The sequence below is a fragment of the Ursus maritimus genome, unplaced genomic scaffold, assembly GCF_017311325.1.
Source record: "Ursus maritimus isolate PB19 unplaced genomic scaffold, ASM1731132v1 scaffold_33, whole genome shotgun sequence".
Lineage (NCBI taxonomy): Eukaryota > Metazoa > Chordata > Mammalia > Carnivora > Ursidae > Ursus > Ursus maritimus.
The window spans coordinates 17,461,182-17,533,270 of NW_024425897.1; the positions used below are offsets into that span (position 1 = coordinate 17,461,182).

The window sequence follows — 72,089 nt, forward strand, 5'->3', positions numbered from 1 at the left end:
GGAGACCTGTTCGTCTGGCCCTGAAATACCCCGCCTTCCCGGTTGGACGGAGGCACTTCCTCCCCATCCAGCTAACCTGTTGCCATGTTTCTGGCTTAGCCAAGGGGACTCAGCTCTCCTGTGTTCCAGTCCCGGCCTCACCACCAGGATGTGAATTCTAAGATGCCGAGCCTGCCTGGTGACCTGACTCTGGACCCTAAACACCCATGACTTGATGCTTTGCTTTGGTGCTCTTGGCTCTAAACAAAAGCTTGTCTATGATCAACCCAGCTCAACCAGTCAGGATTACCTCTGGTGCTGCCTGTAACCAAAACTACTACAGTGGCTAAACACAGTCTACTTTTTCACCAAATAAAAATTGTGGTGTTGGTTGAGTGGCTCAGTCATGTCAGGACTACTGTCTCTGAGAGTCTTTTGACCACTTGCTCATGACCACGCCATGGCTGCCACAGCTCCAGCCATCATTTTCCCAATTCGAGGCAGGAAGGTGAAGGCAGAGGCAATGCCATCTGTGACTTCATTTGTCAAGAAAGCAGAAGCCTTCTGCTCAGGTCTGATTGCCCAAAAGAGGATCACATGGCCAGATTGACTTAGGCCCTCCATGTTCCAACCGCAGAGACTGGCACATTGCTTCCCCAAACAAACTTGTGCGTATTAAGAAGGAATGGATATTGGGTAAATTTCTAACAGGGGCTACATAACTGTCAAAGCAGCTGAAAGGCAGAGGTCAGATTCCTGTCCCCAAGATATGCACGAATAAACGTATTAACCTATTACTACTGGGTGCTATTGGTGATACAAAGATTTTGGTTGGGTGGGTAGGGAACAGGCGGGAGGAAGAAGTTGGCAAGAATAAATATGCATGACAATCTCTAGCTTTTACTGGCTTCAAATGTTTTGTGTATGTTGTTTGATTTTGTCCTGATAACACCCCTGGGAGGTAGGCTTGGTCGTCTCCATTGTTAGGATGCAGAAACTGGAGCACACGCAGCTTTCACGATTTGCTCTGCCTCTCACAGCAGCCAAGGCTCAAATCCTCCACTGCGCATACGTTGTGGGTGAAGAAAAAAGTTGGGAGCCTAGCGAGCCTTTGAACTGCGCTTAAGAATGGTGGCTGGCTTCCCGTGTAACTGTTTGCCAAAAACACCACAAGGGCCACATGCACTTTTCCCTTGTCCTGGGATTCAGATGCTTGAGCCCCCTTTGCATCTGGGCCACTCCCAGTTATCCTTCAAGGGCAACTCATACTCCTCCTCCTCCAGGAAGCCTCTGAGTTTGAACCTTTGGCCTGAACTGATCTGTCTTTCCCGTGAGCTCCTCGCATTGTGTGCCTAGCACTACCCGCCTCGACTTTATTAAGCTCCAGGAGGACAGGATCCATGTCACTCTTGTCTAGAACAGTCCTCGGAGCTGAGATACAGTGACATAGCTTTGATGAGTCTGGTTTTTTTTTCACCTTTAAAAAATGTCCCAATTACTCAACATGGCCCAGAAGCCCCTCACTGCGGAATGAATGAGTGACATTGATGATGAGCCATTTCGGAACGGCAAGACATTTGCGGCATTTTTAGGTGATGACATTTAACCCCGAGGCAGTCTGTACCCCCTGGGAATAAGGACATGCCTGCAAATACTAGGGTATTTAACACATCTACTGAAAGGGTACTAACAGCTGTCGACTGAGACCCATCATGGATCAGGAGCCAAGAAGGGTCCTTCATGTGCTTTGTCTCTTTAATCCTCCCAACAAGCCTGGGACAGGGGCATCCTTAGTTGGTTTATTTTATTTTATTTACTTATTTATTTATTTTTGCTATCTGACGTGACAGATTGAAGTGGTGGAAGAACTGGGGAACAAGAAAGACTTGGAAGGGGAGGGATGGGGAAGGGTCCTCAAGGGTGAGAGTGCGTGGAAACCCGAAATCTAAGAGACAGGGTGGGGGTTATGGCTCCTCCATGGGAACAGGTGAGTGAAACAGGAGCCCGCAGGTGGAAATTTCAGGAAAACTGCAGTGGGCTCAGAGGCAGAGCCATCAGGGAACAGCAGAGCCCACAGGGTCTTCCGGTCACATATGAGGCATTTGCTGTCCAATATTTGTTTTTATTTCCCTGCGTGGTTAATTATTGGAGCCAGTGTGTGGTAGGGCAGCAGCCCTCCTGCCCAGAGAGCCGGGGCATCTGCAGCTTTATAGCCCTGTCTCGCGGTAATGGAGCAGATAAGCGGCTAGGTGGTGGCCACTCGGACAGTCATTAAACACTGCTGAGAAATAGGAGTAAGAAGTGGGACTTAACCACGGCAGAAAGAGACCCAGGCGCCAGGGGAAGAGAGTGGGGATCTAGGCTGGTCTAACAGCCCCAGGGCTTGGGGAGCAAACTCTCCTGCTCCTGGCTACTAGGTGGGAACCTAAGTACTGACACCCCAAAGGGAGGCTTCCGTTCTAGGTGCCAGCCCACATTTCATCAATAGAACCCCAAGTGGCAAGTATTAGCCCATCTTCTCGGGGAGGAAACAGTGGGAGGAAACAGCCAGAGGTCAGCTGACTCCTTTTAAGCTCAAACTATTGCCTGTCAGGTTCCGTGTCGAGGCTTTCCCACGTTTTAATGCAGGAGTCGGCAAATTATGGCCCACGGGCCACGTCGGGCTGGCGGCTTGTTTTATGTCGCCCATGAGCTAAGAATGTTTTATGCACCTATAAGTGGTTGGGAGAAGATGGAAAGAATCGCTACATAAAATTTAGTACAATTCAGATTTCAGTATCTACAAATTAGGTTTTTAAACAGCTTCATTGAGCTACAATAAACAAACATCTTTTGAACGTGTATAATTCAACACTTTTTAATATATTTAAAGGGGGTGCCTAACATAATATAATAAAAAATCATTATAAACAAAAATAAAGGGGGTGCCAAAAAACTCAGGATTGAGATAAGTAAGATTTTAATACAATACTTTTTAAAACTAAAAATTAATGCCCCCCCAAATCCTCGATGAATAAAATATCATTTTATTTATTTATTTATTTATTTATTTATTTATTTATTTATTTATAAAGATCAACATTTTAAGTAAAGACAGGATCAGTAACAGTGCAGTGCCAAGACGTATCGGGGCCTGAGGCAAAAAAAAAAAAAAAAAATCAGGTATTCTGATTTTGTAAATTTTAAAACTTATAATTTTAATATTTGTCCATCATGGATTTCCACATTAATTTTTATCTCTTGAAATACGACATTAAAATATTTACCGTGATTACTGAGTGTTTTGGTGTCACCTTAAATTTTGAACCCAAAGCAAGTGCCTCACCGCCTCCTCTCATCTCAGGCCAGTCTCTGAGAGCCCTGGGCTAGAGGAAGCAGCATTTAAGGTGGAGGCTGTATGACAAGGCTGGCCAGCAGCTGGGAGAGGACCGTTTTGCTCAGAATCCTAGGACCTTGGTCACATTGTAAATGGCAAAATTTTGTTTTATATCGTAAAAACATTTGGACAACATAAACAAGGACTTTATGAAAATACTTTATTTCCGATTCTGGACATAATAAATAGTTCTTGCCAAAAAAACCCCCCAAAAAACAATACCAAAATAACACCAAAAAAAAAAAAATCCTCCAAAACAAAAAGGCAAACCCACAGAAACCTTGAGGTAGGAAAAAGAAAATAAAATTCACCCCAAATCCCATCCCCCAGAGATAACTGCTGTGTCTTCAGTGTCCATCTTTCCTTCCAGATTATTCTCCACACATACACAGAGATGGATCCATATTCGGTTTATGTAAATGAGATCACACCATGCGTGCTGTTCCGTGATGTGCCTTTTCGCTTGACAATATGTCATGAGTATCTTTCCATCTCGGTACATGCAGACCCACCGCGTCATTTTTAATGGCTGTGTGCTATTCTGTCCTAAAGATACTCCAGTTACACCATAAACTCCCAACCCACCAGCACGTGGCTGCTTCCGCTAAGAAGGAATTCTTTTAAGGAAAAGAAATCATTTCCAATGAGTCCCAAACAACAGATTTCGTCTTTTGCCTTCTTACCCTGTCTGTGTAGGCATGACGTATATTTGCATGGATGCCATCATAGCGAACATTCCATCTGTATTCTACAAAGCTCAGTGTATTGTTAGCATCTCCTTAAGTTATATTACGGTCTCCATCCAGTTTTTCCCTTACTCCACGGTCAGCAGACTTCACATAGACTTTGTTTGCTTATTTGTTTTCACAATCTTTTAAGAATGTTTAAAAAAAAAAAATGAAAAAGAGCTCTTAGCTTGTTGGCTATGTAAAAACAGGCCTCGGGTTGAATTTGGTCCCTGGGTTTGCCAGCCGACAGGTCATTTGCCATCCCTGTCCCTGGGCTGCAGGGAAGGTCTCTATGTATACAGCTTTTTCCTTCTTTTGAAACACTTCCTTTGGATAACTTCCCAGGAATGAGATTACCGGATAAACGGGCAGCAATGTTTTCATGGCTCCTGATATATGTTGCTGTATCTTAAGATTGTGCCAACCAGCAACTTGTGAACATAGAAGTTTCTTATAACCTCACCAGCACTTGGTATGATCAGTTTAAATTTATGCTAATTTAGTAGCAATAAAACGATATCTTATTTTTATTTCCGTGCCTGATTGTTCTCAAAGGAGGGGATGTTTTTCATGTGTTTGGTTGTTCTTTGTGAAGTCACTTTAGAGAACCCGAATGTTAGAATCAGCTGAAAAGGAGCTATCCTGAGCCCCTTTCTTCAGTTCAGAGATGAGATGCTCCTTTGGTTCAAATGCAAGTTTGCATGTAACTTCTCAGCGAGTTCTGCTGCATTAAAATGACAGAGAGAAGCCCAGTGAGGCCTTATCGCTCTGTGGCAGCAAAAAGGACTGGAAAGTAGGTCGAGGAATTAATCCTGCTGGTTCCAGTAATTAGAGCAGACAATGGGGTCGAAAGTTCAGGCTGAGCTGGGGAATGCAGCCGGAGTGTCTCTTACCAGGCCTGGGCACATAGTACCCCCACCCCCTGCCCCCCGCCTTCGGCACTGCCCCTGGACCAGGCCTCCCCATCATCATGGCCATCCCAAAGTGCATTTTCTTTTTGCCCCTCTTCTAGTTTGGAAAGCCGTTTTGGGCTTTTCCTCCCATGAGAAGTCAGATGGTCCCGGAGGCAGAAGTGATCCCAGAGACAACCCTCCTGCCTTCCAAAGGAAACCCCCCAAGGTTAATTTCCTCCTTGAGCTTCAGCAACTGGTAAGGAGTGTTGGTTCTCCATCTCCAGTCAGAGTCCAGAAACAATGAAAGATGCTTCTTTTCCTCTCCATGCACGTTTGCTCCTAAGTCTTTAGCACATTCGGTACACTGAAGTGAGGGGCAGAGATTGGTCAGGTGGGCATCTGGTAGGGAGATCTCAAGTGTGAGGTCAGTGTTGAACTGAAGGTAGAGTCCTGCTAACGCTCTCTAAACAGGGTTTTTACATAAAGCATAGATAGCAGTCTCAACGGGCTACAGAGGCCACACAGATAATGTGACCAAGGGAAGGAAGCCACTGGATGCATGACTATAGGGAGTGGTGGGGACCATGGTGAGCCAAAAAATGTTCATTCCTGCCCAAAAGCATTGGCAGTCAAATCTTTAAAAATTTTAGTTCTGACCCAACAAAACAAGTTTGCAAGCCTGAAGTTGATCCCGTAGTCACCCCAGCTTGTGACTTCTAGAAGGGCCAGCGTCTCTACTTCCCTGTCCTTCCTTGGCTTCCCTTTAATAGACTTACTCTGACCCCACTATGAAAAAAAGACAAACCTTCTCCCAGAAGGTCAGCTGGGGGGGTGGGGGTGGGCAGGTAGCACGTGTCCAGATAATGATGCGATGGTCCCCGCTGGATAGCAGAGCTGTGGGCAACGTTGAGAGCCAACGTTCACAAATCTGAACATCCTGATTTGTACGGAACAGAGACCTGCTCAAGTCCCACGGACAAGACAGAATTATTGTAAAGACACAGTTCTCTCAGGAGCCAAGGACAGGGAATCCATAAAGAACAGAGAAGCCTACTGAGAAATGGAAAGCCCATAGGAAGTATTCCTGGGCTGGGACAGAAGCAGTTTCTCAGGCATAGGACCTGGATGCAGGCAGCGTTAAAACGGGTCTGTTTCATAGGATTTAGGAGCAGATACATCATTCGGTCTAACAAGTTTGAGATATTGGCTGTTTTAGACCGAGTGGCCAATGAATGCCTACCAGGAATACAACCTACCGCCGAGAACCACGCACACACACCCACCCATCTGTTTCCCCAAACTGCATGTAGAATCCAACTTCCCACTAAGATCTCAGAAATGAGTTGATAGAGGCTCATTAATTAAGCTTAACGAGCTGTGTGTGGCCACCAATTAGGAGATATGTGGAGGGATTTCTCTTTCCCTGGTGCTGAGTTGGAGTCTCACAAAATGAGCCTGGGTAGTGAGATGGGGGAGAAAGCACCCCCCCCCTTGTCTGATGCCCGGTCTTGTGTTTCCAGAGGCTTCGGACTGGGTTCGAGCTGGTGTTTGGGCAAGTATGATACCCCAAATAGCTAAGAGTGGGGTAAACCAGAGACGATTGCCAGCTGAGCTCTTTGAGAGGTGCGTGGTCAGGGGTGGCGAATTGGAGGTGGGTCCCCGGTCCATGGAAGTGCAAGTGGCACTACAAACATGAGTCCAAGCTGAAGGGTTGGAAACAGAGACAGTGGAAACAGAGTGAGGATAAAGAATGAGGATGTTCCAGCCATGCCAACCTTCTTTTGACTTCTTAACAATGCAAAGTGCTTTTCTACTTCACATTTTTGGACATGTGGTTCCCTGACCTAGAACACTCTTTACCCGATTCTTTGCATGGCTGAATATTTTGCAGGCTTTGAGACTTGGGCTTTTTTTTTGTCATTTTCTTAGTAATGCCTTCAGTAGTCAATGTCCATTGATTTTGTCTGCCCAACATCCATACCAGTTTGGGGGGTAACAGCATCATTTTCGGTGTATCTGTCAGCTATGCCACAGTAACAAACAACCCCTAGTGGTTTACAACAACAAATGTTTATTTCATGTCTATTACATTTCAGCTGCTGCAGCTCTGCTCCATGTACCTCAGACTCTGGGACACGGACTGAAGGAGCAGCCCCGCTTTGGGACAAGTTGATTTTATGGCCGATGGAAAACAGCAGGTGACAAATCTCTCTTAAAGCTCTTAGTTCAGATTTGACACGTGAATATGAGTCATATCTGCTGACATTCCATTGACTAAAACAAGTCACATGTCCAAGTCGGTCAGGGATGGGGAACTATACACCATCGCTGGGAGGCATGGCAGTTTCTGTATGGAAATATTTAAGACCCTCCACTCCTTCCTGCTCCCTAGATCCTCAGAATTTCCCTGGTTCCTGGCCTTCCTGCCCCTTGTCCAGTTTTTCCATTGCTTCTGTGAGCCACCTCACGTCTTTCCAACCAAATTGCAGCGTCGTTTTCTGTTTCTTGCAACCGCAGAACCCTGACTACTATGTTTACGTAGGGCCTCCCCTGCTATCCTCCACCTCCATACCTTGTTTTGTTTTTTAAGTGCCCAGATTTATATCATTGCTTTGCTATTTACTTGTATGATATCTTTTTCTGATACCAGACTGTAAGCTTCATGCAGACAGGAAACATAACAGACTGGATTATCACCGTATGCCCCAAAACTAAAATATGTCTCATATATTTTTGTCTTAATAAATATTCATTAAATGTAGGAAGGAGGTCTTAGGCGTTTGGAGGTCAGAACTGGAATTTTAATGTTATTTAGGGATACTAGCTGTCTCAAGTGTGGTGTGTGGATAATTCATTATGGTTTAAATGTGCAGAGTCAGGATTAACTTAGGGGCAGCTGGAAATGTCAGGGCTCTTGACATGGGTCTGTTTTGGGGGCAGCGAAAGCACCACAGAGAGGGGATTTCTGAATTTCCAGATCCTAGAACAGCGGCTCTCAATTTTTTTTGACCTTGGGTTCACTTAGGCGAGGCCGAAACCCCTTCATCTTGTCTTTTGCCCTGGTTTCTACTCTCTGATTTGTGCAGTGGGAGTTTTACAATGTTGGCAAACAGGGAGCAGGAGCCAGGCTTCCAAGAAGAGCACCACGGCTGAGTTCTTGGTAAACCCTAGTAACATCCTAATTTTAGTTATGACTAGTAAATCGTAGTAACTCACTTAGTAGTTTCCTAGAAAGTGGCACTTAGTCATACATAAAGCCGGGAATCGACAGATAGCTGTGTTGCTTGTTCATAAGAACCGGAGGAAGAGTGGCCTTTCGGGATCGCTGTGTGAACTTTGGGTGGAAGCTGTAGGCCCACTCAGTGGGCTGCAGGCCCCAGACTGAGAACCAGCCCATCACAACCTGCAGGCAGCAGAGGTCGGGGGTGGGGGGTGGGTTTGGGCTCGGGAGTCACAGCGAGGGCCTGCATATCCCAAGTACAGCCAGAATTGTCCATAGAATGAATAAACAATACCTCCCACACTTAGGCATATGATGAGATTTTCAGTGCTAGTGCAAGGGGGAAGAATTCCTTTAAGAGCAGAGAATAATTCGTAGTGACTTTTTGTTGCTGTGCCTTTTCTCAAACAGGTTCATGAGCAGGTTGGTGAGATTTGGGGAGGTTTTCAAAAGGGCATCCTGGTGCTAAACATTGGGTTGTTTGGGCAGGATTGCTGCAGGGAAGAAGTGTGGGGGGCTTGGTTTCGTGCCTCCCTCAGCTACAGAAGCCTCGGAGGAACAAATTCATCCTCACCTTTCTGGGCAGCCCTCAACACCCCTACCTGACACTGCTTCCTGGGCCCCGCACTCACTTCCTCCTTACCAAGGCCAGCACGATACACAGCACTGGGTTTGCATAAGCTAAATGCATGCATGGTGTAACCCCGTGGTAATAGGTTTTTAATATTATTCTTTAAAGTTCCATTTTTTAAAAAAGTCTTCGGGAGTCCCTTTCTGTCCACCTCTCAGCTCTGCCTTCTTGGGGTTGGCTTCCTTTGCAGGCAGGACCTCCCACAGATGGCCCCCAGCAGCTCCCAGCTCCCATTCTACCAACTTAGCAATCCTACCAAGAAAAGAAAGCCTCTCTCCCCATGGTTTCAGCCAAAAAATAGCTGCCATTCATCGAGTGCTTCTTCAGAGCCCAGCCCACCTCCTGAGCGCGTTCCAGGATCCTCTCATTTATTCCTCACAGCGCCTCTCTGATGTCGTTGCTATTATTATCCCACTTTAAAGAGAGGAGACTGAGGTTACATAAACTAGCCCAAGGTCATGGGGCTCCTAAATGACAGAGCTGGGGCCGATGGTCTTAATCACTGTACTCCACTGTCTGCTGCTGCCTCGAACTTTCCTGCAGCGATTTCCCCAAATCTCTGGGATTGGGAGGGGCCCATACTTAGCAACAGTTCTGGAGTGTCAGCTCTGTATCAGCTGCTTTATGGCTCTTCTCTCATTTTTATTCCTGTTGCCCAGATAAGGAAACTGAGGCTTAGAGAGGTTACTTAACTTTCCCAAGCTCACACAGACAGGAAGAAGAGAATTCGAGATTGGAACCCAAACCTGCTGGATTGTAAAGCTCCTCGCTTAGGGCCTTGGCGCTTGGTGGTCCCTGTGCCTCAAACACCCTTCCCCGGGCACCTGTGACTCAGCCCACTCATTCTTCCAATCTGTTCTCAGTGAGGCCACTCCCAAGTAATCTGTTTAAATCTGCAATCTGCCCCTCCATTTCTCCCTAACCCCCTCTACCTGGCTCTACTTTTTCTTCTACAGCATTTAGAACCTTCTAATCCACTAGGTAATTTGCTTATTATGATTTATTACTTATGGTTTATCTCCCCCTGCTAGACAGTAAGCTTGATGAAGGCAAGGATCTAGTATAGCCCAACTTTCTAGAATAGGGCCATGCAGTAGGTGCTCAATAAGTGTTTGGTAAATGAATGAATGATGCTAAGATGTGAGTCCCGATAGATGGCGGGTCTAGAAATCATTCCAATGCCGTGTCTTAAATTCCATATCAAGTCCAATCAGAGTGGACAAGACCTTGGAGAGGGGCTCAGGACATGTGGCCCCAGAACATCAGATGGTCTGTGATAGGCATAGAAGCCAGGAAGGACCCGAGCCCCAAAAGAGAGGAGCTTGGTTTTGTGCCTCCCCCAGAAGCCACCCGGGAACACATGTGGTCCTCAGCCTTCCAGATGGCACTCAACACCTCCTACCTGGCCCTTTGCTTCCAGAGGACCACACTCACTTCCTCATTGCCAGGTGGAGGTCAGGCTGCCAAAGGCGGGTTGGGGAGTGAGAAAACAGAGTGAAGGGACTGTATCTTGTTCTAAGCTGGCTGTTGATCAGCCAAGCTTAATAGGAACTGCAGAAAAGCTTCTCAAAGCCCACAAGTGATGCTGGTCCTGGGACATGGGGCAAGCCCCTGCCTCAGTTTCCCCTTCTGCAGATGAGCCAGTGAATGTCAGTTATAAAGATCAGTGTATGGTTAGGGTTCTATGATGACAAGGAATGGAAAGAAAGTCACTTGGATAAAGAAGTCAGTTTTTGGAAGGTTGTGGTGTGGCTCTGGAATTAAAGAAGAGGTGAGCCACCAGGTCTTGGGAAGAGGGTAGACAAGAACAGACCTGCGGCTCTTGGCTGTGGGGACGCATGGCAGATGACCACCAGATAACTCTGCAGGTGCCCACCCTCTACCCCCAAGAGTCCAACTTCCAGACAAAATCTTTCACTAGTCTTGTTTGGGTGACACCCAAAGGCTGCGTCAGTCAAGATAGGTTCTTTGAGTTCCTGTGATGTCCCAGGCTCTGTTCTAATACCCAAGGATGTGGCCGTAAACAGGACAGACAGGATCTCTCCCGAGTAGCCTCATGGCGGGGAAGACAGACCATAGTCACACAAACAAGTAAAGGAATCTCAGGTCCTGACCAGTGCTTTGAAGAAAATTAAACAGGGCAGACCAGGAGAAGTTTCCTGGAAGGGGTGGCATTTGTGATGGCCTTGTTGGATTTCCATGGCAGAGATGGAAGGAAGAATACTCCAGGCTTGAGAAGCAGTAGAGTTAATGCACACAAGACAAAGTGCAGGGCATGTCCTGGGAGTGGAAATAAACCAAGGAGGAGTGTGGGTGTGGAAGCAGGAAAAGAATGTTGGTGTCACACCATTAGAGGCCCCCAAAACTGAAGAGTCTACACTTCACCTCTCAATTTAGGTGGATCAAGAGGACAGTGTCAGTTCATAGGAAGTAGACCTCTTTCCCATTCCTTTGGGAGCCTGCCTTTCTCCTGCTAGAGTAACATTCTAGAAACGAATGGGGAGTCCTGCTACCAGAAGAAGGAGGAAGGGGTGCTGAACAGAGTAGAAAAAGTTAGATCTCCTGTAATCAAAGCCATTCTTCAGTCAACAAGTATGTATTGAGCACCTACTTACTGCAGGCCACGCCTGTGCCTGACATAGAGCCATGGAATCTTGGCTAGAATCGTTCCTCCAATGCCCCACTTCCCACTAATGGACTCAGCTACTCTCTGTTTGTCTTCAACTTCAGATCCCCCAAAGAAGGCTGGTTGTCTTGTGTTTTGAGTCAAGTTATAATATAGGCCATGGCCCGGGTCCAATGAGGACCCGTCCTGGGACACAAAACAGCTAACAGTGGCTCCCTAAAGCAGGGTGGTTTCCATACAGAGGGAAGTTGGGTGGGACAGGCTCCATGTCCACATAACCACTTAAAGTCATAAGCAAGGATTATTATGGCAGGTCAGCCCTATAGTGTCCTTCACTGAGGCCAACACATCACTCCTGACTTGTATCCAGTTATCTTAATGGTCCTGCTAGAGTCCTGTGCCAAGCTTGTGGATTCAGTCCCGGGCAGGGGAAAAAAGGTTATGAACTCTCCTAATGCAGACAGTAACAATGATCGGGATGCAAATTATTACTGACAATATTTTACCACTGCGTTTGCATTAAACCGTTTAAATACTATTAAATGATTTATACTTTGAAAAGGTCCCCGTTTTCCTTTGCAGGGGATGGGAGGCACAATTAGCTAATGACTAGTAATGTCTGAGGAAGAGGCATAATGGCACAGAGCGGAGAACCAGAAACTCATATGTTGCTCTGGTTTTGTACACTGGGCCTGCCTTTCTAAAGAACAATTTGGCAACAGATATTAAACATTAAAAATACACAATCTCTCTGATCCAGCACTTCTAGGAATTTATCTGAAAGACCTAAGCAGAGATGTACGTGAAAATGTTCCCCCAAGGTGATTCACTGAAGCATTAACATAATACTGAAAAATTAGAAACAATCTAAATGCCCAACATTCAGGGATTAGTTGAGTAAATTATGGTATGTCCAAATGACAGATTCAATGCAGTCCAAAAGTATTGCATAGGAGCCCAGTAATTGACATGAGGAAATGTGGCATATGGAAAAGCAGGTCATGAAACATGATGAACAGTATGCCATTTTTGTAAGGTTAATTTTGGAAAGCTCTGGGTGATAGGATAGTGTGGAGGAATAATAGAGTAGATAAGAGCAAGGGCTTTGAGGTCAGACACATGAGTTCAGTTCCCAGCTTCAACACTTATGCTGGGAGCCTCAGCTTCCTCATCTGTGAAATGGGGCTAAATAGTGTTTGGATAACACCTAGGGTCTGGTACTCTTTAAATAGACGTTTCTGATTAAAATGGTAGCTGATGGCACGTGTGTGTGTGTGTGTGTGTGTGTGTGTGTGCTCACCTGTGCTCACCTTGGTGCTTTCCAGATGCATTCAGTTCTTTCTGAATTAGGCAGGTATTGCTTTTGTAATTAGGAACAAAGTCATTAACATAAAAAGGAGAGGCAGAGAGGAACCCTGAGAATATTATTCAACATAAGAAATGTCATCGGGACAGAAGGAATGTCAACTGAGTGCTAATTTGCCGTATCTGTCTGCTCTCAGAGTCATCTGTCTGTTTCGAATCATCCTGTGGCATTTCTGTTCCTCTTTTTCTTAAGGACCAGTTCCAAGAATTAAAAAAAAAAAAAAAGGAAAGATAGAAAGCAAAACCCCCAAACTTCAAGCCATGTGGGTGAGAGCAATTTGCAGAAAATATTTCCAAAATGTTGTAGCCAATGCAGGCCATGTTTTAAACCTCAGCTATCCTAAGCAAATATCTAGATTATGCTTGTAAACCACAGAAAGTTCCCCTGCTTGCTAACACCTTGCTTGTTGGAGATAATTTAGAGAGAAGGATCCAGAGACACTCACTGTTTTTGACTACCCGGCATTCACAACCCCACCCCTGGTCTGGCATCAGAATCTGGATATTTTTCTGGGAAAATGCCCTCCTCCTCCTTGATCCTTGTGGCTCAAATGGGCCCGCCCAGGTCTTGGTTTTGGGGGTAGGCAGTGACCCAATCCTGACTTACAACAGTGCCCTGTTCTGGCCACTGGGATTGGTTCAAGGGTGGGCATGTGACCCAAACTGAGCCAATCAGAGCCAAAGAATCTTAACCCCGGGATTTTTTTTTTTTTCCTTTTTCTTTTTCTTGCCTTTCCTCTTGAGAGCTAGGTGCTTGCTTTCCACTGGGACGCTAAGCTGGTAGAATGTGCGGCTGAAACAGCCAGGAACAGCTTTCACAGCATTTAGGGGAAGGCTGCTTGAGAATGGAGGGAACACAAAGGAAGAAAAGCCAGGAAATGGACAAAGTCAGTTTCCTGCTGACATCCTTTAAACACAGGGATTCAGCCATGCCTAATGCTAGCAAACATTCCTTTCTCTTTAAGCCAGTTTGAGTTGGTTTTCTGTTGCTTGCCACTGAAAAAGTCCTGACTGTTACAGGAGATCAGTCTGAAGTGGCAGATACATTCATGTCATTGTGAGTTTCTCAGAGTCTATAGTGTTCATAGTATTTCAGGTGCTAATGACTCATTCAGTGTTTCTTAAGTAGAGCTCCTCCAGGACGGGCTGCAGAGAACACCTAAGAGCCCTTTGTAATTAGCTCATTAAAGGAACCCTGGCAAAGTGGCTGTCAACTTGCTTGAAAACAGTTGTCTTGAGTAGGCTAAGTCTTTCCCCTGCTACCTCGCCGAAGCGATTGGGCTTCGCAAAGCATTTTTCAGAGAACAAATATAGACCTGCATTCCACCCCTGGCCCAATTAGTGGAATTCTCACTAAAATATTTAAGTAAGGCTTTATTTGTAATTCGTTCACACTAACAGGAATGGTAACACAAACAAAACATTGCGAAGAGGTGATGTTTTCTGTAGAGAGCGACCAGCCACTGTTATGCATTATAATGTACTCTGTAGATAATGGTGAGGCTGTTTATATTTCATTTCATCACCCTGTTTCCACTCCTTTTGGTGTTTACCAAGCTATAGATAGCCCCAAAATGTTGAGTTCCTGGCTTCCTTTTCCCTTGTCAAAATGTTTCAAAGGATAGGCAACAATGTAAGAGGTCGATTCACATCCAAGCAAGTCTTCATGGGATGCCCAGTGGTTACAGGACAGGGTCGGGTCTGGAGGAGATGGGAAGATGAGGGACTCTAGCCCCAGTCTCCTGGGGAATCACTGCCTGGTTGGGGAGATGAGAGCGTGGTGTAGTGTCGAGGGCCCAGTCTACCTGGGTTCAAGTTCTGGTTGTCACTTTCTAGCTATGTCCTCAGGCAACTTACTGAAGCTCTCTGTACCTCAGTTTTTTTCATCTGTGAGATGGGAATAATAATACTAGGATCTACCAAATAGTTATAGTAAGATGATTAAATGAGTTAGTATACGTGAACTTCATAGAACAATGCCTAGCTCACAAAAGAAGAAAAGTCAAAGTTGTCCTACTTTCTTATTTTATGTCTTCATAGATCTCTTGCATAAGGTCTGGTTTTGATGATTTTCCAGCTATTCTCAAGGGTATCTTGGGATCAAAAATCAGCATGTTTGGTGATAATCACATATATCCCTCAAAAAATCTCTTAGGAAATAGCCACGTTGGTCATCCACAGACAATCTCTCAATGCAGTAGGTGCTGTCTAAGCCAGTTTATCCCACACTATTTGGTTGAGGATAGGACGAAGCAATTTCTTTGAAGTTAGGGGTCAGATTATATGGGAAATGATGATCCTTAAACACTTGGAAAACATTTATAAAGACTGGACTCCCACTCAGGGCAGCCAAGGGCCACACATGAAGAGAGGCTGATGATTCCTGTGATGAGAAGGGATGAGCATTCTCAGGCCCCACCCCCACTCTCCTGGACACGCACACACCCCGTAGACTGCTATGGAAACTACTATACTTACTCCATTGCTCTCCCTTTCTCCCCAAGCATACGTGACTGAATCCATGTACGTTAAAGGCGTGTAGGCTGCAATTTCCCTATATTCAATTTGCTTGCTACTAAGACAGTGTAGAAATGTTAGACATCAGGGCCCTGTCTAGCACCTGGGGTTCCCAACACACCTTTACCTTGGAAGTCCTTCTTGGAAAAAGCATGAAATCGGGGCTTCAAAGCCCCAGACTTGAGTACAAAGCCTGGAACCACAGTCTACCAGGGCCACTGGGAGTGACCTTGGGCCAGTCACTTTCTCTCCCTCGGTGTCCATCTCTTCCTATGAGAAAGAGGATCTTGAAAATATATACCACCCACAGTTACTGAGAGAATGGAGATAAATCGTGTGTAAATGTTAGGTTACAAAGTGCCTTCATGTATTATTCACAAACTCAGCAAATGTAGTTTGGGCCCAGGGTAAGGGGACGATGAGTAAGTCAGGCCCTGACCTCGGAAAGCACCCAGCCCCACGGGGGAAATGTCGTAGTAATGTGTAATGATGCTGTGATGTGGCAAGTGCGATCGAGATTGTTTTATAGTACCTGCCAACACTCTGGTCTTTTTGTAGCTGCAAGTGAAATGATCTGTTTTGTTCTGATGGTGAGTTGATGCATGTTTGGGTGTCCCCCGTTTCGTGTTTTGGGAGAGCAGCACAATTGGGGTATGTATCCGTATACACCCTGAATATCCTGATCCTTGCTAGCCATGCTATTGGGAGAACCGGCCAGCAGAAACCGTCTTTTTTGGTTTAGGAGAATCATTTTGAAATACTGCTCATGATCAAATGAGACAGATTTGTTTCCCACTAGTAAACAGCCGCTAATAGTTACTGAGCATACGCTGTGCATATTTTCTATTGAAAAGCAACACGGCTTGGCATCAAATAGCTTCCACCATTCACTAGCTGTGTAGTTTGCCGCAAGCTATTTAACCTGTGTGAGCCTCAGTGTCTCCTCTTGAAGTGGGGCAAAAATAGTACCGACCTCACAGCATCAACGTGAGGATGCAGTGAGCTGGTCCGACTCCAAGGGAAGTGTTCAAAAATGGCAGTTATCATCACTGGCTTCATAGAGAAGGCCTGGACGTGAGAGAGAGTGAGAGAGAGTCTGTGCCGGGAAGACCTTTGTGACCTCTGCTGGGCTGCTCAGGAGGCCAGTGGTGTTAAATTTAAGGGAGTGGTTAAGTTCTTATGTAAACATGGAAGGCAAGAATGGAAGTCAAATTACTCCTGCCCATATAGTAGGGCATATACGGTATTGTGTAGGGGCGGGGGGGGGGGGGCACCTTGGGTTGAGAACCACTGAGTCAGACCTTAGGAGGGAATAAAAGGAATGATTGTCTACAGTTGCCTGAGGAGGATTCAAACCATTCTGTCTCTAAGGAAGAGGGTCTCAACGGAGGGCAATTTTGCCCTTCTGGGAGGCATTTGGCAATGTCTAGAGACATTTTTGGTTGTCCTAACTGAGGTGGGCTATGCGATTGGCATCTAGTGGGTAGAGGCCAGGGACGTTGCTAAACATTCTACAACACGGGACAGAAAGAATAATCCAACCTGGGGGCGCCTGGGTGACTCAGTCAGTTAAGCATCCAACTCTTGATCTCAGCTCAGGTCTTGATCTCAGGGTCATGGGTTCAAGCCCCACACTGGACTCCATGCTGGGCATGGAGCCTACTTAAAAAAATAAAATAAATCCTACCAAGAAAAAAATTTTTAATTAAAAAAAAAAAAGAATTATCCAGCCTAAAATGCCAGTAGTGCTGAGGTTGAGAAACCCTGCTGTCAGGTAACTATCAAATCCACACTTAGGACTGAGAAATGAGTGAGTCCCTAGGATGTTTCTGCTTATCCTGGGAGTTTAATGATACGCCATTTGTAAGAGCCCTTAGTACAGGGCCTGGCACATAGTAGGTGCTTAATAAATGTTTGCTGGGTTTAAAGTTAGATCTTGCTTAATGGGGCCACCACAGACACTCTGTTTTTGAGAAACGGTGGAGAAGAGCTCAGCCACCTGCTTCCTGTCCTTCCAAGCTGCCACTTCGTGTTTCACCCCACTAATCAGTGATGGATCTCCTGGCGGTATCTTCCATGATCCGGAAGCTCTGAGGCCAGCACCAAATTCAGGTGGGACTCCACTCTGTCACTAGTACCAAAACTTTCTAATTTGGATTCAAAATTACTGACTTCTCAACTCTACATGGAAAGCCTTCCCTTGCAACCATGTGATTTAAAAAAGGAGCCCTCAGGAACTGAGACTCCCTGAGTTCCCCCCCTAAACAAACTGGATCTGAAGTAGGAGTCTGTGAGTCCAAGGCAAAGGAGGGGGAAAGTGGTTGGCACTTACATGCTAGGAAACTCTCAAGGACCACAAAGGCAAGAAAATTGCTTTTGAATGAAAGAAATATTTCCATTTCATTTCAACCCCTAATGTATCATATAACTCTAATATCATTCCCTGTCCAACTGAAATATTTGAATCCAAATAATTCTTAAGTCATTTGGACTCCATTCAAATGTGAATTCATCTCCTTAATCATCTCTACTCTTATTTTTGAAATACAGACTAATATTGAAACTTAAGGGTCTACTTGTGGATTTGTTTTTAACTTTGAGATGGGTTTTGTTTTTGTTTTTTTTTTTAATGGTCACTGTTGCTTTCTTCCCATCATTTCTTATTCATCAGTGTCTTGAAGATCCTAAGCTTGTCTTTTTCTATTTTTGATTTCCCTTCATTTAAATATTGTGGACAGCAAGCAGACTGAATAATGATGAATATGATCAATACTCAGACTTAATAAGTCTTATGAAAAAGACCTTTTTATTCCAAGGAGGAAGTGTTGTTTCAGCAGCATATGGTGTCACAGTGACAGAGTTGAATGGAGGGTAACCAGATGGAAGGAAATGGCATTTTCTGGCTATGCTGACGCTGAGAGGGAGTCACTCATTTGGTATCCTATTCCAGTAAGTCCAGTGAAGGAAGGGAAATTTCCCCCCGAAGTGTGTTTCTGCATCATGTCTGTCTTGAGAGCTTTCTTGAATCTAAATGCTATCTTAGCGTATCTGTATGAAATGGAGTGAGCAATGTTATGCTTAGATGTGCCATGCCTTCTTGATGTTCTCCTTTTGCTTGGGACACTTATGATGGAAGAGAGGACCATACCAGCAAATACACACTCACCACTCCTGTGTCTGTGGCAGACATTACCAATCAATCATAGCACTTTTTTCCCCTGAAAACTATGCATACAGCCACTACCAATTGATCGCAGAGTAGGCTTGCAAGATAAAAAAGATTTTCTGCCTCTACTAGGTAAAGACAAATATGCTTAGAAGGTCTTTGGAATGTCACCACCACTGTATCCTTTCCCAGAAACCTCTTCAGCTCTCCAAATCCTGTTTGCCCAAAGGTTGGAATAGAAGAAGGACAAGTTGGCTTTGCTTTTCCATGTAGCAATTTGGTTTGAAAATTTGTCTCCAAGTCTTTGAGTGTGCAGAAACAAACAAATTGAATGAATTCCCCTTCTTTCTTAATAGAACCTGAGTCCTTTTAAGCAAGACGCAGATTTATCTTTATTTATTTGCAATTTATGTCTTGAAACCATATAAGATTACATGCCTTCTCTCCCCCCCCCCGAAAAAAAACCCCTACAACTACTGATTTTCTTCAAATTCCTGGTGTTATTACTATGGGGACTCCCCCCCCCTTTTATTCAAATAACTCCCTGATGCTACTTTATCCATGAGGCCTCAGCCTGAGACAGAGTTTTAGAAACAATCTAGAACGAAAATTAATTCTACCATTTTATAATTTTCCCAGTCAGATGCAAAAAAAATAAATAAATAAAGTATATGATTTTCAAGTACTTTCTACACTTAAGACTAAAAACAGCAGTTTTTTTTTTTTTCTTTAAGCAAATGCAATTCTCTAGGTACTTACTGTAAGAGGATTTTAGTCATTGGAGACATTTAAAAAAAGATCTCAAGCGAGAATCTTTCTTCACATTTTTTTCAAAAGGATATTTACTTTGGAAAATGCTACATTTAGAAAAATTGTGCCTTGGATGACAACTGGCCCACGAAGTTTTACTGTTTTTTTGAGGGGGAGAGGGGGGCGGAGGAGGTTGGAGGCTGTGTGAAGGCAGTTCTAGTCACCCACCAGCCAAGCACGATTTTGGAGTTCATTTTCATTCATTTATTTCAATTAATTCACTCATTCATTCAATCCACAAACATGTTGAGGGTCTGCCATATACAGAACACTGTACTAAACAATGGGATTACAGCCATGAGCAGAACACTTTCTTTGACCTCCCACCTGTCTCAGCTGGGTACTGCCAGGGAATGATGCCCTAATGTCAGGGCAATAGTTCTCATCCGGAGAGTGTTCTCTCCCCAGACACATGGGGCAACATCTGGAGACATTTTTTGGTCTTCACAACTAGGGACATGGTGCTATTGGCATTTAGTGGAGAGGAGCCAGGGACGCTGCTAACCATTCTACGATGCACAGGACAGCCCCCACCACAAAGCATCATCCAACCCCAAACGTCAAGTGTATGGAGGTCAGGAAACCTTGCCCTAAGGCATCCGAGAGAAGTAAGGAATTAACTTCTAGCTACTGGCTCTGGTTAAGTACCATCTAAGAAAATAGCAGCTCCACTCATTTATCATCAGGCTTTCTTCTCTCCTGGAACCCTGATTGGGAACCATTGGTACCATTGCTCTTAGGGTGCCGGCCATGGCCCAGCAGCATCGGCATGACCTGGGGGCTTGTCAGAAATGCAGAGTCTTAGGACTTACACCAGAGGAGCTGAATCCATACCCGGGCCGCATGTTAACATGATCTCAGGTGACTTGCGTGCACGGTACGGTTTGAGAACTGCCGTTCGAATGAGATGTCAAACACAAGTTTTAAGTGACAATTTTTATAAGTGCTACTGTTATGGATTGAATGTATGGGTCCCCCTAAATTCACATGCAGAAATGCTAACCCATAATGTGAGGGCATTGGGGGGGGTGTCTTTGGGAGGTGATTAGGTTATGAGAGTGGAGCCCTCAGGAATGGGATCAGTGCCTTTATAAAAGTGTCCCCAGAAGCTCCCTCACCCCTCTGCCATGTGAGGACAGAGCATCGAGACCACGGTCTATGAACCAGGAAGCGGACCCTCACCAGACATGGAATCTGCCTTGTTGTTGGACTTCCCAGCCTCCAGAACTGTGAGAAATAAACGTTTGCTGCCTGAGCTGCCCAGGCTATGATATTTCTGCTACAGTGGCCTGAGTGGACTAAGATAGCTGGGGAGGAACACAGTCCATGGGGTCAAGGAAGACTTCCATGAAAAATCAGCCTGTAAGTTGAGTGCTGAATGAGAAGCAGCGATCAGCCAGGAGAAGATTGTTCCTGGCAGCGGGAACAGCATGAGCAAAGGCTCAGAAGCAGGAGGGAACTTGATCAACTGGAGGGTCTGAAGGAAGATGATTTGTGTCTAGAACCCAGTGAGCGAAGGTAAGTGGGGATGAGGGTGAAGAGATGAGCATGGTGTGTGGGACTCAGTTCTGGAAGCAAGTGGGAATGGTCTGCTGGGTTCGGTCCCCAGGTCCTTGGCTGCTGCGACACTGATAGGGATGCCATCCATCCACCGCCGTGGGACAGGATGTGGCTGATTCCTCAGCCCTTCGACATGGTTTTTCTCAGCAGTGAAGCCGACTGGTCAGACCAGGGTCTGAATCCCACGAATGATCATTGTCCCCGGTGACCCAAGTCTGCGTGGGACAGAGTGAGAACAATGCTGCTGGGGACAAAGTGCTCCCTGACCCCTCTGACTTAAGGCTCCAGAGCCATTATGTCGATATATTTTTGTACAGATTTTGTAGTTTATTACACATTCTGGCAACGTTTAGATGCGATTTCAATGAGCCAGAATGTAGTACTGTAAACCTAAAACTGGATATCCCTTCAAGCTGTTAGAATCTGGCAGGAAAACTGCTCCCAATTACAAGCACAGTTTCCAACCTCACTGTCCCCATCCCGAAAGCATTGAAAACAAAATCCGTTTTTAATGAGGGACTACTAAACACTTTGCATTCTATTAATGTCCCCTTTGGGCTCCCGAGCTCCAGCATACCTTACACACAAGGAATGACCGCCACCGGTTGCCAGGGCCCAGGGTCTCCTGGGGCTTTTGCTGGCCGTTGCTAATATGGCGCCCGAGTGAACGCGAATTGAGTCTTTCCTGTTCTCCTCCTGCTTGATTCCCGTCAGCATGTGGATAGCCTATCAGGCTGGGTGGGGAATCAGGCTCAAGAGAAAGTCATTTTATCACACAGACATATACACTTGGCTGCCTGACTCCTCATCTCCAGCATCTGACTAATCTTACAAGCCATCCATTATCCGCTCGGTAACTGGCAAACGTGAACTTGGCCAACGTCAAAGCTGAATGATGAGATCCAAGTCAGAAGAAGTGGGAGAAAGAGAGAAAGTACAAAGATGAGCCAGACGGTTTTCCAACCTGTAAGAACATGCTGTATTTACCAGGCCGGGTACGCAATCCAAACTCTGTTCCCGTGTTTGTCTTCTGCTCTGGGCCTGGGTTATGTTTGGTGCAAACAGGTCAGTGCTCCCCCCCGCGCCCCTTACTTCCATCTGATGATTGGCGTATTGTTTAGAGACGATGAGGGATGATCTTGTGCTCTGGAGGAAGTTGGCAAGAAAGTTTAATTCTATAAAAAGAAACGCGCGGTCAGGATACGGTTTCCTATTCTGAGTCAAGGCAGAGAAGAGAGTCAGAAATTCCAACCCAGAGGGTCAGGACCGGCTCCAGGATCTCTTGAATCACATCTGAAACATGTTCCCCGTGCTCCTTTCTCCTCCCTGTTCTTACAACTGGCCAACTAGGATTACACAACTCGCACTAATTTTATTCCACATGTGGCTGTTTCTTATTAGGATCCTGAACCTTATCTTTTCCTGTGCTGTGTCATCTCTCCTGATTCAGGTGAATAATTCCATTTCTTAACAGCGGGATTCTGTTCACACTCTTGGCTGGATGTAAGGGGAAAAAAAAAAGGGCACCCTTAAACTTTCTCTTAAAGGGAGAGCCTTTCTGTGTTTGTTAACCCTGGGATTTTCCTTTCTCTCTCCGGACGAGTCTTTCCTTCCCTGTTCTGAAGGGCTCTACTCATCAGGACCTGATGCAAAAGTGAACGTTCGAGTCAATCAATGGAATGTCTTTGGTCACCCAATACCCAACAACTGTTTCTAGAGGGTTTTGTTTTCTCCCCCACTGGACCGGTGCGTTTTCTTTTTTAACTCAATTCGCCAGATGTTTTGGCAGAAACCTGGCCCCCCCCTCTTCCAAGTGAATGAAATGGGATCCAGATCACAGCACGTTACCTCGGCATCTCCAACCAAGTACTTACTGGTTCTTGAGAATAATGTAAAGATTGAGTTCAGTTTTCTTGAGGCCTTGGGACTATGGGATCCAGGTGTTGGCATTTTCTGGCCTTCAAGGCCTTAGAAGGTTTCCAGGGAAAGCCCAGATTCGTGAGTGTGAGTAGATTTCCCCTCCTTCCTCCGTCACTTCTCTTTTTCTGGTCGTGTATCAGAAACGGTAAAGCTGTGCCCCCCGAAACCCCCTGCGCGCAGGGGGAGATGCGGGAGTGGCACGCACGTGATTCAACCACATCTGGAGGAAGACTGCTAGGCCATCCCCCTTCGCTGTGTGCAACTCCAGGCCCCCCTGAGCCAACGGGGAATTAGGGCTCCGTCGTCGGCCTCCCGTCTCCCTCTGCCTCCTGCCCTGTTTTGCTTAGAACAAGCCTGAGCATGCCATGCCACCTCGCCAGGCCTTGCCAAAATCCACGAATGGCACAGAGCACACATTAAACAGACGGAATGCAACATACATGTAAAGAAATAAGAGCCCTGCCAGGAAAGTTGGCAGCAGTTCTGGAATGCTTTAAACAGTGTGTGTGTGGGTAGAGCGAGCCCAGAGTCGGCTAGGGTGCCTCATTCTCAAGAGCTGTTTCTTTTACAGCCGTGACCTGTTTTGCCAGTCAAAATAAATACAGTGTTAAATGCCCCCTTTTACTGGCTCCTGATACCTTGGCAATGCAGTTTGAAATATGACCTGCTCTCATTGGAAAAATGTCCTTTTAACTGAGTAGAAAGGATGTGCCCCTTCTAGGCAGTAAGTAGGGGGTTCATGGATGGCAGAGCCTTCTGAACACAGACGCACTCAAGAAGTAGGAGCGGAACTGCCATGGAGTCAATACTGCTTGCTCGTAAGTCGCTGCTTCTAGAAGCTTCTTCGCAGGTGCAGAATGACTCCTTGGGAGCATGGGGCTGACTTTCAAGGCTCTCTATCACCTTGGCTTTGGCAAGGGACAGTAAAGCTGCAGCCCAGAATGGCTGGCTATTCCCCAGGGCACCTTGAGGCAGCCAGGCCATTCCCACTGAAGGAAGGCACGGCCACAGGTTTAAGCCACTTGGGCCACTTAGCTGTGTGGGTTCCCCCACGGCCACAGGCCACTCCGTGACCACACCAGCATCCTGCCGCATGTGTAAGAAGCTAGACAGATTTGGCCAGGAGAAATATCCCAGCAGCCGCTCGTCAAGAATTTTCTGTAGTCCAGGCACATCAGACGTATCTTTGAAGCATCCCATTATCTCACTGGGACCAGTATATCACTACTCCTGTATTATATATATGAAGAAATGGAAGTTCAGTGAGATTGAAGGCTGCTTGGCTTGTCCAAGACAGCACAGCTATGAAAAGGGAAGCTGGAATTTGAACCCAGGCTTGTCTGCTCTCGTGCCTTCTGTCAGTGATGAGGCTGTAAGAGCCCCATGCTGGCTTCTCCCAGATAGCATCATCATCTCCCTTGTCCTCAGAACCGGCCGTCGGAGGCAAGGGGCTGCGTCCTCCACTGAAGATGTTGCAGGGTGGGTCCGTTTTCTGGGGTTGCTGCAAGAAATGATCACAAACTGAGTGGCTTAAAACAACAGAAATTTATTCTTACACAATTCTGGAGGCCAGAAGCATGAAAGCAAGGGGTTGGAAGGCCTGTGCAGCCGCCATAGGCTCTAGAAGGGGATCCTTCTGCCTGCGTTGGGTGGTGGCTGGCTTCCCTGTTTTGTGGGCGTATCCCTCCAATCTCTGCCTCTGTCTTCACATGGCCTCTTCCCTCTGTGTCCTGTCCCCTTCTCTGCTCATCCAAGGACACTTGTATTGGACTTGGGGGCCCATGATCATCCAGGACGATCTCATCCCAAAATCCTTAACTTCATTACATCTGCAGAGATCCCCTTCCCAAAAGGTCACATACACAGGCTCCAGGGATTTGACTCTGAATCTTTGAGGGGAAGAAGAGTGCATTTTTCAGCCCACCACTTAGGGAGGTGATGAAGCAATTTATCCAGTAAGGGTCTGTACGATTTTGCAGGCCTGCCTGCAGGGCTTATTATAAAACTGTTCAATATTTTTGCTATCCCTTGTCTTCTTTCTAAAACAATGAGTCTGGGGGCATCTGGCTGGCTCCCTCGGTAATCTCAGGGACCCGAGTTCAAGCCCCACCCTGGGCATGAAGCTTATTTTATAAATAAATAAATAAATAAATAAATAAATAAATAAAACAATGAGTATAAATAATAACAACCAACATCTGATAAACTCTCGCCAAAGTTCTGGCACTTAGTGTCCTTTAGTGCTCACGGATATTCGGCAGTGTAGACACTGCTCTTTCCTCACTGGTTGGGTAGGAAAATAACACTAGAAGAGGTTAAGAGATCTCACAGATCTCCAAGATCTCACAGCCAGGGACTGGCAAGGGTAGGACTAGAACTCCACTCTGTCTGACTCTGGAGTCTGAGCTCTTAGGTGGGATGCAAAACTGCCTTTTCTTGGAAATTTAGGACTTGGTTGAGAGGCTGTGGTCTGGAAGGAGGTGGAGATATGGGGCGATGGGACAATTTCTGCCATGTGTAGCCAAGAGTTATTCTGGGGCAGCATGTCCAGAGAGGCTGAAAACCAGGCATTTTGATTGGGAAAGGCAATCATCGAGTTGCTCTCCGTAAGACTGAGGACCACTGTCTTTTCTCTCTCGTGGCTGAGACTAGAATCTTCCGGCGGAGAAACAGGAAGTTGGAAGCAAATGAGAGAAGGCCTGTTTTTATTGTTTTCCAGATTCCGGTTTGGTAACATCTGCCAATAGTTATGCTCTTATTGCAGGGAAATGTTCACTTTTGTTGAGCAACTGTCTGACCCAGGAGACTGGGTAGAGCACGGAAGGTGAAATCAGTGCCGTTGGCTTGAGGATGGCTGTGAATGGCCGGCGACTTCTGTTCCTGTTGTCTGGTGATCGCAGCTACCGAGCCAGGCTCCCGGCTGCACGGGATCCAGTGTCCCCGGCAGTCCGAGATGCCAATGGCTAGGTGCTGCAGGCATGGTCTCATTTGAGTTACTCGACAGTCCTGTGAAGCCTGATCAATAGTGACCTCATCGGATGTTCAGGGAGGTCAAAGTCACTCTGAAAGTCACCTAGCATGTCTCCAGGTTGCCTGAGTCGAGAGTCTGAGATGGCAGCTGCTATGGTACTTTCTCTCAGACCCATGTACTAAGAATGCCTCGTGGAAAGGAAATGTAGACAAGGGGAAGAGGAAATTCGCTCCTTCATTTGTTCACCCATTCACCTATCCATCCCTTCGTGAGTATGTATGCCTCGGGTCTCTGTGGCCGGCACCTCACTGGACTTCCAGAATACCAAGTCATAGCCTCAGCCTTAAAGAAAACAATAACAATCCATCTAGGATAGTGTGGTAAACGCTACTGTAGAGATATGGAAGGAGAGAGCAAGAGAGGAGAGGGGTCAGGAAGGCTTCCTGGCAGAGAAGACCCTTGAGTGGAGATCTGAAGGAGGAGGAAGAAGGTGTCAGCCAGAGAAGGAAGGGCTGACCTGAATTTTAGGCAGTGCCCAGACTCACGTGGTCCTGCCAGGTGGCACATGTGATCACCTCCACATGGATGGGTCAGTTGCCAGTGGCTGGAACCCGCCAAGCGCCCCTCCTCCCGACCCTCACTTCCCCAGAATGCAGAAATGAAACAGTTAAGGTACAGTGGGAAGCTCCGGGACTTGGCCTCATTCCCACTGTTCAGTCCTTCCCAATTGGTGCTGATGCCACCCTGGTTGTTACTTCTCGATTTTTCACCACTGGGCCAGGGAGCAGTTGAGTTAAGAAGGCACAGAGGTGGGGCTGGCTGGAAAATAGGGAGCCACAGAAGTGCTGGAAGTGAGGCTGGAAAACTAAGAACAGGCCCTGGGGGAAGGACCTTGTGTGACATGGGACAAAAATAGACTTTATCTTGAGGGTACTGTGGAGCCATTGGGGGTTTTTTAGGCACGTTATGTTTTTATCGATGAGTAATTATACACAGTGTAATGCATTCTTCTAAAGTCTACAGTTTGATGAATTTTGACAAATGTTTACCCCCATGGGACCACCACCCCTACATCCATATAGAACATATCTATTCCTCCAGAAAGTTCCCTCTATCCCATCCATGGGAGGATTTTAGATAGAGGAAGTTACATGGTTACACTTTGCATCTTTCAGTCTTGGATTTAGAAAATTCTTTTGCTCATTTCTTGAGCCCCTTTTGTGTGCTGCACACTGTTCTGGCTATAGAGAAGAGGGATGGTGTACATTTGGGTGGAGAAAGGCAAAAGACAATCAGTGGCATGAAGAGCTGGTTTCACAGGGGTTCAACATCCACAGTCACTGGGGCTCGACCTTTGGTTGAATGTTCTGCTGCCGCCATCTTTAAATTCTTAAGTTTTGAACGAGGGAATCTGTGTTTTCATTTTGCACCAGCCCCCCCCCCCGATAAAGCAACTGGGCCTGATGGATAAAGGGAATTAACAGGGAGCCCAGAGAGAGGATATGGTGGGCAGCAGGGGGGACTGTCGTACAATCTCATAAAGAAGACCCTCTTGGGAGGAGTGAGGCAAGAAGCCAGGCAGATACAGAGTGAATGTCACAAGAAGGATCCAATCCCCCAAAGTTCTCTTTTGAGGGATAAGTGCACCGTGGTGGAGACAATTCATATCTGCTGTTGTTCCTATAACTCTACCCACAGCACCAGTAAATGTATATGGGCTCAATTAATTACCATGACTAACACATCTGACAAGCCAAATATTAGCTTGAGAGAACTAAGCACACTTACAAGTATTAAGTACAGATACAAATAATTAACAATAAGCTCACTGGCATTATTATCTTCTAATTAATTGTAAAAAAAAATCACACCTTAATCCAGAGCAAAATGAAAACACAAGGAAAGCGAGACCCCTGCCAGTTCTAGAAATGCAGGTGGTAGAAGGAAGAGAGGTATGGTTTGGTGGATTTTAATTTGCACTAATGATGAATTTCATCAGCCTTCCTTTGCTGATAGCAGAGCCAAAGCAGTGCCTTGGTCCCCATTTCTCCCTGCTGAGGCCAGATGTCCGATGGGAAGGGTTTGGCAGAGGGCTTACAGGAGGCATCATTACCCGAGGTGGGAGGAGCGACATTGGCATTCCCCTGGAAAAATCCATCCCCATCAGCCTCAGGAACGACCTCTTGTCTCGTCTCCAGGATTTGGAGAAAGAGAAGGTGAGTTGAAAGGAATCCGTTGTCTCTTGGTGATCAGTTCTTCTAGGTGAGTAGTTCAGCCGGAAACGCCAAAATTCATACCTGGGCTGCAGTAATAATCCAGGCAAGTATTTCCAAGGCTAGGGAATCTAGAAACAATCATTTTCCTGACTGATGTTGCTTTCCAGATGCTATAAGGAAGAAGCTTTTGCAATTATCTGGAACACTTGGCCCTAAAATCTCTATTTCGGTCTAAATGATGTGGCTTTGCTGCTTTGGGCTTCCCCGTTCTCTGGAAGGTGCAGATTCCCTTGTCTCCACTGTGTTAAAGGCTCATTGCCTTAAAACTCACTGCAAATCACACAGGAAACTTAACGGCTTCCCTCTTGTTCACTTTCTTTTTAGCTCCTGATCAGCCCCTGCAGGGGAACACACTATACCCACCTTGATAATAATCGTGGCCACCATTACTCTGTACTAACTACATGCAGGCTTTGTGATGAGAGCTTTTGCCACACTATCTTATTTAATACTCCCAATAGGAAATTGTGTTGTCTGTACCTTCAGGATGCATTCAGAACCCAAACATTTCTCAGCACCTCTGTGCTAACACCCTGGTCCAAGGCCCCAGCTGGTCTCACGTGGATCACTGCAGTCTGCTCCCAACTGGTCTCCCTGCTGCTGCCCTTGTCTGTCTGTAGTCTATTTTCAACACAGCAGATTGAATGATGCTTTTGAAATATAAGTCAGCTCAGGTGAAAAACCTCCCAGGGCTCCTTATCTCTCTCAGAGTAAAATCCGGAGTCCTCACTGTGGCCCACAAAATCAGCCCCTCTGTTCGCCTTCACCTGCAATCTGGTCCAGGCACACCAGTCTCCTTGCTTTTATGTGCACATGGCAGAACACTCCTGCCCCAGGGCCTTTGCACTACCTCTTCCTCCCAGATAGCCATATGACTTATCCTTCTTCCTTCAAGTCTTTGTTCAAATATCACTTTATTAATGGAGGTTATGCTGATCACATCATTTAAAATGAAGACCTTCCCTCAGCCCTTCTGTTCTATATTTTCCACATAAAACTTACTGTTATCTACCTACTTTATTACTACTTATTAGTATTATTTATTGTCTGTCTCTCCCTGCAAGGGCTGGGATTCTTACCTATTTTTATTAGTGTGAAAAATTTACGTGTTGCACAGTAGGTGTATGTTTGTTGAATGAATAAATGATCCGTGAAGTATGTCCTATAATCAGTCCCATATTACAGAGGGTGTTAGAAGGGTTAAGTGGTTTTCCCAAGATAAGTTAGATCATGGCAGAGTTGGGACTTTAGCCCAAGTCTTACTGCCCAGACTCAGAAGACATTATACAGAAACTCAGGGGAGGTTTCCCCCGCTCATTTCATGTCCTTTAGGGTCCAGAGACTAGCCTTCTGGGGTTTGAAAAGCAAATCTTGATAAGGCTAAACAAATAAATACCATCTGATCCCACAATTCCACTCTGATATGTGTACCCAAGAGAAGTGTTCATAGCAGCATTATTCATAATACCTAGAATAGTAAACATCCAAAATGCCCATCAGCTGATGAATGGATAAACAAGGTGTGGCATGGTCTTATGTTGGAACAGTATCCGGCTGTAAAGAGGAATGAGGTACTGCTTACAGGCTATAGCATGGATGAGCCTTGAACACATGATGTTACGTGAAAGAAGCCAGTCACAGAGGGCCATACTTGGTATGGCTCCTCGTATATGAAATTGTCTAGAATGGGCAAATCCACAGAGACAGAAAGCACATTAGTGGTTTCCAGGGGCTGGGGAGGAAAGAATGGATAGTAATGCTAATGGATGCCAGATTTCCTTTGGAGTGATTAGAAAGTTCTGGATGCACCGACGGTTGCCTAATACCGTAAATACACCCAATGCCACTGAAGGGTACACTTTGAAAATGGTTAAAATGGTACATTTTATGTGAATATATTTTCCTACAATTTTTTAAAAAGTAAATCTCTTTTTTAAAGATTTTATTTATTTATTTATTTATTTATTTATTTATTTATTTATTTATTTATTTATTTGAGAGAGAGAGAGCATGAGCATGAGCGGGGGTGGAGGGAGAAGCAGAGGGAGAGGGAGAAGCCAACCCCTCACTGAGCAGGGAGCCCGACATGGGGCTCTGTCCCAGGACCCTAGGATCATGACCTGAGCCGAAGGCAGCCGCTCAGTGTGCCACCCAGGCACCCCCGAAAAGTCAATCTTTCAGTTTTGGCCTTGGTGAAAAGATGTTTTGGTTTGGTTCTGGTTTGGCAGGCAGGCAGGTAGGGAAGGATGAAGCTCCTTTGTGGCAACTGTAGACTAGGGGGAGCTATGACCTATCAGATTAACGTGTGTAACAGACTTGTGTCTGTGGCTTGATTAGATCATTCAGACCACAGAGTTGAACCCTGAGCATCCGTATCCTCAGAAATAGTGACAAACCTTGCATGGTGCTATTCAGACATGGCGGGAAGCCAATTCTTTATGTCTTTTTGCATTATCAAAGCCATATACTCTCACTGAAAAAAAAATCTAAATAATAAGAAGGAGAGTTTCCCCTCACCTGTAGCATTTCCATCTTGGGTGTAGCCATCACCATCTGCAACCTGGTGTGGATCCTTTCAGACCTTTCTCTACTCATGTACAAACATCTACCATAAATATGCACATCTTTGTTGAAGGCTGTTTTTGTTTTTGTTTTTTACAAAAATGAACCACATACTATATATGTTGGTCTGCACCTTGCCTTTTCCCCCTCAATACTGTATCTTAAAAACATTTCCATATTAATGCATACAGATTTATCTCTTTCTTCATGGCTACAGAACATGGATATATCACCATCAATGTAATTAGTTTCCTCCTGTCAGATAACTATCTTGCCTCCAATTTCTCACCATCACAAACCAGGTTGCAAGGAACACCCTGTTCATGTATTCTTGCATACTCGGGGGGAGTTTTTCTGGAGGAGAGATTCCTAGAAGTGAAATTGCTGGGTCGAAGTAAAAGCCTTCCTGTCCTGTGACTTTTTAAGAGCACATCAGTTTGGGACACAAATGTGTATTGTCCCTGGCCTTAGGACAAAAAAACTAGAACGTCGAGCTTAAGGTTAGGCTTTGCTTAGCCCGGCGTCCCACCCTGCATCTTGTACCCATAGCTATTCTCATTCATTTTATAGGCTCACTGTCTCCAGATTGACTCCAGCAGAGGGAAAAGAAATCAGGTCCTTCTGTGCCATTCTTCAAACATTTAGAGGAAATTGATTTTCCACATGGGCTGTAGCCAAGCGAGAGATGCTCAGGCACAGAAGTCCCTGCAACAGGCCATTACTATTAGCACTCGCAACAATTAGACTCAACCCAACTTGCGATATTTAATAGGGAGCGTAATTCCTCATCAGGCTAATATTGCAGATTGCCAAAAGCAGCAGCAATTCTAAAATAGGATTTATTTCATAATCCCTTTTAAAGGGAAGAACTTGTGGAGACTTGAAGTGTCTGGAGAAAGAAAGCTTTTATTCTTCTGAGCAAGGACAAAAGGCAGTTGGTCCAAGAAGCTTATAGCCTGCCTTTCCTCTCTGCTCTTAACCTTTGTTATGTTCCCTCTCACGGCATCAGCTGGGATGCTTTCACCTGCAAAGAACAGGAACGCAGTCTCAGACTGGCTTCAATAATACAGCAATGTCATATACCTCTTAAACCCGAAGTCCTGAGGTGAGGCGGGTGTAGGGTTGGTTGACTCTGTGTCTCAACAATGTCATCAGGAATCCAGGTTCTTTCCCAAAGTGCTTAAGAGCTCTGACTCTGGAACCAGCTTGTCGGGCAGTGAATCTCAAATCCACCTCTTAAGAGCCATGTGACCTTAACCTCTGGAAGTCTCAGTTTCCTCATCTGTGAAAAACAGGAAAATAATAGCACACCAACTTATAGGCTTGTTGTGGGTGGGCAAACTTTCTCTATAAAGGACCAGAGAGTAAATATTTTAGGCTTCGCTCTTGGCAAAGTAGTTGGCAGTCTCTTCCACTACTTCACTTGGCTGTCGTAGAATGAAAGCAGCCACAGACAATAGGTAAATGAGTAGGCATAGCTGTGTTCCAATAAAATTTTATTTATGGACACTGAAAGTTGAATTTCATGTGTCTTGAAATATTATTCTTTTGATTTTTATTCAACCATTAAAAACGTAAAAACCATTCTTAGTTCGTGGGCCACCCAAATAGGTGGGCTCACCCCGCTGAGTTAAAGCATAGAATACATTTAGACAAGGACCTGGCAGGCTCTAAAGGCTCAATAAATGTTTGCCACCGTTATTGTTGTTACTATGACCATCATCCTTTCTCCACTCTTCCCCTCTCCATGTCGGCTTCACCCCCGGTGTGGTAGCAAGACGGCTGCCTCAGTTCACTGTGGGGCATCCAGAAGGAGAAGAAAGAACGTCTCTTTCTATGATACTTTGTTAGGGTCAAGGAGATCTCCCCCCACCTGTCTCACACATCCCCACAGGTCTCAGTGGACAGAATGGGATCACATGCTCTCTGCCCAACCAATCACCAGCAAGGGGAGGGGTTATCCCTTGACCAATCAAGCCGACTTCTGGAGCTGGGGGTGGAGTCAGTTTGCCCTGAGTCACACGCCGCGCAGGGATTGGGTGAATGAATGCCTGACCCAGACAGGACTTCTGTTAGGATCAAGGGAGGTAGGGCTTGGATGCTGGGTAGGCAAGCAGCCAATCTTGCCACACCCACTCTTTCAAATCCCCGTGAATTTATATCACAAGCAGAGGACCCGCTAATCCAGTTTATATATATCGTCTTATAACAAGAGCCAGGCTTTTGAAGATTGGGGCTGGAGAACATTGGCTCTGCTGACCTTTAAGTCTTTTTAAATAGCCACTGTGGTCATAACTCATTGGATCGTAAGAATTCCAAACAACTTTATAGCACTTTTGAGTTTACTACACACCCTCCCCGTCTGATGCCTCATTTGACCTTCACAGTTCTCTGAGGCGAGGGCCATCATGCTCATTTCACAGGAAAGAGGAGGAGTGACATGTCCAAGGGCACGTAGTTAAGCCTAGAAACTGGACTTTCAACTTCCCAGATTCCTGGCTCTTTTCCACCCTACCTCTTTGGTGTACTACGAGAGTGTAGGTGACAAGGCAACCGAGGGGACTTTGCTGAGAGTCAGCACAGCCCTAAAACCTGTGAGGACTTTTAGGTAAAATTTCATGATTTTCTTTGGAATGTCTATAACTCCCATATACTATGGAATCTCAGGAAATGATAAAATCATAGCAATAATTGTTCTGATGGCATACAGACATGCCTTTTTTTCTGCTCTCAAAAGGGAAACATGCATGTCTTTATATTTAAGTCATAATTGCAGGTGTGCCTCCTTACGTTTAAGTCCTCATTCTAGCTTACTGACCTGCAAGATGAGAAGAGGGACTCCCCCAAACAAAAGAAATTTGGTTGAGTGAACTGACTTTATCCAAGTGAACGAATATTATGCAACCATTAGCTTTAATGCTTATGTAAATTTTTAATGTCTTGAGAGTGGTCTTTTTTTTTTAAGATTTTATTTTACTTTTTAAGTAATCTCTACCACCAACATGGGGCTTGAACTCACAACCCTGAGATCAAGAGTCGCATGCTGTACCAACTGAGCCAGCCAGGCACCCCCTTGAGAATAATCTTAAGATGTGACATTAAGGGGTAAAATTAGAACACAAAATTACATACAGAGACAATATCAACTCCAGGTTAAAGATGATAGAAAAGATTGGCAGTAAAGAAATCAAAGCGTTAACTGAGTTGCTTTGGGCAGTGAGGTCATGAGTAGTGAGTAGTTTTTTTTTTTTTCTCCCAGCTTCTTTATATATTTTTCTATACTTTCCAGTCTTCCTACAATACTCATTTTTATGATCAAAGAAAAACATAAAGTAAAAGCCAGAGGAAGACTGGATAGTTTTGCAGTCTAGGGTTTCTTACGATATAGACAGATCCTGGCAATAAAGAACTAAGTGAGGCAAACCAGGGCCATTTGCAGAGTGAAAGGCTGAAAACCGTATCTTGAAGAGTTCTCGTCCTCCCAAGGTGACTACGCAACCCCAGCACAGCTGGCCAGCAGGAGAAATGGACAGAATCCTCCAGATACGTAGTCAGAAACTAACAAGATGTGTGGCTTTGAGCAGATTAACCCCTCTGACCTTCAGTTTCTTCATCTATTACATGAGGATAATAATGCTTAGTATACACGGTTTGAATTCTTTCAATCATTTAATGCATTTTTATTGAATACCTACTGTCTTAGGGACTGGGGGTGCCACAGTGACCAAAGAGACAAGGTTCCTGCCCTCTAGCACATAGTGGAGGGTTAGGGCTGGGAGTTGAGGAGCTTATTGGGGCAATAGCAGGTGCAACTGTCCTGGGGTAGCCAAAGCTTAGCTCTTTATACCAGAGCGTGGTCTTACATATCTGAAGCTTAGTGAGTCGGTGGAGAATGGGCGCAGATGGGGAGAGGTAGGCAGGGCCCAACCCTTGCAGGCCAGGGCAAGAAACTTTGATTTCATTCTAGGTATAATGGGAAGCCACTTAAGGGTTTTAGCCGCAGACTAGCATGATCTGATTTAGAGTTTAGATCTTAAAAAGGCCACTTTGCTGCCATGTAGAGGATGGATTGTAGGATTGTGTGAGACGATCAATACACAAAAGCACTTAACATTGGGTCTGGCACAAAGTAAGTGTCTTAATAAGTGGTAACTGTTTTTCATTATTATCATCATTATCCTTATTATTATTACTATTCTTTTGTCCGCCTAGAGCTGCCTCACAATTCCTGGACATTTGACTTCATGCAAAATTGACAAAGCATTCCAATGAGCCAGTGAATTTTTCAGATTTGTTTCCCAGGTGTTTTCACATCCTCAGAGAGGTGATGGTTGAAAGCCAAACTCAAGCTGATACCTGCAGCAGGAAAAAAGAAAAGAAAAGAAAAGAAAAAAACAGTGGACACATTCCTGAATTTACTATCCTTTCATCCTTCAGGGGTAAGCTTTGGTTATCTTGTAGCTCAAAGAAGACCCTGGGTCTTGATTACAGGTTTCAGTCTTCGCCAAAGTACTGGCTGTCCACAGGCCCTGTTGTGAAATCCAGCATATCTGGTATATTTAAAAATACCTCCCCTCCTGCCAACAGCCCCTTCCTTAAGACTTGGCTCAGAGACGACTTTTTCTAAGAAGCCTCTGGTAACCTTGCCCCAGGGCACACCCCACACCAAGGCTGTGTTCTCCTGTCTGTGCTGTTGGAACTTGGGCAGAGCCATACATAGCCTAACACTTACCCCTCGGTTAATGGGAGTTTCTTCATCTAGGCTCTACCTTCCTGGAGCTGTGCTGGTTAATACGATAGCTACTAGCCACATGCGCTTTCTTTAAATCTTGCTGAATTGAACGCAAATTAAGTAAAATTTCAAATTTAGTCTCTCAGTTGCATTGGTCATATTTCAAGTCAGTAGCTATGAGTGGGTACCATGTTGGACAGAGCAGACAGCGAAGATTTCTGTCCTTGCAGAAAGTTCCAGTGGATGGCACTGCCTGAGGGGGACAGGAGTCATGTGTTATTTACTCATTTAGGACTAGCAGGGTGTTTAAGAGACTTGAGAGGCAGGCAGACCTCAGTTCAAATCCCAGCTCCTAATCTTTCTAGCTATGTGATCTCGGCCAAGTTCGATTTCTCAACACTGACCCCATGGTGTGGTGGTGAAGCGTAAGTTAGTACACAAAAAGGGCTTAAAACAGAGCCTAAACCATCGTAAACCCCATGGACATCATCCCCAATAAAATAGCCAGCACGTCGTAGGCTCTATTAAATGTCCATTGATTGTCTGAATAAATTGATAAAAGAATAATTAAAGGAACGGACCCCATTTCTGGCTTCAATGAAAGCAGAATACCTCTTGTGACACCAAATATGATTGCAATTAATAATAATAGCTTCTAGCTCTTCAGCTCTTACTGCATGCCAGGTGCTGTGCTAAGTGCTCCGGGTAGTCCTCCCAACAGCCCTGTGAGTGAGATACTATTAAGAATGACCTCTTTGGTGGGGGGGGGGGTGAGGCTCCAAGATATAAAGTGAAAGCACATGGGCGGATGAGGATTTGAAGCAGCACATCTCTGCCTTGGTGGAGATATGGCTTCTAGATGACTGGCCGCCATGATTGCTTCTAGAGGTGTTTTCACCTTACCGTCTCTGGTTCTGCTGTCTAGGAGGGCCAGGGGCTGTGACTTGCCCATCGTCTTCCCTGACCGTTGGGGATGGCCATGGCTCCCCAGTGGGAGAACCCACCTGCAGAGAGGAAAGCAGCCTGCTCAGTTTGCTCTCCTGTTCACAGAAAGACTTTTGACCCTGGTTTCTCGGCTTCTTTTCTTTCCCCATCCATCCCCAGGGCACCCGCCTTCCCCACCGCCCCACGTGCACCACCGAGCGATGGCGAAGCAGCAGACAAGGGCGCCTTTCTTCAAAGTGGTTCCCCTTCATCTCATAAACTCTCAGCCCAGGTCTGATTGGCTGTGCCGAAAAGGAGCCAGGCCCCTGCTCTAGTCCTCAGATACAAAGTGAGTTGTGTGCCGTTTGCCCACGTGAGGCCAATCACAGGGGCCTGCCCCTCTCAGAAATCCCAAAGGACAAAATAGCAGAGAACCCCAGCACAGGGACTGCCTGGTCACAGGATCAACATTATCTACGGCAAGACAAAGGAAAGCAGATAGTTGGGGAAACCAAGACAATGAGGAGGAAGCATGAGCGAGATCACTTCCACCCCCAAGACTCGAAAGCCAGTTAACCCGTTCTCCCTGAACCTTCCCTTCCAGCCCAACAGAGTCTGTGCACAGATTGGGACGGGCCTGGACCTTGAGGGAATGGTCCCCATTTCAACCAGTCCTGATGGTTCCTCTTGCCACTTTCCAGAACTTGCCTTTCCCATGAAGCATGATTCCAATGTTTCCCATTTTTAGGCACTAAAATTAGTCCAACTGTGCCTTCTAATTCTGTAGACACAACCCAGCTTTTGCAAATGTCCCTCTCTTCCATTTCTGGGTGAATTTTTGCATAGTACAGACTGCCAATTTTGTCGAGCAGTCTTGGGGGAAGATAGAAGTTTAAAATCATCTCGCTGTTAACCATGAAACAAATGCTGCGGAGCCCAAAGTTCTGATTTAGAGAGAAGGCTGCACGTAGCACTCTCAGGAAAGGAAAAACACTGACCAATGTCTCGCGTGAATCACTGCTGACCAGCTCAGTAAGAATATGGACCGTAATTTACTGAGCACTCCCTAGGGAGCCAAGCATTCCACCTCCCCCCCACCCCCGCCCCAGCCTCTTTTTTATTTGCCGGAATGTTACTGTCCTCCAAGCAACCTTTCCTCTGAAGTGGATACAGTTTTATCCCCACTGTACAGATGAGCAAACTCAGGCCCAGCGAGATTATGTAACTTGCCCAAAGATGCAGCTAGAAATTGACCACGCTGAGATTTGAACCCAGATCTCTCTGACTACAAGGGCTGAATTCTTAACCTCGGTGCCCAATGAATGGTCGTCCTTAGTATTTTTGTCATAAAATACAATGCATTGTCTGCAGGAACGGGAAGATGCTTACAACCTATAAATGAAAGTACAGACAACAAGATACGGTCTGTGATTGTATTCAAAAAGGATAGATAGGTAATAGATGGATAGGAGGCAGAATACTAGAACAATCTTTGCCAAAAGCTTGAGCGATTTTCTCTTATGATTTTCTGCAGCCCCCCGCTCCCCACCATTGGTGCTTTGCTTTCCACATGTTCTTCGTGAAGCATGTATAACTTTTGCCATTAGGAAAGAAGTCTGTGTTGTGTGTGTGTGTGTGTGTGTGTGTGTGTGTGTGTGTGTGAAAGAGAGAGAGTGCTTTAAAAGCAAGAGGGAATAAAGAAGTTGGCAAAGTAGGCCAAGGAAGCTGGAATCTCAGTTATTTAAATCCTGTCCAAAATTGCAATTTGGGAGTTCATAGCTATCCCAAAACAATGAATCAAAAGTCTTAAGCCACCTGCCCCCTAGACCAAGCGCAGCCAAGTGACAGTGACATTAACCAATGCCCTAGAGGGGATGGTTTGAGGTGGGGGCGGGAGAACTGAAGAGAAGGTGGAGTTGTTCACCTAAGCCAAGGTAAAGATTTTCTTCTTCACAGCCCTCCCAAACCCTTGCATTCGCTGCTCCAACTCAGTCAGCCGCAGCTTTATCAAGCGATACCCGAGTCGTCAGGGGAGAAGGGGCAGAAAACCTTCCGCCTGGCCCCTAAGACAAATCCCTCCGAGTCTGGCAGGAGGCAGCCTCGCTGATTCCAGGCCTATATTTTTCATTTCTTGTTTTAACAGTCATAAACGCCTTCCGTTGCCAAAGCAGAACACGACTTTAATCCAGATAAAATAAAATTCCTAAACTCTGCAAACTACACAGAGATTTACAAGCCAATTTTAAAAAGCAAGAGCCTCGGTTCCAAGAGTGGCACATTCCACGTGGCCGGTGCTGGGGCTGCCCCGTGGCCCTGCCTCCTGGGAGACGGGTCCCAGGCCTAGGCGCTCAGCCTCGAAATCCACAGTCCCTTGGCAAAGAGAACGCGGGCCAACACTGACCTCGACGTGGACTCTTCTCAGATCCCTGGGCTCTGGGGTCTCTTGGCTTTCAGGCGTCCTAATATGTTCCAGCTCCCCCTCTCTCCGCCTCCCTCCACCCCCAGCTGTTGCAGAAAACCACAGTCAACCTCCCCTTTCTCTCCGCGGCCAAGTTTTCTCTAAGTAAACACAGAATGTAGCAGAAGATCAGCTCTGTTCCCTTCCCGACACTGTTAGGTTGGGTCAAGGCTGGCCTGGTACCAACCTGGAGAACTCAGGCTAGGGTGGGCTCCAGGCTAACCACGGGCTGGCTGCCACTGAGCAAAGCCTTACTATGTGCTGAAGGCTTTATCAATGGGATTTCAATGAATCCTTTCGATTCTATAAGGAGGGACCTTCTTATATTGGCTTTATCTCTTTGCCCCTCTAGCAGGGCCATTTGCCCTTTACCCTCCTTGCTCTGGGCTCAGGCGGCTGACCTGGGTGGGCAGTATCAGTGGGCTCCCATGTACCTTGGCCTCTGGTTGGGTTTGTCCAAGAAGAGAGGGGGCCCTGGTGGGACATCAGGGGAAAGAAGGCAATGGGGTTGGGATATGAATCCCCCAGGCTCCTCCTTGCCTGTGTTGCGGGCTGGCTGTGCATCTTCCCAAAACCACTGCCCTGTTGGGTGATTTGCTCCAACAGCTCCCTTTTCCAGGTTCTGCAATTAACACTCTTCCTTGCTCCTGCAGGTTCAGGGTTGGAACAGCGCCTCCCTTTACTAGACCCCGGGATTGCACTTGACCCCGTTGATCTTCCCAAACCCCATTCATACATATGCATGTAATGTCTTTATGAAACTCTCCTCACATTACCCAGGTTCAATGCGCCCTCTGTTTCTTGCCAGGCTCCTGACCAGCTCATTCGCATCATCTCTGATATATAGAGGAGGAAACCGAAGCTCAGAGAAATTAAGTCACTTGCACAGGAGCAATTACCTGGATTTGAATTTGGGTCAGCCTGTCTTCAGAGTCCAAGCTCTTAACCTCTTAATGACTGTATAAAAAATAAAGCAAAATTAGCTTTTACTCAGTGTCCGCCGTGTGCCACACAGTGTCCTAAACGTTTCATGCCTTTATCTCATGAATCCTATCAAAGACTATTGTTGGTAATACTTGCTATCCCTGTTTTACAGATGAGAAAACAGAGGCTCAGAAAGAGAACGTCACCTGCCCACAGCCCCGAAGGCCTGGAGAGAGGCAGAGCTGGGGCACAAGCCCGGGTCTGTTCCAGTCTTGTACCCGACCTCAGATAACCTGCCTTCCGCAGAAGCTATGGACATCATTGGAAGCCAGAAGAGAGAATGAATCCGTGTCCAAAGAGGAGCTTCTAAGGTCGGGCTGGAGATTGGATTTGTTCATTAGGTCCAGGAGACAGGCTTGAGTGGAAGGTAGCGGGTAGAGCCAGGGCCTGGGGGACTGTGGAATGAAGGTGGGTGCCAGGCCAGCTTGGGAAGGTGGTCCAGGCGTTTGCCAGGAGGAGGATGGAATGCCTGGGATGCCTATGTATTCATGGTGGCTGGCTGGGGCTTAAGTGAGGTCTGTTCATGTTGACAAACATTTACTGAGTGCCTGCCATGTGCCAGGCACAGTGCTGGGCTCTAGGGCAATCTAGGTTGGGGCAGAGGGGCCATAAGTAGCCCTACCCTGAGGATGGAAACTAGTATGGTTTGGGGCTCAGGTGTGAGACCACTTGCCCCGCCCACTGCTCATTCCTAAAAGTCCTATTATCAGAATTACCCCCTCATCGCCCCCAAATCCCACCTCTCTGTACTGTGCTATCCCACTGGAGTCCTTATTATACCTGACTCTTCACCTTTTCCCCAGTTTCCAGCCCAGCAGCCCATAAACAGGTCTGTCCTGGGTCTCTGTTTTCTTGTTCACTTTAAAATGCCCCCCCCCAACTGTCTGGTTATCTATCATCACCTACTTTATAGCTTTATTAAGTTATAATTGATAGGCCATAATCTGCACATATTTAAACTGTGCAGTGTGATACTTTTTGGCATATGTATACACCCCTGAAACTGTTGCCACAATCCAGATCATGAATATATGATCACTTCCAAAGGTTTCCTCGTCCTCCTTCGTCATCCCCCTTCCTGCCCCAGGCAACTGCTCATCTGCTTTTGGTCTCAATTTTATATATATGGGAACTTACAGAAGTCTGGCTTCTTTTACTCAGCGTAATTAATTTTAGACTCATCCAAGTTGCCCATCAATACTTCATCCCTTTTTATTGCTGAGTAGTATTCTATTGCATGGCTATACCACCATTTTTTGTTTCCTCCATCCCACCCACCCTCCTTGCCTTCCTTCTTTCCTTCTTTCCTTCTTTCCTTCCTTCCTTCCTTCCTTCCTTCCTTCCTTCCTTCCTTCCTTCCTTCTGTTTATCTATCTATCTATCTATCTATCTATCTATCTATCTATCATCTACCTATCGTTCATATATCTATTCCTTCTTTAGAAGTGAGCCAATTTGTAAAGATGTTATCATGGCATTTATATTTAATCGCTAAAGCATTTATATCGATCTACATGCCTGCCTATAGGGAAGGATGAAATAAAGTTCTGTATACCCACACCATGGAACACTGTACCACCATTAAAAAGGTTGAGGTCATTCTACACAGTATCAAACCACACCTGGCCATATGGTGGCTGGTCTCAATGTCATGGCACCTTCCAAAGAATCAATCCTCATGGCATTAGGAAATAACTGACCTCTTAATTGAACTCTCTTTGAGAAATCCTTAGGATCTGAAGGTTTCCTCATGAGTCACAGCAGCTACTTCCCCAATACTTCCCCTTGCTTCCTCCAGACCTCAGCCTGGGTTATCTCTTGTCTCCAGGCATTCCCTCCTTCATAGTCCCTCTCCCCCCATTTTGGCCCACTCTGTTCTACCCCAGGCGGCTCCAGGTCCTTCCTGATGCAATCAATGTACTCACTCTTAGTGTGTTCCTATCCTTGATGAGCCCAACAAAAGGTCTAGGGAATAGGCAGGCAAAGATTGAATCCTCTTTAGAAGAAAGAATAAGGGAAAAGGGTGATGATGCTTAGGTAATTGGGGGGGGAGGGCACAGGGAGAGGGAAAGAGAGAGAATCTTAAGCAGACTCCATGCCCAGCACAGAGCCTAACTTGGGGCTCGATCTCACAACCCTGAGATCATGACCTGAGCAGAAATCAAGAGTCAGATGCTTAACCGACTGAGCCACCCAGGTGCCCCTTTAGTAATATTTTTTATCCCTGATATATATATTGAATATATATATATATATATTTGACATGGGAAAATGGCTATGACTATTGCTGAGTGCAAAGAACAAAGCACATTTGTAATAACTCATCTAATTTGTTTCTTCTAAGTAGTTTATGAAGTCCCTAAACTCAGAGACTACAACTGTATTTTGTCCCTTGTATCTCCAATGCAAGGTAGGTATCCTTTAAATATATTGTTTTGACTCTTAATTAGATACTTACCAACATGTTAGCAGTGGATATCACTGAGTGATGGGATCATACATCATTTTCACTTGCTCATTAATATTCATCTATATTGTTTGAAATTTTTATGAAGAGCTATGTTTCTTTTCCTTTCCCTCCTTCTCTTTTATTTTATTCGTTTGGTTTTTTGGTATTATTTTTATAATCAGATAAAGCAATAAAGGTTAAAAAAATTTTAATGTAAATGGAATGGTGAGAATTTGAAGCATTTCCTTCTGGTAAGGAGGGGGGCTTTTGGTACCCATTAAATGACATCCTGATAACGCTGTAGTGGAAAAACCCAACCCAAGCCTCATGGAATCAAACCAATCCCTCAAGTTAACAGGACCTTGGTACTTACTTGGCACATACAGCCACACCACTGAGCCTTTCTGCAGCCTCCCTAACAGATTGGCAACGAGTCTGCTTGGATTCCTCCCATTGGTTCCCATTGGCTCCCTTGGGACCTCATCAGAAGAGCCCCAAAATACAGAATCTAAGCTGGCTTGCTGTGATTGCCAGGAGGGCTGTGTCATTCTTGGTTCATGGATAACTTTCTAATGTGCCTGCAACAGTTCTTGATTGGGTGGAGAGAAAAACCATTCCTAGCACCGGGCTAGCATGGCCAAAGTGTCCCCTCTTCCTGTTTCTTTGCTTTGTTACTTCTATCTATTGATGCTAGTGAGGCCAACAGATGTTAATGTCCTTCTATAGCTGGAAGAAGACACAGATGACTTTAATAGTAAGTGTGACCATCTACTAAGAACCCATTGGCTACCAGACACAGTGCAAAGAAATCAGAAAGTGCTAGCACACGGCCTGACACATACAAGTGCCATGGAAAAAACATTATTTTGAGTTCTTTCCTTTGTTAGTGGTTGTAATTACTGACCGTTGCTACTGCTTCAATAAAACCTCATTCATTCATGACAACTGGTATGAAGGGCAGGTTAAGAGATCTGTCTGCATTAAAGGAACTGTTTAGAATCTTTAAACAAAATGAACCTTTATTTCTCTTGAGTACAGAGGAGAATTTGACAAAGAAAGGGTTCCTAAGTAGTATTACTTCCTGTCTGCTCCAATCAACATTTAAAACTCATCTGGATTCCACAGGAATTTATTTGGCTAAGAGTGAGGTGCTAAAAGCCTTAAAACAGTTTATTCTTTTAAAGACATGAAATATTTCTTGCACAGTCTTCTTTATGGTCACTCCGGTAAACTTGCCTTCACAGGTAGACCAAAGGTAAACTGTAGCTCAGGCCAGGTTGAATTATAACAAATTCCATTATTAGCACAGTTCAAATTAATGAGATTTTCCTTTGCTTTGGTTTCAAAAGAGGCTCAAAGCCACTTAGTAACTTGAGACCTCTTGTGAACTCATTACTAGAATAGTTTTTAAAACACAGTTTGGTCTTTGGTTACCATAGGAAATTGCAACGGCCCAATGACCGTGTTCCATTTTGGATCCAAGTTTTATGTCGGGCAATTCATTTAAGCTTTGATGATTTTTTAATTTAAAAAATTCCCTACCAATAGTAAAAAAAAAAAAGAAAAAAAAAAAAAAAAGAAAAAATCTGTTAGTACACAGTGAACACATGAAAGGAATACTGACCAGTCAAGTTTATTGTCTGAGTTGTGTAAGCAAAAAAAAAAAAAAAAAAAAAAAGATGAAAGTAAACAAAACTTCCAAACTTTACAATATTTATCTTTAAGCTCATAGTAGCCACAGATGCAGAAGTTTGTCCTTGTGTTTTACATCTGGCAACCTCCTAAATTAAGTTGGATTTGTCCCAAGGACCAAATAAGAAAATTAATTCATGAACTAGGACCCTCCAGAATGTTTTTTCCTTTCATTTGGTTTAGTCACTTTTATAGTCCTTTCTTTCTTCGAAGTAATTTGGATTTGATTGCTTCTTTGTGAAATTCTAATGTCAAGACTGTGTCTAATTTCTGTTTTATGAAGAAATCTGGAAACTATACAAAGCAATGAATTGAGATGCAGAGTCAAATAAAATCTGTAATGTGATAACTCTATCAACTCTGCCTGGAAAGATGCTGTATTTCAATTAGATCTTGAGACATGTTCTTACATAAACTGACAGCATTGGATTGACAGTGTTCATCTTCCCAGAAAACACAATTTACAAGGACATAGTGGCGAATTTGGTTCAGTATTCCAAAGATACGTTGGTGGCTTGCCCCACCCCAGCCTGTATCCAGATAGCATTTCACAGACAGGCTCGCTTTTGGCATTGAATAAGAATCACAAACATATTAAAAATTCCCACCAAAAAAAAAGGGCATTTAAAATTTTAAGTCATAATAATAATACTTAGCATTTAAACAGTACTTTACATCTTCAAAGCACTCCATAAACATTGGTTCCAATTCTCCAGGCTTGTAGTACTCTTTGATGTGGAGAAGAGCTCTGTGCACAGTGGGAGAGATAAAGCTCCATCCAGAAGAACTGGGCCCAATTAGCTAATTGTAACACTTTCATTTCTTCCCCGTTCAGTTTCATTTTTTTTTTCCCACTACCTTTTGTTGTTCTCGTTTAGCGTTCTTTCAGGGTCACCTACGCAGGTCTGCTGGTAGTATCCAGGCTCGCATCCAAACCCAGCCTCGAGACCCATGCTGCCTCCTTTACCCCAGCTCGCAGTGAAATAGAAAAACCGGGACCAAACGTATGACAAGTAGGTTTACTTTGTTCTCAGAGAGTTTGCCTTTTCCATTTTTTAATGGAGTGAAATATCCTTTTGTTTATAAGACGATAGGAAGGATTCTGTTTTTTAGATAGTTAGGTTTTAGTCTTGATTTTTTTGGTTCTTTCTTAGCCAAACAAGAAGTCAGCAGTCCTCTGTCAGTGTCTACCGTTCTTTCTGGAGACCGTGACTGTGTATGGGTTCAAACATCAGGGCAGCCCTGGTTTTGTGGTTCCTAAGACCTGGAGCAGGGTGGGTTTAACATTGGTCTCAACCGGTAATACTCAGTGATGAGGCAGGAAATCTCCTGAAACAGGTCATTTCCTCCACTCCATTCTTGGTGGAAGTGTATAAATTGGTATCACCTTTTGCAATATCTACGGAAGTTGTGATCTTTTGTCTTCTGTGACCAAGCAATTCTACTTCCAGAAATTTGTTTTAATGGGAAATTCACACAGGTTTGCAAAAGAATATGCGAGGCCATTGACGCACATTGCAGTGGAAATCTGGAGAGTATCAGGGGCCCACAATAAGGGAATGGTGGAGCAAAGAGACACTCCAGGCAGCCTGATACACAGCACTGTCGCTTTCACGCTAATGGCATGCATCTATGTGTCCTCACGTGGAGGGAGGTCTGCCGGGCTCATTCACTCAACACCCATTTCTTGAGCACCTACTATGTGCTGGGGCATTGTTCTGGGCAGAGGATACAATCGTGAACAAAGGAGACAATATCCTTGCCCTCATAGAGCTTATATTCTGATGGGAAAGTTTTTCACAAACCAATAAATACATATTATCAGGTAATAACATATTTGTGAGGTTAAAAAAAAAAAGCAAGGTGTTTGGAAAAGTCACTTTGGAAAACACTTCGGCAGTTTCTTATAAAGCTAAATATGTGTTTACCATATGGCCCAGCCATCCCACTCCTGGGATTTTACCCAAGAGAAATGAAAACTTACATTCACACCAAAACTTGTATGTGAATGTTTATACTGGCTGGATTTGTAATCGCCCCAAACTAGGAACAACGCTGACACCCTTCAGCTGATGAATGGATAAACAGACTGTAGCATATCCATGGAATGAAATATTATACAATAATCAAAAAGAAGGGACCACAGATTCATGCAACAAAGTGGAGGAAACTCAGATGAATTATTATGTCGAGCGAAATAAATCAGACACAAAAGGCTATGTACTCTATAATACCATGCGTGGGACCTTCCGGAAAAGGAAAAGTATAGGGACAGGGAACAGATTAATCATTGCCAGGAGCTGGCCCTGGAGGAAAGGGTTTATTACAAGGGGCACAAGAGAATGGAAGGCTGATGGAACTGTTCTAAACTTTTATTGTGGCTAAGCTTATACAATTATATATGGTATAACCTATTGTCCAAACTCGAAGAACTCTACGCTGAAAAGAGTGAATCTGATGATATGCAAACTGTACCTCAATCAACGTGATTGAAGAAAAAAATCTAGGTGCAAAAGCTGTGTATAGATTGATCATATTTTTGTAAGTAATCAGTGTTAGAATATGCCTGGGGAAAAAAAATTCTAGATAAATAACCAGTATGCCACATTGTTAACAGTAAGTTGTCTGGGTTGGGGAAAGGTGTGTGTGTGTGTGGGGGGGTTTCACTTTCTAAATTACACATTTCTTTGATGTTTGAATATTTTATAGGGCACGTGTTACTTTCAAAATTAGAGGGAAAATTGAATTATGATACAAAATACAGTCCTCTGTGCTGGCCAGGCTGCTGGGGAGAGGCACAGAACTCACCCGAGATACTCGGACTGTATGATGAGCCCCAAATTCTGGCTCTGGTAGGCAGCTGTCCACTCATGCCATTGGAGATGCGCTCCAGCTTTGCAGAGCCCTTAAGAAGGCTGGGAGACTCCTTCCTCTCTGGCTTGGGGCTTCCTCCTCCTCTGGATGAGGAAGTGCTGCTGTCTCCTCTAGGCTGCTGCTGGGGGAACCTGCCTTCCAGGTCCCACTGGACAGATTTTTCTGGGTGGGGCAGAATGAGGCTCCAAGCTGACATGGGCCTTGATCCTCCTGCCAAGGGGAAGAGCCGCCTGTGGCCCGCGGTGGTTTAACACCTGTGATCAGAACAGTCCATGTTTATGGACACTCATGCTATGCCAGGCCCTGGCTGGGGGTTGACTACTTAGCATTATTTTGTGATTCCTTCATTTAACAAATATTCCACAAATGCCAACAATGTTGTAGGTCCTGGGGATCCTGTGGCGAACAAAGAGGGAAAAAGGAAACCAACTCTGTCCTCATAGGGCTTATATTCTAAATGAGGAAGAGGAGACAGGCAAATGTATGAAAACAAATATATGTTGGGGGATTTTGTTTTTTTCTTTTTTAAGTCAGCTCCATGCCCAGCGTGGAGCCCAACGTGGGGCTCAAACTCATGACCGTGAGATCAAGACCTGAGCTGAGATCAAGAATTGGACACTTTACCAGCTGAGCCACCTGGGTACCCCTATGTCAGGGGGTTTTGGTTGCTAAGATAGTGAGGAATGAACGAGAGATGGGGAGGGGCATATCGTTTAGGTGCATGGGTCCCGAGAAGGCCTTTTCAATACGGGGATATGTGATCCAGTGAGAGAGCCCCTGAGGCTGGGTGTGTGACCAGAACCACAGGGAGGTCATGGGACTGCTGCTGCGTGTGCATGGAGATGTTGGCCTGAGAGCAAGATGCCAGGTCCCGCAGAGTGTTTGACTTTGACTTTGAGTGGGATTGCAGCTACGGGAGGGCTGAGGGCAGAGGTGTGACGTGACTCGGGTTAGGTCTGGCCAGGACCCCTCTGACTGCTGTGTGGGAAAAAGGGCAGGGGGGCTGGGGCGAAGAGAGTGACAGCAACGACGAGAATGGTCGCTTAGGCTTGGGTGGTGGCACATTCTGGGTATTTCCATGTCATCCTTCCCTCTCCCCATCTGCAAAAGGGGATAATAATAGTATCTCCCTCCTCCGGCTGTCAGGAGGATTAAAAGTGAGCACGGTGTAGGGACACCTGGGTGGCCCAGTCGGTTAAGCGTCTGACTCTCAGTTTCAGCTCAGGCTGTGATCTCAGAGTCATGAGACAGAGCCCCGTGTCAGGCTCGTGCTAAGCGTGGAGACTGCTTCAGTTTCTCTCTCCCTCTCCCTCTGCCCTTCCTGCTCTCTCTCTAAAATACATAAATAAATCTTTAAAACAACATTTAAAAAAATAAAAATGAGCATTGTATTAATTACCTGGTCCAATGCCTGGCACATGGGACGAGCTCAATAAATAGGTCCAGCCTTGTTGTTATTGTTACCCACCTCCCTGTAAGACTAGTATAATTATGCCCATGCTATGGATGAGAAGACTGAGTCTCAGAGGGGTGAGGCCACTTGTGCAAGAGCAGATGGCTGGTAAGTGGCAGAGGGGTATTGTTCCAGGCCCCCTGCGAATGGTGGTGGGGAGGCACGACAGGCCAGTGAAGAATACGGGAAGCTCAGAACCAGGGACAGAGGGTGTCTGAAGCATGGAGGGGCTCTATAGCCTACGTCAGTACAGGAGGAGGTAGTGACCAAGGTTCAAATCCTGCCTTGCATTTACAAGCTGTGTGACCTCAGGCAAGTCACTTCACCTCTCTGAGCCTCAATTGTCTCGTCCGTAAAATGGGGGCTGAGGCAAGACCCACCTCAAAAGATAGCTGTGATGATTAGACGCCTGGCATAAAAGGAGGTCAATAAACACTCAGAAAACAGCCCCCTCCCAAAAAGGCGGTACAGGAAGGAGATGGGTAACCAAGGATGGGGCCTCCTTTGGATTGCACCACACAGCTCTGGTAGGAGATAGAAGAAAGTCTTTCTTCTGTTGGGATTTTGAGGAGTGACTGATTAGATTATAATGAGCAGGCTCATCAGGGAGTACATGCTATGTAAACAGTGACCTCTTCATAAAACCATAAACAGAAAACAATGCAAAGTGTGCTTTGAGTTTATGGCATGGTTAATGTGAAATAAAGTCTGCTTGTTGGGAAATCATTTTAAAGGTCTACTATTATTATTATTATTATTTTGAGTGAGGGGACAATTTACCCGGGTATTTTTGGTAGAATAAAGAAGGGGCTTCTATGTTCAGTAACCATTGTGAAATGCCGGTAGCGAATCCCCATAACACAACTCGCTAACATTTACAGAGGCTGTTGTGATTAAGTGGGAACCAAGCTACCGAAAAATCTACAACAAGAAGTCAGCAAAGTAAGATCAAGAGACTATAAAGTACACAATATATAGAGAATGAAATGTAATTTATTTCCCTGGGGAGGCGATCTGTACTGACAGCAGCAACAGAGTGACTGTAGACGTACTCTATTTCCAGCCACGATAGTCTATTGCAGTCAGCACATTTGAAAATTGAGAAATTGTGTACGCAATTTAAAACCCCAATTGATTACAACCCACCAGCGTCCTAAGAAAGTGGGCAGCCCATTTTAAAAAGGAAAAACTGAGACTCAGGCAGGAGAGATGAGTCGCTTGCTTACTCCTTGCTGAGAACCCACAACTTGGGCAACTGGAGAAACCCAGTGAGCCTGTTACTGGGGCAAAGTGGAGACAAAGGATGACTCAAGTTTCACATGTGGCTTTTTTTTTTCCCTTTGCCTCCAAATTGTTGTCTGAGAAGGACTGTGCTCTTTCCAAGGGTTCCTTTGAATAAAATGATCTGTTGCAGAAAGCAAGATCTGGCCCCAGGACAGGGACCCAGCCAGCAGGGAGACAGCCACCTGTGCTTGGGAACAGGGTTAGGACTTCAAAGTGCCACAAAGTTTGGAAGGATGGGGTAAGGTCCCTGGAGGACCATGGCTCTTGTCTCATATGCCAGGACCTGGCCGTCAGTTCTCAAAAAGCAGTGTCACACAGGTGGGGTGGCCAGATTGGTTGCTTTCTCATTTATCCAGAGCTCAGCTGGAGTCCCTGATTTAGGCCACTGGTGAAAAGACATTTGTCTTCTTTACAAAACCCCTAGACGCTTGGGTCTGGCCCAGAGCACAGAAAACAGAGAGGGTGAAATGTTGCTGGCAGAATTGCCAGGGATGTTGGCATCTCCTCTTGCAGAGCCCAGCCTGGTCCTGGGCCACCTGAGCAGCCTGCTTCTTTTGTGAACGTCCACTGCACACTGGTACATCCCTGGAGAGGAAGAATTCTAGAATCCACCTGGAAAACACTTTCTTCAATTCACAATGATTTTGTTCACCCTAAAACCGGGGTTGGTGGCTGTGTATTGAAGCTGTTCGGGTTTCAAGACTGTGGTTTTTTTTTTTTTGTTGTTGTTGTTTTAAATTTTATTTATTTATTTGAGAGAGAGAGAGAACGAGTGAGCTTAAGTGGGGGGAGGGACAGAGGGAAAAGCAGACTCCCAGCTGAGCTGGGAGCCCGATGCAGGACTCCATCCTGGGACCCCGGGATCATGACCTGAGCCGAAGGCAGACGCTTCACTGACTGGGCCACCAAGGAGCCCCTCAAGAGTGTGTTGATTCGTGTGTCCAGCCAGAGGAAATAGAATTTAGTTTCATGTCACCACCTGCCATGGCCATAGCCTGCAACATGTAGGAAGCTTAGTGGAAGCCGGAAAAATCATGAATATGGTCACCTGTCTTTGGTCAAGTAACGGGATCATCAAAGAAAAATATCAGAGGACATTGTTCACATCCTTCTTTATTATCGGCTATTTGAAAGCAATTCACTGTGGGCTGCCAAATTTATTCTAAAAGCCGGCATCACCAGAAGCAAAAGAATCGTTCTGGTGTGTGCAAAAGGTGTAGGTAAAATGCCACTGAACATAGTTCATTTAAGCTCATTGGAATTTTTTTTTTTTTTAAGATTTTATCTATTCATTTGACAGAGAGAGCGCACAAGCACGGGGAGCAGCAGGCAGAGGGAGAGAAGCAGGCTCCCCGCTGAGCAGGGAGCCTAATGCTGGGCTCGATGCTGGGCTCAATGCAGGACTTGATCCCAAGACTCGATCCCAGGACTCTGGGATCATGACCTGAGCCGAAGGCAGACGCTTAACCGACTGAGCCACCCAGGTACCCCTAAGCTCCTTGGAATTTTTAACAATGCAAATCACTGCCTAAATGATCCCTTTGGTGATGTTTCTTGGAGTTGTCTCCTCCTACATTTCACGAAAGGAGCTCTGGACCTGAAGAATCACCTGGGAGCCCTGGGTCTTTAGCGCAGTAGCAGACATTCAGGGGTCTGTATTCTTTGTGCGCAGGCACTGGTCGAATGCTGACCACGGCTCTCAGAAGCAGACATGAGTGTGACCCTGCTTTAGCGATGAGGAAGCTGAGGCACAGGGAGGTTAAATCATAGCCCCGGAGGTCAAGAGGGTCAGTGACGGATCTGGGATTTGAACCAGGTTTTGTCTGACGATAAGGTCCTTGGCCTTACTCACACCTCCAGCCATGCTCCAAGCCAGAGACAGCTGCTGTTGCTTTCACTGTATCCTCTGCACTGTCTTAGGGGAGAGGTTGGAACAATTAGGAAATCCTTGGTGGTTATGAGCAAAGCTGTCATTGCCCAAGGCAGCTCAGCTTGATTGGTATAAGACCATTCTCTCAGAGGGAACTTAAAACATCAACTTAAAAATTGAATTATCAAAGCAAAGGAATGAAAAGGATAGACCTGCCACGGAGAAGTGTCCAGGAAAATCTTTATGGAATTATGCCACGCACTGTCTTGTCCACACCGGGTGACAGTGACCAAAGACTGGTATTTGTCATTGTGCCAGGCCCCTGACTGGTCTCCCCGGGCGGGACTGGATTCAGTTCTTTCTCCTTTGAAGCTGCTGACTTAGGAGCAAACACTCAAGAGGAAATGCGAGTGGCCGAGACACGGAGAAGAGATACCTCACTAGAGTTCGGGGAAAGCAAATCCAAAGAACAATGGCACTATTTTTCACCTCAAGTTGGCGAAAACTGAAAAAAGGTGGGCAACGTCCAAATGCTGGCAAGCTGGGGAGGAAGTGGACACTCTTCCCGTCTTGCTTGAGGGAGTGTGAATTGCCACAGTCTTTGGGGAAAGTCTTCCGGCTGTATTTATTAACAATAAAAATACGCATTTATTAACAATAAAAAAGCAATCCTATTTTGGGGACTTTATTCTACAGAAATAAAAGTGTCAGTGCCTAAGGATATATGGATAAAGATATTTGCTCTGCCCTTATTTAGAGGAAGAAATAACTGGAAACCACCTGAATGTTCAGGAATAGGGGAATAATTGGATAAATTATGGCACAGGTGTGCTATGAAACATTATACAACTAATAAAAGAATGAGTGGGATCTAGATATATAGGCCTAGAGGTATATTTGTGATAAATTGTTAAGCGAAAAAAGCAGATTGCAAAGTAATACATGTGACAATCCCATTTTCATAAAAATTTTTTTTAAATCCCTTAGAAATCTGTGTTTAAACTGTATTATTTGGTATGGGCATGGAGGGAAGACAATAAGGATTCATAACAATTTGGTAACTTCGGTCATCTCAGTGGGGTAAAGAGAAAAGTATTCCCTTTTTCTCAGTAAACTCAAGCATTGTTGGACCTGCTCTAGCTAGCATTCTGGTGCTTTTGTTATTTACAATAAAATAAATCCAATACAGCTCAGGTGCCACTCTCCTTTGTACAAGGATGGACAAGTGACTATAATTGTGATAATTTATTGATCATTGACTATGGGGCCATGCACTGTGCTAAGAACTTTCTCTGTGTGATCACCCTGGGAGGTCAGTGCACAGGAAGAAATGGGGGTCACGGGGGTTAAATGACCTTCTCAAGGCTGCACAGCTCGTGCACGACAGAGCAGGGATTGGAACCCAGGTGTATGTTACTCTGAAGCGACATTCTTAACTCCTACAAAATGCTCCCACCCTGCAGCTGTGGCAGCTTCCTGTGGTCTTTCTAATAGATGGTTCCTCCTCTGGTCATATTTTTGTTTCCATTTTCTCTCTGCCATTACATTTGGTAACCCCGAAAGGGAACTAACCTGTCATTCTCAGAATAAGACCTGAGACTTGTGTAGAGCGGACCATCTGGTTCCTGCCTGGGCCGCAGGCATTGTTACAAACGGGGAAACTAAGTCACGAGAATGCTTCTGATGAGTTCTCCACAGAGGGAACTGGGCTTAGCAGTCGAGTGCAGGGGGTGAGTGCGCGGAGCCGGGAGGGGGGGGCTTGTTGCTGCCTCATTGTAGGTTGGTAGGTTTTGTTTTGTTTTCGTCTTATCTCAGGCTTGCCATCAAACTCTCACTGCTTTCTCTACGGAGGAAGAGCTCCTGCGGATCTTTTATCAGCCTTCTCAGCTGTGAGGAGAGTTAGAGTTGCCTTGCTGGAAATGACCTGAAGGATCACTGGGCTTGCTCTTTTCACACATGAGGAAACTGAGTCCCAGAGAGGTGGAGTGGCTTGTCTAAGATAACAGGGCTGCTCATTGGTGCATCTAAGACTAGAACCCGGCTCCCCTGGGTTCTCATTCTGTGCTCATGTTGCCAGGGCAATCACAGGGCACATCTGGCCTTCTCCCTTCCACCCTGGGGCCTTGGCTTTGACAGCCAAGGAAATCTCAGATGAACTTTTTCTCCTTTGTCTTGTGTTGTTTATTTGCTTTTTTATTTACTTTGATGGTGCCACTTGATTATTCTGTTTTCAATTTGATTGATTGTGTTGTTTCTAACTTATTGCACTGAATAGGTAATAATACACATTTAGTTTAAAAAAAAAAAAAAAAAGAGGGCGCCTGGGTGGCTCAGTCGGTTAAGCGTCTGCCCTCGGCTCAGGTCGTGATCCCCGTGTCCTGGGATTGAGTCCCACATAGGGCTCCCTGCTCCTTGGGGAGCCTGCTTCTCCCTCTGCCTCTGCCTCTCTCTCATGAATAAATAAACTCTTAAAAAAAAAAAAAGAAAGAAAACGTAAGCAGTACAGTGAACAGGAGTTCTTATCCCCACCCTAACTCCTCTTCCCTAGAGGCAACTGATATTACTATTATCTCATGGAACCTTCTGGGGATATCTCAATTGATAATCTATTTTTAAAATTTTTTATTTATTTTTTTATTTTGAAGTGATCTCTACAGCCAACTTGGGGCTTGAACTCACACCCCAGAGATCGAAGAGTTGCACACTCTTCTGACTGAGCCAGCGAGGTGCCCCAATAATCTATTTCTGAGATTATCCTATATTATCCCACATAGTGCTCACTCATTATTTTTAATGGCTGCATGGGATTACATTATATTGGTAACTACTCCCCAAATGATGGATATGTAGATTGCTTCCAGTTTCTGCGTTGCCAACAGCACTATAGTTCACGTCCTTGCGCTACAAGTCTTTAAATAACTGTACAATTATCTCTGTAGGATGAACTCCTAGAATTTCTGAGTCAAAGTGTATGTACCTTATATATTTTGATATTCTCCAAATTGACACCAAAGCTGCAGTGCTAACTTATATTCCCAGCAGCAGTGTGTTAGAATTCTGCTTCCCTCCACGTTTGCCTAAGCTTGTAAAATATTGTCAATACTGTTTTTAATTTCTGTTTTTCTTATGATGAGTGATGTAGTCTGCTTGGGCTGCTATCGCAAATTACCATAGACTGGGTGGCTTATGCAATAGAAATTTCTCACGGCTCTGGAGCCTGGGAAGTCCAAGATCAAGGGGCTGGCAGATTTGGTTCCTGGGAAGATCCCTCTTCCTCATTATGTCTTCACATGGCAGAGATAGACACAGCAAGAGAGAGGGAGCAATCTCTCTCGTGTCTCTTTTTATAACGGCACTAACCCCATCATGAGGGCTTCATCCTCATGACCTATTTACCTTTCAAAGGCTCTGTCTTCCAAATACCATCACATGGGGGATTAGGGTTTCAACATATGAATTTTAGGGTGTTACATTCAGTCCATAGCAACGATGCTCATAGTCTGAACATCTTTTTACATATTTAAAAGCCATATGTCTTTCCTATTCTCTAGACTGTGCACGTCCTTTGCTCATTTTTCTATTAGGTTGTTCCGGAAGAGTTTTAAAAAGTTAAACCTACATTTGTTGAAGAATGAGAATTTGGTGACCAAGTGTGTAGAATGAAGACCTCTTGGGATGGAAATACACCTGGATGTGATGGACTATCTCACTGTCTGACTGCTCAGGCCCAAGTCACACTGTGCATGCTGATAAAGTGTTTTGGCTTTTTTTTCCCTAAACATTTTCATCAAGAGTATCCTAATAGAAATGCACAACATCAGCCTGAGGTCAGTGGGTCAGCAGTTAGGATCTCTTTTTGACAGATTAGGAAATGAGGTTCAGAGAATTAACTTATGTTGGTCAAGGTAACATTAACTGGGGGTGCCAAAGCCCATGGCAGGGATCTGCTCACAGAGCCTTCCAGATTCAGGCTTGGGCTCTGGAGGCAGATAGACTAGGGTTTGCGTGGCTCACTAACGAGATCTTGGAGATGCTGCTGCACTTCTGAGCCTTGGCTTATTACAGTCTAAGAATAATAATAGTATCTTCTCTATGTGGTTATTCTGAGAATTATATGAAATAATGTATGTACATCCATTATAACATAGTGTCAGTGGGTTATAACGTAGTGCCCGCCATGGTGATAATACACATCATAACATGCTGCTCATGGCTTTTACTTTAGCATTCTTTGTGGTGGGTCCAAAGCTCAATTCACATGTCAAATCTTCTCTCTTGTATTACATGCCGTCTTTGCCCTGTTTTCTACTCTTCCTTCCCTTTAGTCCAATCCACCTGGAACAGCTGGCTCTTCCATGTTTGGGGGCTTCTTAGTGAAGAAGTTGTTCTCCTCCCCACCTTTGCAGGGAGCAAACGCCCTGAAGGTTGGGAGAGGGCCTCCTCTTCAGACTGGCACTCCTCTGGACTTCCAGACCATATGCTCTCAGGAAATGTTCGTGATTGAATGAATGAAGGAGAGTCTGCTCCCAACACAGCCCTAGTACAGTGCCTGGCAGTTACATTCCGGCACATTGCAAGAGGTCAGGAAACATTTACGCATTGAATGAATAAATACACACAGTGCCTAGGAGTAAGGGCTCAAAAGGTATTTATGGATTCGTTGCATAGCGCCTGGTACACAGAAAGCGCTAAGTGGCAGAAGTGGATATCCCTGGGCGAGGCTTCTAAAGCCCAGTGCAAGCGCTTGGCTTCACTGTGCATGGGTGCAGGGGTTCGAATTCCGCCGCCTCTTCCTCCCAGCTGGGCGACCTCGGGCAAGGGACTTAATCTCTTCGACTTAATCTCTTTGTGCGTCAGTTTTCTTATCTGCAAAACGCGGACGACCGAGTGCGACCACGCCGAGGCACTCCCCGGAGCACTGGGACCGGCAGCCTTGCCCACAGCAGAGCCCCGCCACGCCAGCCGGCCTGGGCGGCCGCCGGCACACACCGTGGGGGTGCCCGAGCCCTCCGCCGCGGCCGCCACGGGCGTTCCCGGGGCCCGCGGTAGCGCCCCGCTGAGATCTGTGCCCCCCGAGGGGGCGGGGCACGGCGCCCACGCGGGGGCAGCCCACGTTAGCCTCCGGTCGGCCGGCCGCCGCCCGCCGGGAAGCCGCGCTGCCCGTACTTCTTTCTCTCCCTCTCGTTCTTCCTCCCTCTCCCGGCCGGAGGCTCCAGCAGCGCTCGGCTCAGCAGCGCCGCCCGCGAGCCGCCGCCGCTGCCGCTGCCGCCGCCGCTCCGGGCCCCTCCCCCGCCTGCCCCCCGCCCCCCCGCACGGCCGGCGCCCGTCACGTGACGCGGCGCCAGCCAATGGCGGGCCGAGCCGCGGTCGGCGGCCGCCATTGCTGTCAGAGCGAGCGAGCCCGGGGAGGGAGGAGAAGCGAGGCTGACTGGGGAGGAGGGGGGGGTGGGGGAGGAAGAGGAAGGAGGGGACGTCGCTCGGCTGCCGGGGTCGCCCGCTGGCTTCGTCCGCACCCCCCCCTTCGCGAGTTCGCGCTCCGCGGCGGCGGCGGCTCCGAGGCGGCGGCGGCGGCTCCGGGGCTCGCCTCCCCTCACGCGCCGGCGGGGGCCGAGGGGGAGTCGGTGGCTGGAGATAAACAAGGCGGCGGCGGCGGCAGCGGCTGAGGAACAGGGAAGGCGGAGGCGGCGGCCGGCCCGCAGCGCCGGCCCGGGAGGCAGCGGCGGCCCTGAGAGGCGGGGAGGGCGCCGGGCCGCGCGGACAGCGCCCCCCGCCCCGCCGGAGCCGCGGGAGCCGCGCGCCGCCCGAGCAGGAAGGAGCCGCGCGGCGCCGCGAACCCCCGTCGGCCCGGCCCGCCGCCCCGCGCGCGCGCGTCGCCGCGGCGCTCCCGCCCGCCCCCGGCCCTCGCGCCCTCCCCGGCGGCGGCGGCGGCCCGGCCGCCCCGCGCTCCCCGGCGAGGCGCCGCCGCCCGGCCCGGCCTCGCCTCGGACGCCTCGCTCAGACATGCCCCGCTCTGGCGGCCGGGCTCGCGGAGGATCATGACTGCGGCAGCGAACTGGGTGGCGAACGGGGCGAGCCTGGAGGATTGTCACTCCAACCTCTTCTCGCTGGTGAGTAGCCGGGCTGCGGGGAGGGGGGGTTGAGCCGGGGGGGGGGTCCCCGACCTCCGCCGCCGACCAACTTTCTCCTCCCGCCGCCGGGACTTCGCCCCTCCCTCGCCTCTCCCCGCCGTTCGCCTCTTGCCGATTCTCCCCCTTTTGGATCGTCTCTCCCTCGCCTTGGATCCCATCCAGTGTTTATTTGGCTCTTTAAAAATCATTTGTGAGCGCGGCGCTCGGCGTGGAATTTGCATGTGGAAGTCTCAAAGCTGCGGATTCTGGGTCGCACTTCGAACGCCCACCCTCTGTTGCAATCACACCCCCCTTCCCCTCCCCTTTTCCCCCTTTTTTTCCTAAATGTGGAAGGCTTTGCCTTGTGCTGCCCGCGCCCGCGATAAGCAGCCTTTTCCCCCCTTGTCGGATCGGCTGTCCGCCCGCCCGCCTTTTGAATTTTTTTTTTTTAAATTCCATAATGACACCTGCAATTTCGCCCGAAAACAGTTGATTGAATGCGATTGTGTCAGTAAAGGACTCTTGCACCCGAAGCTCCCGCGATTGTAAACATCGACAGCCGCCTGCCTCTCGGGGCTTACTACGCTGGAGAGCCGTAAAGCCATTGCACGGAGCCGACGGAAGGTGGAGAAGGCTTTTTCTTCTTTCTCTCCTCCTGTGTCTTTTAAAAACTGTTTTCTCTATCCTAACAACGAATCCACACACACACACAAAAGCAACAAGCTGGGCGGTTTGATAACATCGCTTTTATCTGCCTTCGCCTTTCTCGCGCTCTCTCTCTGATAATTGACAACTTTTCCTTCGGATTTGAATCGCCTGCCTTAATCTTGAAGCAGTTAGGGTGTCAATTGTTCTCCTGGAAGCCTGGCACCCGACGACGACGTCTAGATTCATCGAAATTAAAAATGTATAGGGCTCCAGCAACTCTTTCCTGGCGGTGGCAGTGACATTTGGTGGTAAATGCCATCTTTGCTTTTTATTGGGTCGTATTACTTAGCTCTGAAAACATTCACCTTGTTAAACCTGGCGTTTAGGCTAATAATTGCAGTGCGTGGTCTTTAAATATGTGCTTTGTGCATGAGTTACTGTATGTATAGCTATGTGCCCGGGAGACTACGAATTTGTTTAAATATTGAGCAAAGATTTGTAAACAGATGTAAGGCAATTATGTTTCAAGCGTAGAATATAATTGGAAAATTGGCTGAACGGTTTGTTTAATTTAGCCTTTAAAAAACCCAACTTATTTTAAGTTATGTACCCTTTTTGGGGGGGACTGCCTTTGGAGAGCATGCATTTTGGAAATTGTTTTCTGTAACCTCTGCAATAGATAGAAGCATTATTTCCTTTTAATCCTTGTTTATAATTACACTGGATAAATAATTTAGTGTTCAAATTGTAATTAGTTACATTTAATTATGGGTAGGCATAGATGCTTTTTTTTTCCTTTGAGACTAGTGGAGAAATACACATTCTTGCCAACTTTTCAAATGGAAGTGCTATTTTATTAAATATTTCCGTATGCAGATAGAAAACATCAAAACACGTGATTTTTTACCCACAAAGACAGAGTGACATAGTATCTGTGCTTTCACTATAGTATATAGATCAGGTCAGTTTTTTCTTCCAACATTTTTATTTAGGTATTTAATCTTAAAATTCAGTTATAAGTTTCAATTCTTCCTTTTTGTACTGTGAGAATTTTCCCTTGATCTTTTGACATATGGAAATAGAATTCATTTTGCCTCCTCTTTTCTCTCCCCCAGAATATCATTTAGTATCAGATTGAGAGACTTTAATAGATTAGCAAACATATTGATTAAGGGGTATTTAAAATGGTTTTTGTTTGGTGGCTGGTGACCACATTGACACTTTAACAGGTAATTAAAATAACCAAGTAGACCAATATTAGTGAGGAGAGAGCCCCGAAATTACCATATATCATTCTGACTGGTAATGACTTTGTGTATATGTGGCTAATTTATATACAGTAGATTGTATAGACCAATGAAACTATATTCATATGTGTAGCCAGCCTTTAAGATATATCATTTCTTTTATCTTTTTTTTTTTTTTTAAAGCTCAAGTAGTGATGATAATGTTAAAGAGATAAGATGCTTGAGATTCTTTTGGAGAAACAAGCAATTTTATAGGTGAAGATTTTGTTTTATAACTGACTAGAGGTTTGTACTTTGGGTATTTCCTCAACCTTTTTGAACTGGGAATTGAGTGTGTGTGTGTGTGTGTGTGTGTGTGTATGTATGCATGTGTGTATAGGATTACTCATTAGGTGGCAACTTTGAAATGCAGAACTGAAGAAATTCATGGGTTGGCATTTTTTTTTTCTTAAAGGACTGTAGAATGTCTACATTCTCTCGTATGTGGAGGGTGGATAAGGTGCTATTTTTTTTTAATTGAGAATCAGTTAAACAGCCTCAGATAATGTAAAGTTCTCATTCCAAATGAAGAGTTTTCCTTCAAAATCAGATACAGCAGGAACCTAGAATATTAAAAATATGTTGTCTAAAGTACATTGTATAGAATAGTTAATTCCAAAGGAGATAAAATCATCTCCTGTTTAAAATAAAGCATGTACTACAAGAATTCTTATGTGATTAATAATAGCATGTGTTTTTCTTTTTGGCCTGCAATTTTTGAGCAGAGAAAAGTATTGTTTATAGAGAATTTACCTATATACTCATATTAATGTGGATTGAAATATAAACTAGAGATTAAAGTTCTGTACCACACTAATGATCCACCCAATTTCTATTACCTTGAAGTGTTCATTATGGCTTAGCAAAAGTAGATTGTGCAATCAACTGCCTTAAGACTTTTGTTAGTTCTCGTTTTGCTTTCTGATTTTCTGCTGCATGGTATCAGAGTCCCCAAATTCTGTCACCCCCCCAATCCCCACTTCCTAACGTAAAAAATGCGCTTGTATGTGTATGATATGGGTGATTGTATGTATTTCTTATTCTTGCTGTTGTGAGATTCATAGCTCCTGCATTAAGTACATGCTTTGCTGTTACCTTTGTGGCTCAAAACTGTTTTCTCATGCTGTTCATCACATTTCTGGGAGACTCTTGTTATAAATTCACTCAGTTATAGTTCAGTTAAGTGTGTTAAATCTTGTCTTTTTGGAAAGTGTAACAGTGCACCCTTGACGGAAGACATAATTTCCAGATAGAAATATTTCTTTAGTTTTGTTTCTCTATTGAGATCATATGGAGGAAAGTGATTTTGTGTTCTTTAACTAGATTTAAGTATATACTCTTCGAGATGGGGCGATCTAATTCTTAAGTATGTGTGTTCCACCTTCACGTTGTTTTATTTGCTTAGAATCTTTCTGACTACGGGGTAACTACGTGATGACAGCAAATTCTCCCTCCCTGAATTGAAACACATACACAATTAGTACATACTTCCTATGGAGGACCATTAATTCTGTATATGCAGCTTTAAGGTGATCTGTTGTTGACCTGTTCTCTCTCTTTTCTTGAGAGGTTTATATTTTTGCAGAGAGGGAAGATAGTTGTAAATATAGAAACTTTGGGATCTATTCTTTTGAGATAGAACCAAATGGGGAGGGCTTTAAGTTGAAAATGAGCAAAAGGAAATGATTTCTCTCATCTTCTCAAGTGCCAAAATACATACACAGGGTATTTTTTCATCCCAATTGCCAATTTTAGTATTTAAACCTAAAGCATCATTTTACAGGATGGTTTATTTTCTTTAATGAAAATATTTATAATTTGCTAACGTATGTTTTCTCTTTAGCATTTTGTTGTTAGTAGCACATGGTGTTACAGTATTTATATATTTTTAATAGCAATAATTGCCACCCGGTAATAGTTGCCGTATTAACCTCCAATTGCTAGTAAATATTTTTAAGTACATAATAGACAGCAATTTAAGGCATAGTGTAGCAGTTTACTGGACCGTTTTAAAGAGCCATTTGTACGTGTGATGAGTTCATAATTTTAAAGAGAAAATAATATACCTAAGACTTGCATGCTGCAAAATAATGTTGCTGTGTTACTGCTTGAAGTGCTCATTGAGAGGAAGTTAGGTTGGGACTCTTTCTTCTTCTTTGTGAGAAGGAAGGCCTGGGGGTGCCTTTAGGACTATAAGTGTTTATTGAGTTATCCCAGTTGCTTATATAGCTTAGCATTTTCTTTGGAATGTTTTGGTCATTTTTTTCATGATTGTATTAGGCATTTATTTGGAAAAAAGATCTCTTAAGGCATTCTTTTAAGTAACATTAAGTTATAGTAGTGGATTATATTAATTAGGTATGTAAAAATGGATTCATCTTTTTTTGTTCACTGTTAATTTAGCCTTGTTAATTGTGAGTTAATTGTATTCCTCAAACACTTTCAGAGATCTCCTCTACTCTTGAGATTAATAAAGAAGATACTCTGTCACCAGTTTGTACTATACGCTATAAATTAAGACAACCATTTGCAAAAGATAGGTACATTCTATAGTTATGTTTGCCAGATTATTTAATATTGAGATGAAACTCAATAGTAAAAAGATTGCTTATCTGGATTTTTTTTTAATGAACAGTTAGTACAACTGTCAGAAGTTTGATTCAGAGATAGACTAGATATTTTTCTGAAATGATATGACTTATTTTTGATAGAATAATAATGTTCCCTCCTTCAGCAGTAGAAGGTACCACTGTGTTTTTTTTTTCTTCTGAAAGTGGGTAATGTTTATTTCATAGAAACTAGCCAGTGAGAGAGATCAGCGTTTATGAAAATTAATAATATGGTTGAATATTGGGTATTATTATTACTGAAATGTGCATTGCAGGTGTTTGTTAAAAATTGAGGAAAAAACTTTTTTTTTTTTTTTTAATATTTTATTTATTTATTCGACAGAGATAGAGACAGCCAGCGAGAGAGGGAGCACAAGTAGGGGGAGTGGGAGAGGAAGAAGCAGGCTCATAGCGGAGGAGCCTGATGTGGGGCTCGATCCCAGAACGCCGGGATCACGTCCTGAGCCGAAGGCAGACGCTTAACCGCTGTGCCACCTGGGCGCCCCGAGAAAAAAACTTTCTGCAACATTGTTATTGGTGCCATTTATTTAAAATGTAATCTGCTTTATAAACTATTTGTGTTGCGTAGTGTTGGCCACCAGAATTCCTATTTTGTTTTTTTTAAACATTCCTATTTTGAGAAATAATATTTAATGAATTGCAAAGTGAGGTAATTAGCCTAAAAATGTGCTGTGACGTATGGTTAAAAAAAATTCACACACATACACACACGTTTGTTTCATAGGACTTACTTAGAGTTTTGGAACTAATCAATATTTGTAACGTGTTCTTGGAATTTAGAACTTTTTTTCCCTCTTGAATCATTTAACTTCTTTCTGATCCTGTTCAGATAATTTCCTTTTACAGTATGTGCTTTCATTGTTTATTTGAAAGATTTGAAGGTGTTAGCTTTGTTCTGTTGGGGGAATTCACTTCATTACATAGGGGAGATGATTTTCCATTAATCTTGGTAAATATTAACATAAACGAGGAATTGTAAATTCAGACTCATTTGCATGAATGAAATATGTATGCGTGCCCAATTTTTGTTTAGTATAAAGTCACTTATGTACATCAACAAAGTTTTGTGTCCTTATTTGATATAAAATTTTTAAATTCATTGAAAATGTTGTGGTTGGTGTTTATTTCCGACAGTTCCCTTACTCTACTACAGTGTTTTTATTCTTTAATTTTAAAAATCATTTGTACTATAGATTAGATTTTATCCCCATAAATTGGCTATCATAGTCTTCTTTTAGGAGTGCCTGTTTTGCTTGCATTTGTGTTAGCATGCTTTAGTTGTGTTTGTTGGAATAAAGTTGTTTTCCTTTTTTGAGCTAATAAAACGTCTTTCAGAGTACATTTGGATTCGATTCTGGAAAAAAAGAAGAAAGATGACTTTTTATTTTTCTTTCTTTCTAGATGAGAATTAGAATCAGTTGTGTCCAAGGGAAAATGTTATGTCATTGGCATCTCCATACTCTGGTTTATTACATATATTTCTGAATGTTTATTTTCTTATTCTTGGTGAATTGTGGTAGGATCCTATTAAAACTATATTTTTACTACTGTGAAATAGTACAGAGCCCTGGTTGACAGCTTTCTACATTTTGTACTTTTTCCAGTGCAGTGAAATTCCATTACTGTTGAAGGAACCTCCTGAGTTGATTATATTAAAATTTCATTTGTGTCTTTATTTTGCATAGTTTAGATTTGTAACTTGAACCTAAGAAATGGAAAGGGGAAGATAAAGAGAATTAGGTAAACTTGCAGGTAAATATTCTTTTCTCATTCATCACTAGATCTCATTACTGTAATAGTTGGGTCATAATTTGTTCTAAATCACTGCATCAGTTGGATATATTTTAAGACATTTGATGTTTAAATTTGAGGAAATGATTTATTTTAAATAAAATATATAATTGTGAATAGAATTTTTATAATATTGAGTGGGAATTTCAAAGATTGATCATCTAAAAGGGTGTATTAAATTGCATGAAAACTGTTTTGATTTTATTTTCCCCCCAGAGGGCATTGATAAGTTTCTGAGGAAGTATTTTTGTGTAAGACACATGAAGCTTCCTCATAGAGTTCTACATTATTTCATTAAATAGAAAAGATGATTAAATCCATCTGGGTTTAATTTGAGAGCTAATAAGTAGAGTATTCAAAAGAGTATAATTGGTGTGAAAAAACATTTTGTGTTGGCAATTCTCATGATTGAATTTTAATGTCCTACAGAGAAACAGGGAAAAACATATGTATATCTAACTCAGGAACCAGCTCCTAGTTTTTTTTTTTCTTTTTAAATTATTTTTTATCTTTTTGCATGTGTATATGTGCCTAGCACAATCCTACTCATCCTTTAAGTAGGTCAAATATCACCTCCTCTGTGAAGCTTTCCCTGACTCTCACTGGCAGAACTAGTCACTCTTGCTCCGTGTATGTACCTTCTTCTATGTACCTGTGATAAGCACATGCGGTTTTGTAGGGCAGTGACCCTGTCTGTATCATCTTCGCATTCTCTTTAATAGTTAGGCCTTCATTAACTGTTTGTTGAATGAATGAATTACTGGACAACTATTCTCTTCTCTATCTTATTCCTAAGGGAGTTCTCATTGCTCATTTAGGTCCTGATCATAATTATGTTGTTCTTCTGTGAACTTATTTAGATTTGTAGCTCTGTATTCTGAATATATATTTTCTAGGCCATATGTACTGTGGCTTGGTAATATTTCGTATTTCAGGTGAGTTCTAACCTTTTTAAAAGAGAATTCCAACTGATCAAGAGATGTGTACTTATCATACATCAAAGGAATAGGAATTTAGTTAGTATTTAGTTTTCTGTAGTGTGGTAGGCGGCCTATAGATTTTGGAACCTGTTGGAGATTTTGTTTGGGGCTTGATCTAGAATTCCTTCATTTTCATTCTTTATGGTGTACGGTAGGGCTTTTGCTCAGCCTTCAGTTTAGGATTACTTTTCATTAGCCCAGCATAATGGGCAGTGAATGGTAACGGGAAAAATTGAGTGGTATTCACACTTTTTATTAGTGACTAACTAGTCAGATCAGGTTGGTTGCTTTATGGTTATGTGCCTCAGTTTCTCCTTCAGTAAACTTGATGGAAATAGGGAGGGCAGGAAATACAAAAGATCATTTCTGAGTACCTTTTAAGGAGAGACTAGAGAATGTTTTTTAATAGGTAGACTTCTAACAAATTACAACTCAAGTCAGAGAGTAGCCCTAGGCAGTTCACTAGGAAGTTGCAATGGCAAAATTAGTTGTTTTAAGTATGGCAGTTATGTTATATTTGTACTTGTTTTAGGGGAGCAAGAGATTAGATTGTTCTTGTATCTTTCCTCATAAATAAGCCATTATTGAGAAGAAAAACTTGAATTTTATCTTAGGATGTTCCAGTTTTTCATTTGTATATATGATTTACAGTTGTGTGGTTGTGTCTTTAATGTGCTGAGTGATTTTGCTGTACCAACCCTAAGCTATGGCTGGCTGAGCCTGGAAATTGAACTGTGGCTCTTATTTGGTAGTTTAAGCTATTAATTCCTTGGCAGCTCCATAGTGCTCTTTGAACTTTAAATAGCAGTTCTATTAACATTTTGAGATTTGTCTCAGGGAACGTCAGAAATAGTACTTAATAAATATCTTTTTCTTCTTAAAGACTAAATCATGTTTTAGTCTGACACACATGTCACAACCCTTACTATGTTTTGAACAAAGTATATATTCTCAACTACTGGCTAATTTCTGTTTTCCATTTAATAATGCAGCAACATCTAAAAATATTGTTTAGACCTTGTTGAAGGAGTGAATTCCCCCACCCCCAGCGGTAGTTTTTGTATTAGTCAAGTGGAATATGAATAAAGTCCTAAGTTTTTATCCAGAGGTGTAGACTTTTACATGTAGGTGTTCCTCAGCATTCTAAAATATTAAAAAAAAAGTAATTTCTTGAGGTTTTTTTCCACGTAAAGACTTAGCCTTCTGCTGCTACAAATGATTGTTAGCTTATTTATGTTGTGTTGTACTTGATTACTTGTGTTATTTATGGCAACATTTTTATGGGAATGAACTTATATTTATTTTTCCTGTTTAGAACGTTGGGAGCACCTTTCCTCTGACTGTATAGTGCTGGCAATCAGAGCAGGCACTCCCTAAAAACCCTTCTTGGCCTCAGTCAGGGGGAGTGAGGACAGCCCAGCACCTAGGCCCGTTTCTAGGCCTTGGAGAGAGGAGTGCTGTCAGAAAGAGAGGCTTGAAGAGAGTGTTGAGAGGTGCAGATTGCGCCCCCCACCTCCCCGCCATGGGAAGAATTTTCCCTTCCTTTCCTGCTTCCTCTTTGATACATTTTTATTAAAACTTTGAGAATAGTGGCAGGTCCTCTGATGTCATCAGGAAAAGATTTTTATATTTCTTTGTCCTTTAGCTCTTGCCTTACCTTTTTTCCTTCACTCACCACCAGAGATAAGGTTTCTGCTTGTTATTTTGTGTGGTAAATTAGGACTTCTGAGCCCTAATGAAATGAAAAAGAATTGGGTGTGAGATTGGCTGGGGTAGCCAATAAACTATTTAGAAATGTTAATTTCTTATATGTTATGTTTGTGAAATTTAGGACTTACAGAATTCATTTTTGAATAATGTATATACATCAGTAGTGATTAGAATCTGGCTTGGTCTTATAAAAGGGCTAATGCTTTGATATGTGGGAAAAAAGACCTACATGTGCTATTTAATTTCTAGGATGCTATTTTATAAGTGCAGAGGAAGAGCATCACTAACGGATAGCATAGGACTTTGTAGCTAGAAAAACTCGGAAGAGGAGTTTTAAACGATCTTGAAGGAATTGCTAGAGAGGAGCGGAAAGGACATTCTTTGGAAGCTCAGTTGACAACTCTTTGAGTCTGTCCTTGAGAATATTTACTGAAGTATGTAGGAGAACACTTCTGATTTATGGTCTTGGTTCTTGGTTTCCTTTTAAAAAATTACAAAATGTTGAAATCTGGGGTGCTCGGTGGCTCACCCAGTTAAGCATCTGCCTTCAGGTCAGGTCATGATCTCAGGGTCCTGGGATTGAACCCCATTTCGGCTCCCTGCTCAGTGGGGAGTCTGCTTCTCTCCCCCCGCCCCGTGCTCTTTCTCTCAAATAAATAAATAAATAAATAAATAACGTCTTAAAAAACTTATTGAAATCTAATTTTTGTTAGGTGGAAAATCTGAAGTGTGGGCAGGCCAATTTGGATTAAGAAATGGTGATGTTAAAATAATCAGTTTTCTAAAATAATTCAGTTCTGAACTTTAAAAAAAACACAGTGCTATATTACGCAAAATGCTAATGACTAAAGTGACAAATATTTCAGAAACTGGACAGACGTGCATCTTAAATGAGCAGATGGGATATGAAACTAAAAGCAGGAGATAATCCAAGATGATATAGAAACTATTATGAGAAATGAATTGAGGAAAAACAAGTATGTTAAATGGTATTACATTTAATAATGTGTTTAAAAGCCTTTCTAGGATTGCTCTCTTACATAGACAAACTAGAATTGTTGAACTGTGTAACCCATCCTCCTTTAAATTTTGTGCATTTAAAACAAAATTAGATTTCGGTCCAGGATTACTTCTCATGAAGCCTAGACGCTTAAGTCATGAATGTATGTGTTATATGTGCTTTACAGTCGACTATAATTTGCTTTCTCTGCAATAAAAATAAAGAGAATAATCATGATTTTTGGAGGCTTTCATAGTGGACCTTGAAGGGAAGAGGTAAGGAGTGGAAGATGAGGAAGTTTGCTATTTGGATGGCTGGGTACTTCATTGAAATCATTACATTTGACTGTTGAGGATAGACTCTGGATTCTGGTGGGTTGCAGAATGAGTGAATGGTACTTTTCAGCTGAAGAGGCTTGATTGTGAGGCAAGCAGGGATTTGGGAGTGGGGAGGAAAGGAGATTGAAAGGTAGATTGAAGGAAATTTTTTAGAATGCAAGAGCTTCATTTGTGTTTGTGGACTTAGCAACAATAGTTGAGGGGCAGAAAGAAAAGATGGAAGATAGAAGGAAAGTTGTTAGTTGATGAAAGGAGTCTGGTGGGAGTTGGTAGCAAGAACCCAGGCGATGTCTGGGGTTAGTGCTAGAAGAGAGTAAGACCCCTCAAATCAAAGATGTGAGGATGTAAGATTTGACTAAGTGTGAAGGAAGAGAGGACAATCTTCCTTTTTTTTTTTTTTTTCAAATTCAAAGATTAAATATATTGAGTTTGAGCCTAAATAAATTTTAAAAAAGTAGCTAAAATTTTTACATTTTACTTCATATGCTTGTTGTAATCAACCATCTTTTTTTTATTTTCCTTCAGTGGTCATTTTAAGTAGGTCAGATGTCATCTTCTTAATTTGTACACTTCAGAATCATAAAGCTAATTCTGAGCTAGTTATACTAGAATCGACACACATCTGCCCAAATGAGAAGTGCTCTTCAAAGTAAGCCTCCTTGAAATGTATCAAATATCAGTGCCGTTGTCCGTATTTTTCTGGTTCTTTTCCTTTGGAATTGCTTTTAGAGTTTAGTCAGCCACTCCAGAAAATCTTATTTTAAAGGATGCCTCTTTGGTTAGTGTCTTTTCTTCTCTCTTTGTAGTTTACTGTGTTCTGCTTTTTGCTCTAAATTGTTGCCCAAGTCATCACTTTAGTACCTTATGATGGGGTTCTTACTGACGATGAGCAAAAACCCTGGGAAGAATTCTACTTTTGGATATATGGCATACATACATTGTAGATGTGTGCCAAGAATTCCTGCCCTGCTCGTATGCAGCTGCCTCCCAGGTTCTGAGTTTAGTGGTTCAATGTATTTTGTTTTCAGACAGTTTCAGTGAAGGTGAATTTAGTGGCATATTAATTGGTAAGACTGGATATTGGGACAAATTAAGTAGAGGTGGGATTTTTGCTTTTTGGGGACCAAGGCAAATTATAAAGGAGTAGAATTGAATAGCATTGTAAAGTTGTACCTTGTCTGTCTAGCAAAGGTCAAATACCATCCTGAGGTCCATTTTTAGTGAGACTGAAGTAATCATTAAGAAAAGCCTTGGGATAAATAAAAAAAATATCCTGTTGAGATAATCTCTGAAGATTTTAGCAGAAAGTTTGAGACTAAAGTTTTTACCTTGCCTTTTACTGTTGGTTTACTCATTTGAGACTACCTAGTAAGCCATCTCGTATTTCATAAATGCTCTCTAGCAATTCTTCCACTGGTGAAGATTAGGACAAACAGCACTCATATGTATTTGGAATTTCACTTTTTTGTGGTCTACCTTACAGTTCAGTGGAGGGGAGGTGTAGAGGGTACTTTAATAGTCATGCCTGTATTGTTTAGATTCAAGTTGCAGTGGCAAGTATTTTCTATGTTGGATTCAGGAATATAATGAAATTTTTCTCAGTTAGCTTTATTTTTATGTTCTTCAGATTACATGGATGAGTTTATTTATAATTCTCTGTTTAAGTTCTTTTCACATTAAAAAAAAGGATTTTAGGGGTGCCTGGGTGGCTAAGTTGGTAAAGTGTTGGACTCTTGATTTCTGCTCAGGTCATGATCTCAGGGTTGTGAGATTGAGCCCCATGTCGGACTCGTCCTGTGTGTGGAGCCTGCTTAAGATTTTCTCTCCCTCTTCCTCTCCTCCTCCCTCCCCCCTCTAAAAAAAAAACAAAAAAACGCAATTGAAGTCCTTTCAAAAAATGTGGTGTTATAATCTTAGGGCTATAGATATTTTAGGAACATTTACTTAGATGGTAATTATTTTCAACAACAACAGGCACTTTTTAATTTTACAGATTTATAAAGCACCTGAGCAGTTTAACATTTAGAAGTTATATCAGAGCATAAATCTACATCCCAGCTGCTGAAGACTGTAAATATTTATCTTTTCAAATATAAGTTCTTAACTAAACTTTACTTACTAAAAACATTTTTTAAAGTATGTTGGTTTACATACAAAATGTAATCATCTGTGTGGATTGAATCAAGTGTCCTGATCCCAAATAGATTAAAGTCATTATGTGTCTATAAATTACTTGAGAGAGATATGTATGAAAATGATATTTTGTTGCTGTTTGGTGATACCATGGTGAAACTGAGCTTTGTAACCCAGACAGATGGTGCTATTCTTGAATCTGTCTGCAAGATCCTATAACATTTAATTAAACAGTGGAATGATTCTCATAAGAACTCATATTTTGATATGTTTAAGCTAATAAACTGGCTACTTTGGTAAATTTTATAAATATGAGCTGAAAAAGAAGTATTACTTGTTCTTAGGAAAGTTTTCTACTGACTCTGTTAAGGTAAATAGCTTGTTTTGGTATTGGTAATCTCAAGGAATATCTAGATGGAAAAATGAATGAAACTCACTAAGGGAGGCACTTATCTTCTAAAGGAGCTTTTAGTTTGTTGCCAAACTTTCTCATATGGTAGGTGTGATACACTGTTAAGAATCCAAGGAGCTGACTTTAACATATTCCAGAAACTCTGAGAAATTTGGTGATATATGTTAACATTCATTTTAGAAAATGACTATTGATTTAGATTCCTGTGATCCACCTTACATTTTAATATTGGAATTGAAAGTAGAAATGTTTTAAACTGCTCAACCTAGTTTTAATAAATTATGTGGATAGAACTTTGTAGAAGTTTGATTTCAGTGGTAATGTATGGTTGAGATGAATAAGTTTGTCAATTACATAAATAAAACATAAGTCATCTAACAACATTTCTGGACATCCTTGTCAATTATTATTTCATTAGATAAATTTTTTATTTAACGCCTAGTCTTTAATAGAGGGGAGACAAGACTGAAAGATGGTGTTTGATGCCAGATTGGATGGCATGAAGAAGCCGTAAGTTTATTCTGTATGCACCGGGGGAATGCCTGAAGGGTTTTAAGGAGGATAATGACATGATCAGATTTACGTTTCTGAGAGAAAACTCATGTGGGCTCTGTGGAGTGTAGATTGTAATAGGGAGAAACCAAAGGCAGAGAGAAGGCTCCTGAGTAGTCTGGATGTGAGAAATCATGCAGGGTTAGTAGGAGCGGAAAGAGATAAATGGATCAAGTGATACTGTGGAGGTACAACTGTTAAGTCCTACAGAACTCAAAAAGTTTTAAAATTAATTATGGACAGGATCTTGGGGCAAAAAGGCAGGGGATGATGGAAAAAAAAGTAAAAACAAATATTAGCATCTATAACCTGCCTGCTTTCAGGAAAGATTTGAGGCAGTGAGAAGATTTCTCTCTCAAGTTGAGAGATTTATAAGAGGAAGGAGGAGTGGAAAAAAAATGTGGGGAAGAAGGGAGAAGGCAAGGCTAGTAGGGTGGATGGAAAAGGGCCTTTGGAGAGGTGTGGGTGGTGATGGTGGTGGTTGGAGGTGGAATTAATATTTTGGCAGAGGAAGAGCTCATGAAACTTTCATGATCAGAAATGGGCATGAAAAAACCCTGACAGGAAGAAAGAAAATAGAGGTTGGGGTAGGGGGTAGAACCCTAACAGCAGTGGGCTTATTACATAGCCTTTATTACGAAGAGCCTTTGTTTCTAATAGCAGTAAGCTCAAGAAGCACATTAAATATTTTCTCTGCAAATCTGTTTCGGGATGTTTTCATTGAGTTTTTTAGTTAAAGGTTTTGGTTACATTTCATATTGGTAGTATTTTTGGTAGGAGGAGGAAATAGACTTGTAACCCTGTTTTTCTTCTTGCCTTTGTGGAAATTGCCAATTTGTAGGAATTGGTAGGGTGGATAGAATAGAGAAGATATTTCTTTTTTCTTTTTTTTTTAAAGATTTTTATTTTATTTATTTGACAGAGATAGAGACAGCCAGCGAGAGAGGGAACACAAGCAGGGGGAGTGGGAGAGAAAGAAGCAGGCTCATAGCGGAAGAGCCTGATGTGGGGCTCGATCCCATAACGCCGGGATCACGCCCTGAGCCGAAGGCAGACGCCTAACCGCTGTGCCACCCAGGCGCCCCTAGAGAAGATATTTCTGAAGACTCCAAACAGTGTGTGTCTTTGGTACCTCTTCCTCATTCTAATTTAGAGTTCCTTTAAATTTTTATTCCTGGCATT

At 44.0% G+C, this 72,089-nt stretch overlaps 1 protein-coding gene and 1 long non-coding RNA gene across 3 annotated transcripts in view; one reads left to right on the top strand and one right to left on the bottom strand.

Annotated features, from left to right (window-relative positions):
* Positions 1–34,254: 34,254 nt before the first annotated feature.
* LOC103661215 lies at positions 34,255–38,710 on the bottom strand. Its single transcript, XR_568016.1, has 3 exons — positions 38,658–38,710; positions 36,236–36,336; positions 34,255–34,956 (listed from the first exon to the last, which is right to left on the bottom strand). It is a non-coding gene; the product is annotated as an uncharacterized LOC103661215 (long non-coding RNA).
* Positions 38,711–57,266: 18,556 nt separating this feature from the next.
* The window catches only part of MED13L (mediator complex subunit 13L), a 294,657-nt gene continuing 279,834 nt past the window's right edge, over positions 57,267–72,089 (top strand). For both annotated transcript variants that reach the window (XM_040619888.1, XM_040619889.1), the window contains exon 1: positions 57,267–57,427. In XM_040619888.1, coding sequence (XP_040475822.1) covers positions 57,356–57,427 — 72 coding nt within the window. In that variant the 5' untranslated portion in view covers positions 57,267–57,355. The remainder of the gene's footprint in view (positions 57,428–72,089) is intronic.